The following is a 72089-nucleotide window of genomic DNA, read 5'->3' as shown; positions in this document are numbered from 1 at the left end:
TTTTCTGCAAAGAATATTTACTCTGTAGATTATGCTCACCCAAGGAGATATATTTATAGTATATTTATATGCAAATAAGGCTCTTTTCCCCTTGGCAGTCAGCAAAGAAGTATGTTAGAATAACCATAAGTGGTTTTCCTACACGATATAAAGCAAACTATCTATGCAACGCAATTTTATTTACCTAACTTGTATTCTCACATATAATTTTGTTAATAAATAAACAAGTGGTTAACAGTAACAAATGCATTGAAAAGAAAAATGTTCACTAGAACTTTATGTTCACTAGAACGTATAGTTGAGAATTGCTGTCTAACTGAACTATAACTTTCCAATAGAACTCCCAACATGTAACTAGTAAGCCCTCAGTGAGTTTAAACAACACCTCATATGTTCATTTTTCCTTTTCTCTTAAGAGGTGTTATTTTGTATTAATAGGTACATCAAGAGTAAGATAACATTTTACAAGAAAAGTTTATTTTTGGGGGAAATATGGAAAATGTATACTTCTAGCACTTAGCCCATTCTCATATATTGTACAGATCTAATGCCATTCTTGATAAAAAAAAAATATCACTTGTGTCACTGCTATCAAATTATTAATACTAGTCTCGAATTTCATTTTCACTGATTGGCCAGCAGAATACCAGTTGGGTGCTATTAATATGGTGCATTATGTGACCTCACTGGACTGCCAACTCCATGACTGTTTGAAGAATTTGGAACTGCCCAGGAGCCTCCAAGGCTACAACAAACCTGTCAATTATAACTTTATCTTGAACTGTACAGTATAATATGTTTTATATCATAAGTAGATTATTTTTATATCATAAGTGTTTTATATCATAAATAGATTATTTAGACAATCTTGGACATTTTATTTGTATAAGAAAGTAAGCATGAGACTCAGTGAAATTCAGACCGAATGTGAAGACATGAACACGTTATTCTGCAAATGATCTGTATGGACTGTCTGATAATTTACAGGCACTGTATGTAATCTTTTCTAGTACTAGTAAGAAAATTATACTTATATTTCTGTAGATAGATAGATAGATAGATAGATAGATAGATAGATAAAATGATGTTCAACTGCAAAAATTGACCTATGGTATACAAATCTATGACATAGCTATAAAACCGCCTTCCATAATACTTTTCTTTTGGTTACAGAAATAATTTTTAAACTATATCTTTTTTATTAAATGTCCTGAGTTAGTAGGACTGGGAGCCTTTAGCTTCACCTTATTTAATAACTTAAAGAGCTCTTTTAATGTCTTGAATCTCCAGACACTCACTGTAACTTCCATTCAAGATAATTCTGATAGTTCTAAGCCTCTGGATTCAGTGTTGGTAAATTTATTTTTCTAACAGCCAGTTATATTTAACACACACAGCTATCAATGAATAATGTTTTATCGAGCTGTTAATAATTCATAAGTGTACAGCTTGAACAAATGAACCTCATATTCAGTATCACTCATTGGGCTGCTGAGTCGGTTAATTCTGGCTAAAAGCCCACTGGGAGAAAGGTGCTATAGAAATACTAGGTGTTATGTCATCAATGGGGATGAACAACTTTTAAAACATATTTTAAACATATTTTAATAGATATTTGATGTCCATCCAACTTTTTGCTCTAATTACACTGTTAAGTGGTGCTTTCAGTGAGTTTACATTAGGTTGCTTATTTGGTACACAAATGTTATAAAATCCATTTTCCTAGCAAATATTTTTTTGTTTAAGATGCTGCAGTTGTCATAATCTTATCTTGAATCTGAGAACATTATAAAGCGTTTGACACAGCTAAGCCATTAATGTCAAAATGAGAAACGTTAGAAGAGAACTTCTGTAAGGAATATTAATGTTACAGTCAGATATAAGTGAAACAAATTATATTAGCATGTTAATGTATTATTGAAGCTGGTATTCTTATGCCAAGCAATGGGTTAAATTCAGGATACATTAATCAATTACATTGTGCATAAGGTCAAATAATGAAATGCTAATTTAAAAAATAAAAGTATGAAATTACCATAAGCTTTGTCTTGACGTGCCAAATTACACTAAATCAGATTCAGTAGAATTCTGAGGAATTTACCATTTGTAAATCATAGCACAATCTTAAAACTGCAGTGTAGTTATGAGTAAATTTTTATTTAAAGTTGGGTAAGCAATGCCAAAAAATATGCCAAACTAAATATAGAATTTAAACAGTATAACAATATGACACAACAGATACACCATTACAACTGGTTGTGACAGCTTTGACTGCAAGTTAATCAGCTGAAACAAGACAAAAAGAGAGCTATATAGAAGGCCTTCCCATTAGGAGAAGACTGAATCAGATAGACAGTTGATGTCATTGGTATGGGAAGCTTGGGACTAGTAAATCCCTAGGATTGTATACTTTCTTTCAAAAGATGAGTTTACAGGGAAGATTTGATAATGGCACCAGAAAGAACAGTGGTCGTGCTTTCAAGATGTGTAAAGCAGCCTTAGAACAGGCTTTCAGAGGTGAAAAAACAATGTGAGATACAAGCGCAAAGTTATCGAGGACTTTAACATTAAGATTCAGCTGTTTATATTTTGTTCTTGAAAGATGGTAAGTCTTTGGGGTGTTATAAAAAGTAGGACATAATGAAAAATGATAGGTATGGAAAATGAGCCTGGAAAAGGGCAAAATATATAAATAGAAAAGGGGACTGACAGCGCTTGCATTTTCAAAAATAGATTTCAAGCTTTTCACCCTTTGCCAAGCCAATTACTTCATACTCTTTGAGAGGCCACATCTAAGGATGGGGCTGGGGCATGGTAAGGGGTCTAACTAAGAGCATGGTTGTACTAGTGACAGATAAGATGTTTGGTTTAGTAGAACAAAAAGGTGAGAGAGAAAAAGGAGAGACAGAAGATTAAAAAGACATAAGAGAGAATTACAGTGAAAGAAAAGGAGAGAAAAAAGAAAGGCAGAAAGGTAGAGAAAAAGGTGTCAGTGAAGAGAGAAAAAAAGGATACCAGATAGAAAAAAGATTTAGGCGGGGGGAAAAGTGAAAAGAGGGAAAGGAAAGGAGAGAGTGGGTAGAGAGTAAAAAGATGACATTGTAATAACGGAGAAAGAGGTGCAGAGAGAAAAAAAAAACAACTATTGAAAGAGAAAGAAGAGAGGGAAGGCAAAAGAAAGAAAGAGGAGAAGAATAAAGGGGGGAAGAAGACCAAAAGTGGGGAGAGACAGGAAAACCCTTTAACTGGCAGAGAGTGATGACATTTAGACCCTTAGCTGCAAAACCAACTCACAGTTTTTGACAGACAGTGTAAATCACCCTAATTCTTCCACAGAACTTACACTGATAGGATCATGGGCAATCTCCGCAGTATACAAATCTGCAGCACATAAACACTTTGATACTGTAATTGAATCTTCCTTCCATGGGTCAGCGCAAGCATGCATGGAACACCAACTTTCTCCCCTACCCACAATGAATGTTGTCCCTCCCCCCACCTGATTTCACCTTGTTACAGGGCCATACTATACATGTAATCTGCCACTTTCACTATCTCGCTCTTTAGAATGCAGACCCACATGCCCACTGGCCTATCATTTCCTGTGATATAAAGATGCGGATCTGGGATTCATTTCAACTCTAGCTCTAGAAGAAGTTCTAGATCAGAAGTTTCCTATCATTCATGTGTCCCTTTAGTCAAATTTCCAGGTGTGTCTGAAAGCAACAACTGTACATCAAAGTCTCAAGACTATCACGAGTCTCAAGACTATCAGGACGATGTAAGTATATGCTGTCAATATTAGATTAGTGTGGTTTAGTCATTCTCAGGCTGCAGCATTTACATTTTGAGTGGTATGTGGAATAAAAAAAAAAAGAATTGTTTCTAAATGGCATGTTTCCATGGCAACAGCAAATTACTGTGGAAGAAGCCTGTTCGGAAAGGTTTATAGTACTGTAAATCGTTCACTTCTTTCCATTATACCAGGTATTACTTTAATCATCATCTTTGTATAAAGGAAGAATTATCAGTTTCCGCATTTCACAATTTCACACATTTCAAAATCCGTCCTGAAGCCAGTAGCTGATGAAAAATTGTAGTTGCCTGCATTAAAAAAAAATGACAGAATTGATTCAAAAGAACAAGGGTAGTGTGTCTTGGTACTAGGGTGAACTAAAAAGGGCATCTGCAAATAATTTGAATAGATATGATTTGCCTTTTTTAACCCACAATATTCATGTGTTTTATTTTGAAAAGGAAATGGATTAAGGAAACCACATAGAAAGAATAGGTTCGGTTTGCATTTGGGAGTTTGTGAAGCTTTTCAGGAAGTACAAGCTGTTTTGAAGGCAAAAACACCTGCTTTATAATTTTATACGTTGGGCTTTTAAGCCAGGGAACATGCTTATTTCTTGTGCTTGAACTGTCAAGCATATAACAATGAGCCATACGCACGATTTCAGCAGAAAGACAGCAAAATTGCTGTTCACTACCAATTTTATATTATTTCACTGGCGCTGATGAATTGATAGCTTTTTGATGCAAATGTTACATATCAATAGAATATGAAACATTACTGACCACTTTTATATGGCTTTCTATGCTGGATACTGTATTTCAATGGCTATAAGCATGGTTTCTGACAACCCAACATTACCGATTAGTGAATTAAAATCATTATATATACTAACACCTTGTTCATTCAATAAGTGATAAGGCAGGCAACAATCTGATGAATATGTAGAAAGAACATTGTGGTGTACATGTGGGAAAAATACAGCGTGAGGACATTTTTACATTCATTATCATTTTAAAAATAAATAAATATACTTCAATGAGTGTACATTCTCAGAGCCCTCAACTTCTCAATGGGAGCTTTATAACCTGGGTTATGCTGAGGCAAAACTAATCATGCTACCCCCCAGCAGTATATCATCTCATCACGGGTTGAGGGGATTATCTCCAGAAGACAGCCTGGATCTGCAACCAGGGAGTGACCGCCATTGTTTTAATTTAATATCAGACCCCTCCACCCCATGGTGCATTATTATGTTGTGTAAATCAGTCTCCCCAACCCCCCCCCTCATTGTATTGTTAATCCCGTTACTGCCCCTGTTGTCTCTGGGAGGCAGATTAAGGGGGCGGTTTGTGTCCCAATATCTTGTTTTATGTTAATGTGTGTTTTGCTGGATATATCCAGCCCTGTGTGTCTAAAATAAATCAGTCTTCGTTTGGTTTTACCCTACACTGAGTCTCGGCTAGTGACTGGGGAACCGGGGAAAGTGTGTTGTCCCAGGCTAAGGGAGCACAAGTCAGCGGAGGTAGTCGGTCGGACTAGCCAGCTCCATAAAACATACATTTCAGAAATAGGCCTACATGCTATATTTCCAAAGACCTCCATCTTTCATTTAAGATGTGCATTATGAAAAAAGCTATTCTTTGTTATACATTATTGGACATAATGGGAAGTTAAATTTAACATTTCAATAAAAAGATGATAGTGTACTCGCATGGAATGTTGTCTCAAAATTGCTTTGGTCAGATTAATTTTCTGTTTATGACTTATAAAGCCATCCAATTAGGCTTGTGATTGTTGCATGGTTGAGCAAAAAATGTAAACGCTGAGCTTCTGATAATCCTGCTGGGGTGTTTGTTCCTTTTATCTGTAGTGTGATAGATTGCTGATTTTAAAGGACATAATGAATGCTATAATTTACTGGAGGGCATGGATCCTTTCATGCAACCTATTTCTTTTGCCCCCGTATAAACATTTATGGCTTTACATTTTTTTTTAATATGTTTATGCAACCACCCTTTTATTACCATAACTGCAAGCCCATTTGCATTTTTCAAAATTTTGTGTTATATTTATGTAGTTTATTTATTTGTTTACACTTTTCCATGTGCCTGAGAACAATTTTGCATGTTTGTCTTTCTTGTACTTTTAATAGTATGTTAGAAATAAATCTTTTAGGTCAATACGAATAAACTAGTAACAAAAACGCGAATGCAACCATACCTGGGAACTTTAACAACTTGACCTGGAGTCTTCGGGTAAAACACCGTTTAGCTTGTTCCCTGAGTCACCTTTCTCTTTTTCTGGGTAGGGGAACAGCCTTACCTATTTTTGCCTACTTAACGCTGTCTGTGGCTATCCCCATCTTACACATGGCTAGCCCTGCCTCAACTAACTGCTAGCCCCAACCCCTTAATGAGTCACTATCCTTAACGAGGGAGAGTTCTGGCTAGCCTACCCTTCCAGACTCTAATTGGTCAATGAAGTGAGCAATAACATCACTGTTCCTCATCAATTGCCACAAGGATACTTTGCAATAGTTATATATTAGCTCATGTGAAAGAAATAAATCACTCTTTATAGTGCCAATTCAAGAACATATTGCATAATCAGAAAAATAGAAAAAATGCAAGCCAGTTCTTCACAAAGAGCACACAACTGGAGGAAATAATTAATTTAATCCCATGTTGCAAATGAATTCATTGTGACAATAATGATCTTTAAACATTGATTTAATTATCGTATAAAGAATCCAGACATACATTTCGTGAGTTAAGGATTGGCAGGGAACTAGTGTCCCTTTTGGAGGATTAAGGGAGCATTTTTAAATATTCCAATCTCCACTTCATTTTTTAAACCTTTTTTCTAATAGTTTGGGCATGGTTCTGTAGTCAAAAAAGGGTTCCTTCAACTAGCTCCAGCTGATAAAATATATATGATATCTCATCCCCTATTTCTTCATGTGGCTACAGTAATCAATGAATAAAAATACTGATACCTGAAGGTGCAGAGCTACCCTAGTGCAGAAGACCACCATGTTCTAGGTGGCACTACGCTGTCTACATTATATGAAGTATGCTCTCCACAGCCCTTCACTTCATGTGGACCTCTAGCAAGCATATATACCGTATTTGCTCGATTATAAGACGACCCTGATTATAAGACGACCCCCCAAAATCTGAATATTAATTTAGGAAAAAAAGAAAAAGCCTGAATATAAGACGACCCTATAGGAAAAAAGTTTTACCAGTAAATGTTAATTCATGTATTACATTTTTTAATAAAGGCTATGATTGAGAAAAAATTTTTTTTGTTTTTATTTCCTTGTATTTTCCAACCTGCCCCCCAGTTACGCACATCTGCCCCCAGGCTTGCCACTCCAATATGGCACTGTGGCCCATGATATGCCTTTTAACCCTCTATATGCCACTGTGCCCCATGATATGCCTTTTAACCCCCTATGTGCCACTCTGCCTCCAGAAATGCCTTATACCCCTATATCCCATTCTGGCATTTAGGGGGTTAAAAGGCATATTATGGGGCAGAGTGGCATATAGGGAGGTATAAGGCATTTCAGGAAGCAGAGTGGCGTTAAGGGGGTTAAAAGGCACAGAGCACTCTGCCTCCAGAAATGCCCTATGCCCCATTTAACACCCCCCCACCCCACACACACACTTACCGGTGCTTCCAATTTCCTGTTGTATTGCCGTGGCAGCGGGTTGACGTCTACGCGATTCACTGCAGCCGGAAGGAGGTGGAGTTGGCAGCGGGGGTTTGTCTGCGTCCATCGTGCAGACCTTCCCCGGCTGTGAGAGATCAGAGTTCCCCGCACCAGTGCGGCACCGGCACCGTTGCGGGGAACTCTGATCTCTGAAAGTCGGGGAAGGTCTGCACGATGGACGCAGACAACCCCCGCTGCTAGCCACACCTCCTTCCGGCTGCAGCGTAAGTTGTCTACGCGGATCGCGTAGACGTCAACCCGCTGCCCCGGCAATACAGCAGGAAATTGGAAGCACTGGTAAGTGTGTGTGTGGGGGGGGGGGGGGACAGAAGGATCCAGGTCCCCTGCAGCGGTGCGGGGGATCTGGATCTTAGTCTCATAGTCAGACCTCTATTTGAGGTCTGATTAGAAGACGACCCCGATTAGAAGACGAGGGGTATTTTTCAGAGCATTTTAATCGAGTCTTATAATCGAGCAATAAGGTAATTAAGAATATGATGGACGCAATTTGGTCTATTCAGGGGACTGACAACCCCTGCCCTCCCATGCTATAAGGCACAAAGCAACTCACATATTCACTAATATACCTACAAGGGTATTTACCACTTTCAAGTGAGGGCATACTTTTAAATACAAACTCATGCCCTCACCTGAAATTTGCAAAATTAACATTAAATGCCTTACTGCAATATATGCAATTTAAGTTAATTAAAAAATGGAAACCCTATTGACCGACAGGAGGAGGATGATTACCTCTGTGTGCTGGGGTATAGGGAGAAGGGGGTTTGATAGTCTCACACATTTCTCTTGGTTATAAGGGGTGCTGGAGAGCCCTATTTTATTTTTCATTAATTATTGTTTTAAATTGTTTTATTATTTATTTAATTCAACAGATCTGGCAAGAAATGACTTGCGTGGCCTCTAAGGAGACGAGGTGACAGTTGCGAGTAGTACAGCTCAGTTACTGCTTTATCACTACTTCACCTTCAATCACACTACCCTGTTCTCTTCTTACGCTGTCCTGGTGTCCTTTTCACAGGGCATGTTCTTTATTGCCAAACCCTTTCCCCATGCTTACATTAAGTTTCCTATCATGAAAATTATATTTACTTTTGAAAATAGAATGAAATTGTGTAACATGTTTATTCTGTATCAGTTATTAATGTCACTTTTGCACAATGTGCATTAACAGTAACTCCTCAACGGCTGTTTTATACCATTTTATTTCACCTTCCTATAAAAACTTGTCCAGATGCGTTTGCAGTACTTTATACAATAGAACATCTTGGTCTGATAAAGGACATGTATTAGCTAAAAAAAAGAATATTTATCTAGCCAAGTACAGTTAGTGTTACTACAACGAGTAAAGAATGTCTACAAATATAATATTCCTTCCATTACAACACATTCATGAACATTAATTATTTAGTTTTTACTTCATGAGAAACCTTTTTCATTTGGAACAATGTCATTATACATCAGACTGAAAAATGTAAACTTTAACTGGCTGGGCAAGTTTTTCAATACAAAAAAAAGAGAAACGTAATAATTTAATTTGTTTTCTAGCCTTACAGAATGAAGAACATGAAGTTGCATGGCAGTTAATTGTCTTAGTCTCAAACGTATATTGAAAAGAAGGTAGAAATCAATACAGTAAGAATGATAAATCACAACTAAATCAATGTGACTGGAAAATAACCAGAAAGACAATTAAACAAGAGAACACACGACAAACAAACATAAGAAAGATTTTCTTTTTAACCTGTTTTTTCGGAATTGCAGTTCAAGGTAGTAGTAGTAGTAGGGGTAGAACTGTAGATGGTCTTTGTGTTGTCCTTAGAAGCATATGATTTCTGCTTATTTTTCATGTATTCCAGAGCTTTCAGCTTCTTAGCATGTTTAGTGCCTTTGTAGTGGGCAGCAGTCTGACTCTAGAATGGAGAAAAAAGGGATTATATTTCTCACTCATAACCTGCATTCTTGCAAAAGAAGAATCAACAACCATTGATGACATTTTAAGTCATAATTCTTGACTACAAAGTTGTCAATAAAGAGTGTCCTTTAAATAGTAATGTGCTTCAATAAGAAATACAGCACATACAATCTAGGATATGCATTTTTTATATAAAGTGCAGTAACAAGTTGCATCCCTATGATTGCTGAACATTTTGCCACTAGAATTCCTCTTTGTACAAAAGAAAATGTGCTATGACAAAGTAAATAAGAATTTATTTAAGGTCATTCATGTAACATTTGTCAGCATTTGTGCATTATTGCATGTAACCTGATTATTTCTTTATAAAGAAGCTTTCCATTTGTTAATGGCATGGTGGCTAGCTGGTGGTCAGCTGTATAACTAGCTAAAAGCATACAATACATTATATAATTCAACCATTAATTAGTCCACAACAAATACACAATAAGTACAGGAAGTCCTAAAATTAACCGTAAGAGTTATGCAAAGTTCTGTTTCTCAAAGCAATCTATGTGTCAATAATGCCATAGAACTATAAAAATGTTTAAAGCTAAAGCAAATGTAACCAATTCTCACATTTTTTGCATATTCTTCATGCAAGATTTCTGTTAAAGACATGACCCAGTATGAGGTGCCAACCCCAAGTTAGAAGAACTCTACTTTATACTTGAGCAACAGAAACGTGATGTTGCTCTATAACAGCTTGATGATCATATATGATGTTATATACAAATGTTTCTTGTCATTTGCATTGCAATGTGTTGCATTAGTAACTAATCATCCAAGCTAGAATTCTAACATTTTCCTGGCAACAAAATGGGCATTGCTTTACTGATCACAGTGAAGGCGTTCTAAAATAGTTTGTGATAGCTTTTAGTAGGCTAATAGAGTAAGATGTAGATGCACATTAACACCACAGATGCCCCATTGCTTCTACCTTGAGCCCCGAGCTCTTGAACACTAATTTCCTATACATTCTATTTTAATGTGAATTATAGGCAAAATAGTGACTATATTTCTGTGAAATGTTCCAGGAAGACCTACTGAAACTATATGAAATTATGTTTCCCACCGGTGATAATTTGCTGCCCCTGAAAGTGGTGAATGTACTGGCAGTCTGTTAGTCTGCTGTCCTAATAGATATCAGGAGTTGCTCTCAGGCTAATGTCAGGAGGCATCTGCCAGGAGAGTGAACAAGTGTGTTTCAGTGCAAAGTACAAAGTACCATGAATACCCCTGTAAAGAGACTAAACGTTCATACAACTATTGCATTTAAATTTCTGCATGACATGTCTTAGTGCAGAGTAACCTCCTATTTCTGTAACATTCTTTAGTTTAATTAATACAGCTGTATTAGAGCAAACACTACACACATATTAGTTATACAGCAAAATTACTTATATTTATATAAATATAAATATATAATAATAGACTGTAGCAAACACAATAGAAATTATAAAGAGAAATGCTGTGTTGTAGGTTTTTATATCCTTAAAATGAACGCAGTTGTACATTGCTAGTCCAGACTCTATGAATGCAGAAGAATAGCGTGTGTCGGGAGAATGCCTAGGGTGATGCCAGATGTTTTTCACAGTGTTTTGCCTACTTCAAATGCTGTTAAACAGATTTCCCACAGCAGAGTTCACAAGTCTAATGTTCTACTTTATTGTGTCTTTCATATATTCATACTTGCCGAGAATTCACATAACTTAGCTGTTCAGTTAGCCATATGCTATATTGCTATTTTAATAATCTGCTTCAAAACAGTATCTGATTTTATCACACAGCCTCAGCACTAGATCAAAAATAAACATGCGCCAGCAGACCATTGCAAATGTAGTGTTCTAAATCAAAAGCTTTACGGGGATTATAGGGGTTATAGTACAGCATCTACACTGTAAATATATCTTTTCAGCTAAGGAATTAAGTAAACTGGGATTCTACAACATTCCAAAATTGTATTCTTTAGTGACTCTTTGTCACAGTTTTGTCATTTTTTTATTTTTTTATTTCATGGTTTCAAGACGAAGGTGATCACAGACGTACAACCCCAGACCTGAATACACCAATTATGATGTTATTAAAATATTATATTAGTTGATAAACCATTTCAAATTATATCAGATTTTTTTTATTTCAGACAAAAGGTGTATATTAATTTTTTTTAAATAAACAAAAGTATTTAAATTGTGTTTTAAATAGTTATTTCTTATAGTGTAATGTTTTGAGAATTAGCATTAGTTTTATGGATTACATTGTAACATTGTATAATAAAAGGCTAGTTGTATTTAAAAATAAAGTCTGTTTTTAGAATTACATTTTTTTACTAATATAATATTAAGCAATGAAAATCAAGAAAAACATTTCTACACCTATGTAAAAACGATGCATTTAAAATAAAATATATACTAAATAATGCTATTGAAAGGACACAGGGATACCAATTACTTGCCATTAGGGATAGATGCTGTTCCTTGTTAGAAATACGTTAAATGCACTAGTATGTTAAGTAAATAAACCTTTTGCAGATTTATCAACAGATCATTCTTTCCTCTCAACACAGATGATTTTAAAAAACATTTAAACAACTGTTTCTTGAGAGTTAGGCACTTAACGACACCAGGGATGATGCCTTTAATGTTGCATTCAGTTATAAAAAGTTGGATTTCTTACTAAGGCAAATTAAGAATAGTTTAGGTTGACAGTTATCAGTTAGCTCCATGTGAGAATAGAGGAGAAAGACCAAAGCAATTCATACCCGACATACACCCACAATAATGTAGGATCACATTAATACTTATGTTACATTGTAATAAAATCCATGAAAACATATAATACAATGTGTATCTGTTGGTTGATTCAAACAGTTTAATATAATTAATAACTAACAAGTAGGCCACTCACATATATTTCATACCAGGCCCGAACTGGCCATCTGGCACACCAAGAAAATGGGCTCCCAGCCAATAGTGCCCCATACTTATTGGAATCTTGTATGGGAATTGGGTGCTGCGGTGTCGCCGCTGGCCTTAAAGTGCCATGGTTGTTTAGTCATCCCCAGTCAGACCCTGTTTTACACAATATTTAAAAGCCATAAAGGCCTATGTTTATAGAAAGTCCAGTAAATGACAAATGTAATGTTCTATTTGATGGCGCCATACCCACTATGTTGCACCAGAATTGATATATATCTAAATTATACTAGATACCAACCTCCACCCCAGATCAACAGCACTGCTATAACAATACTATATTGTATAATTGGTTTTCATGACTTAAGCTAATGCAACATATACTGCATTAATATTTTAATTTAATATAACAGTAGAATCACACTGTTACACTGAAAACAAATGTACACTCTGTATAATGTCTGTAGTTCCCCTTCATGTTTTAGTATGTTCTATAAATGTTTTTTTTTTCTTCTTCTTCAGAAAATAGCGGGTGAATAGGAGCAAAATATAGATATGTGTGAATAGTACATGAACACATCATTAATCATGCGCACAATGAACCTTACATCAATTTAATCCATATTCATTATTTCCAAACTGTAATCAAAATGTAATCTATCAGTCTTGTGCGCAAATAAATGTAAATTGTTTTAAAGCAAGTATAAGCAGTAAGTTGATTACCCTTTTTGGCTGTGATGCAAAGTGATAGTTATATAATCATCTGTACTAATATTATGCTGTGTCATATTGTCTATGTGATTGGTGAATTAAAAGACATTGTGTCTCGCTAACAATTCATCATTTATTCAGGCATAATTCAAAAAGGAACTCTATGCTATTTGAAAAGAAAACTCACATCTTACATGACCTATCTTACACAATGGCATCATTTTAAGATAATAAATTGTTCACGATTTCTCCTTTTTAAGTGGTTTCTGATCAATTGGCAAAAAAAGATCTGTAGGAATTACTTATAATGCATTACAAATGTGGCTAAAACAAGAATTAATGGGACCCACAAAAAACCCAAATGGAATGGCCCATAAGAATTACTTGACGAAGTAGCCTACACAGATCTGACCTGTTTTTAAGCAATTTCTATGTGCATCTTTATGGATTTCTCTACTGTTATACTCACTACTTACTAACTACTTCCCCACTTCTACTAGAAGGCTACTGTAACCATTATAAGATGTTCCAAGGGCATACCAATGCTTAAAGATTTTGTAGGCACTACTAGTTTCCATTCTAAACATCTCAAGATTGGATATTCTGCATCTCACTAATAGAAGTGTGTGTACCCATTTAGTTGGAGAATATTAGTAGGCTCATGTCCATGTCCATAGGGCAGTTGTGGAGAAATGGTGTGAGTAGAGAAAAGTTGGCAGAGAACGTGTAGGTAAGTGGAGATATGAGGTTAAGCAGAGTTATTTTGGATTCTGCAAGAACGTTGTGCTTTGGTGCAGATGATATGGAGAGAAATTGGAGACACAGATGAAGAAGATGATAAATGGTGGGTAACATGCATTAGAGCTGCAGGATGTGACAGCGGTAAATAAATCAATATAAAATAATAAGTACATAATAATGAGGTATTTAAAATGTGTACAGGAAGGAGTATGCTTCCAGAAATTCACCCGTGCTTAGCATGCATCAGCTCTAAGAGTGCATAGGATATCATATTCGAAAAGTTGGTAGTGTTTGTTATAAAATGAGCCCTGGGTAATGGCCCTAAAGAGAATAGTATATACAGTATATTTACTTTAAATATTTGCATAGCGTTGTTTAAACAAAGTTTTCAATTTCATTGAAGATAATGTTTTCCATATAAACTTCATGAAAAAACGTCTAAATAATAAATAAATAAACTAATATTTTAATTTGCAATGCACCTTTGTATATGTCCCCATCCTATATGTGTTTGTCATATAATAGTACACATTCATTTTCAATACTGGTCAATAATAATAGAAATAGAAATAGAAATAAGAATAGAATAGAAATGCTAAAGCTACATTCTGCAATATATATTCTGCAATATTGTTGTCTCAGCCCTTCTAAAATACCCTTTGTGTTGTAACAGTGCTTGCCATCAGATGCATAAAGGGTTACACAGCATTTGTTAAAGGATTTTGTTTTAGAAGGGGGTGCACAATAATGAGCATTTGCCATTCTGGCCGCTGATTTGACTTAATTTATCATTGTCTGTTGGTTCAGTTGTTTAGCAGCTGTGGTATTTTTTCCGTATACGAAACATACAGGCAGACATTTTTTTTACTGTGAAACAAATAATCCCGTACTTTGTTACATCACTGTAAGCCGTACATTAACCCTTTCCATTCCAATAAATTGTGCAGTGGAGGTAAATGCGTTGACCACTTTAATACATTCATGTAGTAAAATTTTAGTACAATTTAAGTTTTATATTAAGCTGAATAAATGTTAAATTAATATTAGGTAAGCATTACCAAGCAACAGTATGAATATTTGCCATGAGAGCTTGGTTTAAAGCTCATACAACACATGGCACATTAAAATTATATGAGTTGTAGAGAAGTGTTTAAGTCTTTTCACTGTTTAAAGTTCCATCAGTACGGAGAATTAGAGGAGTGAGTCATTGAAATACTGACATTTTTGGGGGCTGGTGATGATCAACCATTAACAGGTGATTATTGTTACTTTCCATGACAAATTTTTGATTTGGAGACTTTCTTGTAAAAATAAAAAATATGTTCAGGTTCTACAATGTAATCTCAGGTTTCCAACTATAGCCACCTGATAAACTTTAAGGTTTTTTTAATGTGTTTAAAATTACAATTATTGTGATCTCACTTCACTTGCTACATGGTAAGAATTCCTGACTATGTCATTTAAGTTAGTCAACTGGCCAATAGTAAAAAATGGTGGTCTAGAACATGCTAGGTAAATATCAGGAAAGAGGAAGAGTAAATAAACTCACCTTTAAGAAAAGAAGTGGGGCAAAAGAAAAGTTGAGCTGGAAAACTTCATACAATTTCAACAACTTTTGTCAACGTACCAAGTTTTAGTGTGTAAACGTCTCGTGTTGCATGTTTGCATTGGCAACTCTTTACTGATAACATCTGATTCAGTAAACATATGTATTAGATTATTTTTATAGTTGTTATGCTTATTTCAGGATAAGTACATTTGTTTTCTTTATGAACCTTGTCTTTACCTTGGGTTTGGTATGTTTAATATGGAACGTAATAGTGCATTCTTGGAGGAAACCACATGAGAGATGGCCTCTGCATTAGTCTGATTTGGGTGGACTAACACTGAAGAAAAGTGGCGTACTCCATTGTTGCCTCACGTTTTAATCATGAAGAATAAAGCGGAAATCAGCAGCAGGCCACTTCTGCTGAGACGTTGCTGGAAATGTTATAATAAACATGTGAGTCATAGAACATATAACAGTAGGAACCTGCTATTTTACTGCAACAACACAAATATGTTGAAACGCAACTCCTGCATACCTGTCAGCAATCCCAATTTAGTTGAGCCAGTGCAGCCAATATGAAGCACATCCTAATCGCTAGGGCTGATGGTGAAGCATGCACATGAACAATGTGGTTGCAGATGAGGTGTTCTATATTCAGTAAATGGTGGCTTTAACAGGGGATAAGAACCATTCTGCCCATGTAGTGTGCCTATTTTTCCTGATCTAAAGACATAGACCTTAATGAGTACTTGGCTTTGTCTTCGATTAAGGATAGCATTTATCCCGTGCAGGTTTAAATTCCCTCACAGTATCCGCCTCTCTGACTGTAGAGGTAGTTCCATTTATCTACCACTCTGTAAAGTAAAACTTTGTTACACCTAAACCTCAAACCCTCCAGTTTTTGACATACAATGTGTAAGTAATGTGGATGTTATGTGGGGGGAAACACTTTGTGGCATTTCATGTAGTGGGTGTCCTGAATGATTTCAATGTGCTCCTGGCACTATAGTGGCCACTGGCCACAGCCAAAGCATTTCTTAATCTATCGGCCAGTTTAGAAACAACGTGGAAATGCCTATATAACTGATTTGGGGACTTGTATAGTGAGCGAGGAGTTTCATTGTGGTTTGAGGAATATATATGTACATATATATAGAATAAATTACATGGATGCTGTTGATTTAACGGGTACTGTGGATAATTAGGCGGGAAATTATACAGAGTGCAGGTGAGCATTCTGTAAATTTTTTTACATTTTAAGTAATGGAAAATTAAACCTGAGGTAAGAAATGACATTTCTAACGAGAACCTTGTTTTTTGTAACTGTTGTCAGGGAAACTAAGAAAAATAAATGAATTATGCAGGCATTCACATTTTTGTGGTTTTTTTTGTTTGTTTTCTGCAAACTTAACCAGCAAATAGTGTTGCTTGTAGAAGATGACTGTTCACATATATATATATATATATCCAAATAGGGTATTTAACTATATATGCAAATAAATTAAGCTATTTACTGGCTTAGTTTACAAATGAAAAAAACAGCGACAATTTATTCATTAAGTTTTAAGTATTCTGGCTCCCTCTTTAACACTTTGGAGCAGTCTAGAACATCTTGTGGGTGTTAGCCTCCCATTTGCCACGGAGGCTCACCTTGCTGGATTTGAGTTTCTTGGCATGATTTATGTATTGACCTTGGCAATGTGCGAGATGCTAAGCTTTTCTGCCACTTAAGCCATTTAAAACCTGACGCCTATGAATTCTGCAAGCTGTAGGTCTGTATAAAAACATACCCTTCACACATTGAACTTAGTGTATGAATTGGGAACGCTAATGCCAAAGTACCCTGCTGAGTTAAGATTCATTGTATGATGCACTGAAATTGGGTAGTTCTGCTGAAATAAACTGCCAAGGCTCATTTAACTATAGTAGAAACACAATGGGGATTATTCTTAAAACACACCCCAAATCTGAACACCTGTTTTGAGGAAGGAACAGCCCTGAAAGTAAGCATTGAGGAAGCCTGGCCACCCACAAACCTTTCACGAATAGCCACCTCACAATGCTAGTAACCGTCACTTGCTGCTCCTGCAGCGAGCCATGTGATTTTTACCTAAATTAGTAGAGGGGATCTTAACTACTTCTATAAGAAAAGACAGTTATTTAAAATTTTTACTGGCTGATGAAAAAGTGGTCCTGACGTGGTGCAAAGTTTGGAAAGTGGACTTATCACCATAGCAACCAATGTAATGAGCCTGCTGAATGGACCATTGAAGCAGAAAACGATTGCAATATTGCATTTTTTAGATATATACTTACAGTACACAGGATTATTTTTTAATAAGCCTACCTCGTCCTAAAACAAAATAAAGACGTTTTGTTTTTGTCTAAATTGTGAGGAGGGACATAATGGCCTCTGTACATAATATAAAAGATGTTAATTTGTGAACTGCATACCAGTTACCCATAATTAGCTTTTATTCCTATATAGGTTTAAAGCCAAGGGCCATGTTCAAAGAATATGACAGGTTGCCTGAAAAATAAAACAATGGCAATAATTGAACTGATCTGTTATCATTGCTTCGGTGTTTGTTGCTTGAGGAGTTATAGCTAGTGAGGACTGGGATCAGGAATAATTTAATGGTAATTTTTTCACGCATCATGTAGCACATTGCTTTTACTTCATATTCCTTGAGCAGAAAAAGTATTTCTACATTATATCGGTCATATTTCTAATTCACGTTGTATAGCCAAAATATAATTCAACAAAATATATATCTTGTTGGTAGCACATATAAAAAAATCTTAATTTTAATATGCCTCAGCCAACTTACTTCCTTTTTCTTACAACTGGATTCCATTTGTTCAGTCAATAACCGATAAAAGGATACCTTTCTTTAATATTTTATAACTACTACCATACACAGACAAGAAACTAAAGTAGTAAAAGTTAACTCTTGAGAGTGATGATTTTATGTTTACCCAAAGGAAGTGCATTAAGCAGATTTTGAAATCTAATTAGTATAATTTGTTTTTCTATGTGTTAAATGATGTACCACATATATACCAATATTCATTCTCTAATAATTTTATGCAAACTTGCTGTATTATCCCGTTTTTAACACTCGGTCTGAAATGCTACAAATCATTCAAGCCTAGACTAGATTATAGAGGAGCATCAAATACAAGATGCAATTCCATTTGTTTATTCACACGAGAGTTAAAACAATATAAAACCTAGCGAAGAACAAAGAAACCAGGCACCCATGAAGCCCTGGAGCTGAAACACGTTGACATAATAGCATAAAGTGTAGGAACGCAAAGAGGAGGAGCTAGCAACACCACGGAATTTAGTATGCAACAAGTGATAAAGAAGACGCCGAAAGCCCTGACTCTTGTTTTTAAACATTTTTTATTTGTTTATTTTTACCGTATTTGCTCGATAATAAAGACGACCCCCCCAAAAATTTGATTTAGTAAAAAAAGAAAAATCCTGAATATAAGACTATCCTATAAGAAAAAAGTAAAACTATTTTTTTCATATTTAATAAAAACTATGATTGAGAAAAATGCATTTCTTGTTTTTATTTCCTTTTATTTGCCAACCTGCCCTAGTTATGCACATCTGCCCCCTGGCTTGCCATTCTGCCTCCCTGATATGCCACCGGCTGCCAGAGAGGAAGATCCAGGTCCCCTGCAGCGCTGCGAGGGATCTAGATCTTAGTTGTATAGTTAGGCCTCTATTTGTCTATTTGAGGTTGGATTATAAAACGACCTCTCATATAAGAGGAGGGTTATTTTTCAGAAACCTTGTCTTATATTCGAGCAAATAGGGTAATCCATTTTGTATAATAATGTATGTGCACCCCCACTTTGCACTTTCATTCAATTCCCTTATAAAACTTAGAAAGAAAGAAAATATATTTTGAGGCAGCCCAGATGCATTACATCCCAAATAGCCCCTATTCTTAAAGGCGCAGTGTGACTCCACCGGCACACATCTGTAATCATGCTTTGATGTCATAAGCCAGTAAACTCCCTGTGTTTTGGCATTGGTGGGCTGCTTGACGAGCAGTAGAACTGTCTCACTCTTGTGTAAACTGTAGAAGATGGTATTTACTGTAATTGATCCTCTCACTGATGCTGAGGACAATGAAGGGCAGGTTATGTTTTCTGGTTCAGTTGCCTTTTTAAGCATTTTAATAAAAAAATAGCACTAGAAGGCATTACTTAAAGTTAGATGGTTAGGTAATTAAGGAAATTTGACTTTACAGAAAGGGTAGTAGGTACCTAGAATAGACTTCCAGTGGAAGTAGCACAAACAAACACAGTAAAATAATTGCTGTGGGGAACTTTCCAAATAGCTTTTGTGACCTACCAAGAAAATTTATTTTGCGCACCCAACCACCCTTTCACATATACCACATTTGGCCACACATACACTCTCACAACACTACACAAACAGCACGCTCAGCTACAAAAACATCACACTCAGCCACATGCACAAAACACATGAGTTTACTCATGAAGCACCATGCACCTCTTCTCACATGGTGGTGCTGTGCTAGTAGTGTCTGACCCAAGATGCTTCCTTATGCCGGCTTAGTGCCAGCTAAATGATGTGGCAGGCAGTTGCAACACACACCAGGTCTGAAGTAGACACCAGCCTCAGAGTCTCCATTATCTAGACAGATCTCCTTGGCTTCAAGACTGGCATAGAGGAAAGCAGCCTACCACAAATCCAAATAGGCCAATCTGGGTCTGCTAATGAATTTAAAAGCAAATAGTGTTTCAAAACTAAGAAAAAGACTAAATGGGTCAAACATTTCTTTTCTGCTGTCACTGTCTATGCACCCATCTACCGTATATATATATATATATATATATATATATATAAGAGATATATATGGAATATTTAAGTTACACAAAAAAACTTGGCTTTTTTTAACAGGTGTCAAAGTACACATAGTCTAGTGTCCTGGACTCAGCAACTCAGTTCATCTATATACTAATCAGAACCTTCAAATAAATCATCGGTTCTACTCAGGCCCGGACTGGGACAAAAAATAGGCCCGGGCATTTGAGACTGAGCAGCCCATTTTTATTTATTTATATGCCAGAGATGCCACTGTGCCCCCTGATATCCCTTATACCTCCTATATGAGACTCTGTCCCGTGATAGAAAAACTGACAGCGCTAAAATAGGTATGAAAATATATGCTTTAATAAATAGACAAAAAAAATAGATAATACATAATACAATTTTAATATATATATATAAATATATGGACAATACAAGCAATAAATCAAATATTACAGCAATCAAAAAAAAATTCAAGGAAAAGAAAAAATGTTGGTGCGCTAAGCTAGTCTCAGGCTCAAATAATACAAATGTATAATATGAGGCCTACCAAACAGTGTGAGCATGCTGCAAATACAGTGTGTTGGCTGTACAATGTATACAAAAAACAAAATACTGTCTGCGCTTCTCACCCTAATAAAGTTGGCAACAAATATATAAACATAATATAAATGAGAGGTTTTGGTTATATGAATTGGCCAAAGCATAATTAAGCTCACCCGCCACGTCAAGGCACACTCTCAATAGGGTGAGAACCTACTCTCACCTCCTACATAGTGGGCACACAAAGCAGTTTATACTGCTACCAAAACCAGATTAATGTGTTGGGGGAGGTGCAATTAAACCTCCTCCCATTTAACCCCTGGACAGCAAGCTGCAACCAGACTGATGAGGAGCCAACAACCTCAAATATGTGCAAACAGGGAAAAGAAAAAATGTCGGTGCGCTAAGCTAGTCTCAGGCTCAAATAATACAAATGTATAATATGAGGCCTACCAAACAGTGTGAGCATGCTGCAAATACAGTGTGTTGGCTGTACAATGTATACAAAAAACAAAATACTGTCTGCGCTTCTCACCCTAATAAAGTTGGCAACAAATATATAAACATAATATAAATGAGAGGTTTTGGTTATATGAATTGGCCAAAGCATAATTAAGCTCACCCGCCACGTCAAGGCACACTCTCAATAGGGTGAGAACCTACTCTCACCTCCTACATAGTGGGCACACAAAGCAGTTTATACTGCTACCAAAACCAGATTAATGTGTTGGGGGAGGTGCAATTAAACCTCCTCCCATTTAACCCCTGGACAGCAAGCTGCAACCAGACTGATGAGGAGCCAACAAAAAATTCAAGAATGCACATAATTAATAGATCCCGAAAAAATTATATCTGCCCACCAGGGGTTAATATATCAACAGAAGAAACATGGGGCAAATAAGCAAAAAAATAAAGATAATACTCCAGGCTAAGCTTACCCAGTGGTGCTTATTTGCCCTGTTTTTCTTCTGTTGATATATTAACCCCTGTTGGGGCAGATGGAAGTGAAGTAGTGGAAGTTGCGCACTAAAATCCAAATTCCCCACAGCACTGCAGGGGACCTGGATCCTCTCTCGCAGCCAGTCACAAACTAAGAAACTCAGACCACGCCAACTGAATTGCGGCGCTCAGCCAATCCTCTAGGCTGAGAAATGCGACTAAAAAAAGTCATCATACACGGGACCCCTGAAGCCACAATCTAGTGCCACAAATCCTTTTTAATAAGATACGCAGGTTGAAATAAGAGTAAATAACACAATACCTTTACTTTTGCTGGGCCTAGAATGTTTTGACCTCTGAAGTGACAAATTCAGGAGGGCGTTTTATCTCTGGATAAGTAAAAATTAAATAGTTCAATTTAATCCTACAGAAAGTAAAGAGCCAGAAAACAGAGGACTAAATACACATCAGGACAGGCTCTGCCACCCAGTCAGTCACACACACACACACACACACACAAGGACAGGCTCTGCCACACCAACACCTAAACACAAACACCAGGACAGGCTCTGCCACACTGACACCCGCATCCGGAGGGTTTCCACGGACGCTTTCCCTTTGATTTAGGTGATGGCCGCAGCTGGCTCTCTTGTGTATTGATGCTGCCAGCCCCCACGTGTATTTATGCACTCAAGAGAGCAGCCCCACTTTAGTATTGATTTATGTGATGCACTGATGCCCCAGCCAGCACTCGCTTGTGAATTAATGCCCCCACACCCTTGCGTATTGCCCCGTCAGCCAGCCCTACATTGTGTATTTATGCCAGCCACCCCCCTTAGTATCAAATCAGACCTGGCACCCAGACCTGCCTAGGACCCAGATTGGAAGAATAGGACTTGCCATCTTTGGCCCCAAAACAGCCCGCCTGTGGCATCTTTGGCCCCAAAACAGCCCGCCTGTGGCATCTTTGGCCCCATAAACAGCCCGCCTGTGGCATCTTTGGCCCCAAAACAACCCGCCTGTGGCATCTTTGGCCCCATAACAGCCCGCCTGTGGCATCTTTGGCCCCAAAACAGCCCGCCTGTGGCATCTTTGGCCCCAAAACAGCCCGCCTGTGGCATCTTTGGCCCCAAAACAGCCCGCCTGTGGCGTCTTTGGCCCCATAACAGCCCACCTGTGGCATCTTTGGCCCCAAAACAGCCCGCCTGTGGCATCTTTGGCCCCATAACAGCCCGCCTGTGGCATCTTTGGCCCCAAAACAGCCCGCCTGTGGCATCTTTGGCCCCAAAACAGCCCGCCTGTGGCGTCTTTGGCCCCAAAACAGCCCGCCTGTGGCATCTTTGGCCCCATAACAGCCCGCCTGTGGCATCTTTGGCCCCATAACAGCCCGCCTGTGGCATCTTTGGCCCCAAAACAGTCCGCCTGTGGCATCTTTGGCCCCAAAACAGCCCGCCTGTGGCGTCTTTGGCCCCATAAGAGCCCGCCTGTGGCATCTTTGGCCCCAAAACAGCCCGCCTGTGGCATCTTTGGCCCCAAAACAGCCCGCCTGTGGCATCTTTGGCCCCAAAACAGCCCGCCTGGGGCATCTTTGCCACCAAAACAGCCTGCCTGTGGCATCTTTGCCACCAAAACAGCCTGCCTGTGATATCTTTGCCCCCCCTTACACATCCATGCTATCACACACACACATATTAATTCACAAATATTTACTCACTAATTCACAGATAATCCATTCACTCATTCAGATATTCATACATTGATACTCATTAATTCCCTCATTCAGACACTCATTTACATATACTCATTCACAAACATTCATTCACTCACTCCTTCACAGATACTCATTAATTCACTCACTCAATCTCAAACACTCCTTCATGCAGCCTCCACTTACCTGAACAACTGAAGATTTAAAGAGTACGTGCCGCTCGGCGCTCGCAGACCAACCTGTTCTTCTGCACAGGAGGAAGCAGATGCGCAGCAGGGTCATGTGACGTACGTCACGTACGTCACGTGATTCTTTTGGATTCCTGCGTCCCCGGCATCCTCGGCTAGCCAGTAAGTAGCGGGCCCCCGCGGAATTAATCCCTAGAGTGGCGGGCCCGGTCGCAGCTGCTGCAGGGTTAAGGGGCAGGTGCCCCTTTTGCCCTGCGTTATAGACGGCCGTAGAGGCCCAGTCAGTCCGGTCCTGACTGGGCCTATTTTAAGGTAGGGGCTTGGAGCTGCAGCTCCATCAGCCCCTAAATCAATCAGGCCCTGCCGCGGCCCGGCCCACCGGGCAAATGCCCGGTGTGCCCGATGGCCAGTCCGGGCCTGGTTCTACTGCACTGCTTACCAAAGCTCACAGCGAGAAGAAAATTAGTGTTTTTCTTTCGCAGACCCAAGATAGCATGAGCCAGACCACCTGTGTACCCGACCAATTAATAAAAACTCTAGAGGATCTTGAGACTTTATTCTCAGTTATCAAAGTGTAACTCATGGTATGAGTGATAAAGATGTCATATATCAAGACACTGAATAGAATACAGGACCATGAAAGAACAACTTCTTAGCTAGAATCTATAACATATGAAATCAAAATAAAAATGCTTTAAGGATGTAAAAAAAGATCAATATATTTAATGAAAAGACTGTAGTATTATAAACCACATACTGATAATTATTTTACAGTATGATTTGTACATGCAAACAAATGTACATTCCAGCTGCTACCTAATCCAGTATATTAAGCAAGTGCTCTGTGTAGAACAACAATACATTTAACTTGGGGAAAATGGCAGTAAATAAAAATGTCTACGTTAAAATAATTGCATTTCCCTATGCACAAATCAGAGGGGAAAAATAAACTTTTAAAATTCCCGTTCACTGGGAAATTAGTATTTGGATAATCTAAAATTCACATTTAATTAAAGCAAGGCACAATTGGCAGACTATGGCCTGACATAATGAAAAGAAATGTAGCTTATTTACCTACATATTTTGGTTTCATGTGAACCCCAAAAACCTATTATTTATTATTGTAGTAAATTAAACAGCATAACAGAGTATACAGTTAATATGCAAAAAAAAATACCGTATTTGCTCGATTATAAGACAAGGTTTTTTTCAGAGCAAATGCTCTGAAAAATACCCCTCGTCTTGTAATCGGGGTCGTCTTCTAATCAGACCTCAAAGGAGGTCTGACTATTAGACTAAGATCCAGATCCCCCGCATCGCTGCAGGGGACCTGGATCCTCCTGTGCGGTAACCTCAGCTGCTGCCGGCGTCTATCACCGAGCTCCGGCAGCAGCCGAGGTTGCATACGCGCGTACCTTCCTGCTCCCGGGATAGCCCGCCCACTGCGGGGAAGCAGAGCCGGTTGGGGAGATTGCTGCAGGACCAGGACCCGGCGGCACTGTGCCGTCCCAAAGCAGATCCGGTAGACCTCTTCAATTTTCTGGAGGAGGCGGGGCCTAGCGGGGTCACACAGCGTCATGCTGAAATCCCGTGGGCGCTGCAGCAAGCGCCTGCTGAGGCATCGTGGTGAGTGAAGTGCCTTGAGTATATTAGTGTCTGGGTAGGTAGGGTAAGTGTCTGGGTGGGTAGGTAAGTGTCTGGGTGGGTATATTAGTGTCTGGGTATGTAAGTGTCCCCCTATATGCCACTCTGTCCCATGATATGCCTTTTAACCCCCTATATGCCAGAGTGGCATATAGGGGGTTAAAAGGCATAACATGGGACAGAGTGGCATATAGGAGGGTTTAAGGCATGCCTGGGGGCAGATGTGCATAACTGGGGGCAGGTTGGTAAATAAAAGGAAATTAAAAACAAAAAAAAACAGACATGAATTATTATTTACTAGTAAAACTTTTTTCTTTTTTTCCTAAATTAATATTCAGATTTTGGGGGGGTCGTCTTATAATCAGGGTCGTCTTATAATCGAGCAACTACGGTATTCGATTTTTATTTCCTTCTGCCAATATCAGTGAAAGGCTACACTACTACTATAAGATCTGTATTTTTACTATAATGTATGCAATATATAATATGCAAGTGGTGGGAGATACTCGCATTCTATGGATATAAAGTTAGCATCTGCTAAAATCAAAGTTTGGATGCTGTTGGACTCTCATATACTTTACTGCCTTAATGCGATCATAAGGGAATACAATTTGATTAAAAAGTATGCTTTTGCATATGTTCCTTAGCAAATAAACTACAAAGTTTGCCATTGTAAATGTAAGTAGGGAAATGAACAGACTTCTGGAGAAGCTCTATTAAATTTGGGAATCTATTACTACATTATGTGTCATTTGAGAAATATGTAATCTTGACATAATTTTCAATTACACAGATGCTTTCTCAGCTGAAAAACATCAAAATTAAACACCTATAAAAACGCACCATGCCAATTTTAAGGCTGCGTTCTCAATGGTCATTTAACCTAAATACTTCTAAATGTATATAATAGCTTATTAAATTGAATATTGTCACTAAGTTTTGATTATTCACTTAGCTGCCCCAAGTGGACTTGTCATTTGGATTTGACAAATTTGGTAACAACAAAGTATATTCCTCTTAGGAATTCATTCCTAAAATCCAAATGATCCATAAGTTTAGACGATGTAGGGATGTTTGCGCTGTTCGCTTCCATTCCCTAAAGATAAACTGAATGCAAATTTGCAGTTGTGGCAGGTTTGCAGCAGCAAACTTGAACAAGTTTGACTAAATGACTACATTTTATATTTTAACTATGCTTTTGTATTAATTACCGTCAACGCACATTTCCACTTTACATACACATAACTCAACAGCACAGTACCGAATTGAAAAGCTGCAGCATGTCTTGGGATTCACTAACCAACAAGCACATTTTACCTTGGCTTCTCAAGACGTTAAGCCGACTGCCAAACATATTAACCTATTAACCATATTGACTTCTTATTAACCAAGGGTGGTCAGCAGGTACTAATTGACTTCACTGTACATTATAAAAGGTCATGTCCATTGAGCATCTGCCACATGAAGAGCTTGTCTGGCAGTGTGTAGTTTAATCAGTTAGATTTCTTCAATGTCTTTCTACACATTGAATAATGCATTCTACAGGGCCAGCTGAGACCATTGTGCTGGAGAAACTTGCTAGTGTTGGCACTTCATAGTGAAATGAGAGAGTTGAAACCACAACTTTCCCTTTAGTGAATAGACTATTCTGTTTGCCAGGGACTTGCATGGGGTCATAGAGCATACCTCTGCCACCCTCACCCCATCACATTTCTATGAAATATTTTTAATTAATTAATATGTGAGTTGCATGGGAGTGCATACAACTGAAGTGACCTCAAAAGAGTTACCCTCTACCTGCCTGATTACTCTACTTTTTAGTGAACTGAACCACTTTGTTGGGTTTAATAGCTAGGTCAATGTGATTTTCCAATACAGATTAATGGCCAACAACTCAGTTACATTATGTTCTTCTTGAGTTTTATTGCCAAACACAAGTTTTTATTGTAGTACCTTTTCTCAGGAAATAGTAAAAGCGACAAACAGGTACATTATAAGGCTACTCTAAAACAAGCCCAGTATCTTGAGTGCTGTGAGGGGCAACATAAAATGTAATTTTTATAATAAGGGAGCGGAAACAAGGCCACAAGTTGGCTGGTAGTAGACTACAGCACACATGGCGCACATAAGTATACCTGGGAACTCTCCGGGTTTGAGCAGCGGGACCCCCCCGACGTCAGTGGGAACTCTCATTAACGTCAGCAGGACCGCCCATTGATGTCAGCGGGACCGCCCATTGATGTCAGCGGGACCGCTCATTGACTGCTATGGGACCACCCACCGATGGCAGTGGGACCGCCCACCAATGTCACGGGACCGCCCGCTGACGTCAGTGTGCAGTCCTGGAAAATGTACATCCCATTGTTTTCCATTAATTCCCATTCCACTGCAATTAGGATGGGCAGATATAACCCTGTGCAAACATGTACTGTATATCTCAACCAACCACACATGAATGTGGCAGAGCATGGGCTCTTTTTTATTGTTAGTGTGCGTAATAAGGTTCAAAATAATCATTTCCTTTTTGTGAGTTTCAAGTTGCATGAACTTGACCACAACCTTCACAACTTAAAGTCAAATGCAGTTGCAAAAACTCAAGAGCAGTTCAAATGTTATTCTAACTTAAATGTTTATGAATATTTGAAATACTTTTTGAGCAAGCATTGTCAACCTTTGTCAATTAGATGAAACCTTTAACAACTCTGTAAGGAACCAGAGGGTCTAGCAGGAGTCCATGGGCATCGCTTCCTCAAAGCGAAAGCCAGCTACAAGATGGGTAGCTGCTCTGGCTCTCAGAGTAAGGGTGACAGTACAACCATATACAACACCCCAGCCAGAATGCAAGAGAGAAAAAGGAAATATTCCAGGCTGCTCACCGCCACACTCCTCACTCTGTGCAAGAGAACACAGTTTATTGGGACTGGGCATAGATTATATGGACACTTTACAAGGGGAGGGGAAATTGACAAACACAATTAATTAACACATAACTCAACGGTATAGGATTATTTAGACAACATTGGTACCAGACTAATCTTATTACACATTCAACAATTGCAAATGCACAACAGAGGTAAAAAAAAATGTCACCAAATAACCTATAACAAATGTATGGTACATTATAGATATGTAGATTGTCCCACCATTGTATACCTCCTAACATTTGAATTAGGGATATGGTGTGAGTTGTGGCTTAGGGTGAGCCTTTACAATAACTATAAAAAGCTATTTATGTAATTGAATAATGTATTTAGAAGCCGAATAATATATTTTAATAATCAAATGAATTCTGTTTCTATTCACATTACATTCATTTTTTTTTTTTTAACAAGAAACTCATCATTATTGTTATTTTAAGCTACAGGTCCAAGCTATGCTTTATTAGAAATCTGTATGACACAGGTTCATGTTCAGCTATTCATATTATTGAATATCTGCCCATTCCCCCATACATGGATTCCCTGTTTCTTGTTCAATTGATGGAAATCTAATGTATGTCTTTGCAATTCATGAGTACATCATTGAGATTTTGCAGCTACATTTGCTATGGAGAACAGATGATTTTCCTGTGTCTAATTCTAGACGTTTCAATCTACCCCCCTAAGTGTAAATTAATGCATTTGTTTCTGTTATCTTTAACAGCATTTAGAACAGTGGAGTATAGATTCTTTCTTAGATGGTATAATACATTTGAGTGCCTAATTATTGCAACTAATTGCTGGTTGCTCAAGGGACAAGATTAACAAAGTCTATTACATGAGTTATCTAAACTGGTATTGGATGCCTAGATGGGAGCCAAATGCACAAGCAGAATTTTTCAGTCTTCTGAACAGTCATGCGTACAATATGAGGAATCAAAGGGTAAGAAACGCTATGATTGCAAGATTTTAAAAGTATATAAACAGGTGGTAATTTAAAAGTAGCATTTTAGCACTAGATGATTTCATTACTTTGTTTATAATGTTTGCTAACTACCAGCCTATTTGTGTAAGTCTCCAAGAGACAGAAGACAACTAATCTATACTGTACTGAAATTTGAGTTGACATCATGTATGTTATAGTTGACTTTGGTGACTTTTCTCATCAAAAGTATCATGTTTTGGAAATGTAAGCAAACATTTCATTGGGATATCAAAAATTAAAGCTTTAGTCAAATTGGATTAGCCAAACAGCCCTGAGTGTTCAATATTGTGGTTAAGATCCCAGAGACTCAGATTTTTAACAGTATGATGCTATTTTTGAACCACGGTGTTGATGTGGTGATTTGAACTGCAGTTACAAGATGGTCACAATACCTCAAAAAAATTCCGAAATGTAAATCACAGTGATTCACGGTACTTTGCATTCAGCAATACATTGATGTGTCACTTATAACAAATGGATAACTACTATTTAAGAGATTACCTCTTCCATTTATAGGAGGTCCTTGGAGGTCACTACTAGACATTGTTGTCCAATACAAGCAGCATATTTGAGAAAATGCACTACATGGATAACTACTGGCCACAGGCAGAATAAACATAAGAACAATAAGCCATTTAGAGTCATCTCTTTGAGACTATACATCCTTACTCTAGCCGGATCAAACAATTAAACGGTTATTTGTATCGTTATATTTAACTGTATTGTGTTTAAGTGAATCAAATAAAAAATCATTTTGCATTATCAACACAAAGTGATCCACATAGCGTAACATAAATTAAATAAATTATGCTTAAAATACCTTAATGGACCTAGATTTGTTTTATTATTTCTATTGCAGAAGAACATATATATATATATATATATATATATATATATATATATATATATGTTCTGGAAAATGTGTTCTTGTATATATTTATACATACTGCACATTGGTTATATGTATAGTATAGATTATGGTTGAGATCCAAAAGCTTGCTCATTTCTTATGTGAAGGTTAGACAGGTTAAAGCCAAAGGATTTAATTGAAAATAAGCTGCAATCGACCAATAGTGCTTTTAGACCATCGAAAATATTTAATGCAATACATTTTAACAATTACAGTCAGTTCTTACTTTGTGTCCTATGTAACCATTTGGATATACTTACTGATTCTTTTTTAATTGCTTCCTTCAAATATTTTGCCAGATCATCTGTTACAAATAATCAACAGAGTCAGGTTGCAGTGAATGTAACTGCACATTTCCATATTTCCCAAATATTTTATCACAATGATATAATCTAATTCCTTCTCCTGATCCCACTCTTAAAAAGGCTGCATGAACCAATCAATATTAATCAACAACTTAACGATAAGGGAAGAAAACAACTTAAATTATATAGATAATCATGCTGATCATATGAACGGGATATTATCCCCCTGGTATATGCATGAGGTGATTAAATTGTGAAATATATGATTTTGGAAAAATGACAGAGCCACTTAATGACATCATTTAATAAAAGACCTGTGTATGTGATACGCAGATCTGAGAATGCATCACAACTAAGATATGATCTTGTCGTAAGGAGGTATTATTTATAATGGGAACCAAGGAAAGTCTGAATAATTGTTCCACTTTAGCCCAGAAAAAAAATAGAACAGATCATGAAATTTAACAAGTGCCTGAAACATCCATTATGACAGTTTCTCTTTACAACTATAGAACAGCAAGTGCTAAAAATACACAATAGCCAGAAAAGTATTTCAAATATGTCAGAGTTAACGAAAGGAAACAAATAAAGCAGGGACAAATATAAAGAAGAAGGTATCTAATTTATCAACTGATCTTCCAGCACTGCCATTATTTCACTGGTATCCAAGTAATATATTCACGGCTTTTAAGAAGTGAGTGATTTGTGCTTGGGAAGAAACAGTTTATTATCTAGTGTGATAGACTGGAGACAATAACTCATCCCGGAAAGGACCATAGTGCATCGAAAGTCTACTTTCTAAATAGCAAAACTCAAAAGACAGATTATGTGTCTTACGAGAGAAACACACTACATAATTCTCAACCTGTGTGACCGTTTATTGATTTTTAGAAAATGCTATAAGGTGTTCTTGAAGACTACCATTATCCAAAGGAATGGTAACCCTGTCTAGGTATTAAACAAATAATGTGTTGGTTATTTTCTTAAAGGTAAGACCTCTGCAGTTATATAAACATAGAATATGACGGCAAGTAAGAGCTATTTGGCCTATCTAGTCTGCCCATTTTACCTGATGTATAAATCCAAACCCATATGCCCAACCTGTGCATGTTTAAATCCCCTCACCGTAACAGGCTCTATCACTCTTGAAGGATTGTTCCATCTATCTACCACTCTTTCAGTAAAGTCAAACGTCCTTATTTTACCTTATTACGACATAGCTCGTTCTATGAATAATCTATTAACCAGCAAACAGGTATCACAAAATATGAGACATGTAGCAAAAGCCACAAATATTGTCTTCCTCTGTTTCAGGTCATCAGTATGATTTCTTAAAAATCTAAAATACATAATATACTGATAAACAGATTATTTATATTAACTTTTCACAGTAAGGAAATATAGTTTAGAGCAATTTACGATATGAAAAGCAAATATTGCTCGTGCGGTAGTGTACGGTCATAAGAGATATAAAAGCTATCCTATAAATGCAAAATGTGAGAGACAGTTTTTCCTGCCTCAATGAGCATCAAGGGAAACACAGACAACATGATTATGCGTAAGTGCATTTGGTATATAATTTAAAGCAGGTAAACAAAGAAAAACTGAAAGCACCAAAATTAACTGCTATGTATGTGCCCTATCTTATTATAATGTAGAGATCAACATTAATTTGATCATGACAAATGAGACTATAACTGAGGCATTGACTTGTGTGGGAGTTGATGAAATGTAATTAAACAGAAGCTTCAATTTAAGGAACTGCTGATAGAAAAAAGGGAACGTCAAGCAAAGAAATCACAAAGAAATAAAATGGTCTAGAGAGAGAAGAATATAAATTATTGGTAATTTGATGCAACGAGTGTAGGTGCAACAAGTGGAGGATTTGGTGAGGAGAATTTCACAAAATCACTTCTAATTCTTTCTATAAAACTGTAGAGGTCTTTTTGGTCTATTCAAAGAGCCTTGGGTAGTGTTAAGTCAGCCAAAAATGGAGCAACTTGGCTATTGAAAAAGTCAGCTAAATTGCCAGCACATTTCAAGTCGACTCAGTTGAACTTCACAGTAAAGACTCAGCGAGGGGCAGCCACCAGACAGGGCCTCCCACCTAGCTTACATGAAGAGCCACCTTGCACCACTCTGTCACAGAGCATCGCAATGTGGGAGCTGCAGAGACCTCCACTGACAGGTCCCCAGGCATGTCATGGTAGATCAAGAGATCTACTCATCTGGCCCATGATACCCACTGCCTGCAAACATGGGACAAATATGGCAGCTACGCAGGACAGCACCTAAAAAGAGGAATGTCCTATTAAAAACCTGGGCCCTTGGAGGTATGGGCAATATTGACAGAACTTGTAATCCATTACATTGCATATAAACTAATTAATAACAAAAGGAAAAGTTGCCTTTTAGGTGAGTTAGCAGTTTATTAACTGATAAGTTAACGGTAAGTTAGGCTGATTAAGCTCCGCTAAAAATAATACACTTGGACTTGAGTAAATTGAGATAATTAAAATGTAGCGATTGGCGTTGAAATATAGTCATATGATGTAACCAAAGTTTGAAACCTTAAACAGGTGTTTTTATTCAGCAGTTATAAAGTTCTTAATCTGTGATGGGTATCATCTTAATTAAGACACACATGTATTAGGGGTGTACCTCCCATTTTCAATATAAAAATGCATTGATAGGTTTAATTGCTGAACAATATTTACATGCTACAGTGAAATACTAAGTTGTTATTATAAGTGCAGTATGATTGCTTAAGATTGTTCTTAAAAATGAAAGCCAGCAAAGTACAATAAATCTGTATGATTTAGACATTAGGAGAAGAAAACACTATATCTGCAACTTTTTTAATGCAAACTAATTTCAATTGTGTTTCCAAGATGAAAACGTAATCAGAGCTTTTGAAAGCTATGCTTATTGTTCCATTGAATCTATTAAAGCAAAAAAGTACATTCTGTATTGTTCATTGCCAACAAAATATATGCTGATGTGACCATACATAAGTCTTCCAGAAAATAAATAAAACTTAGTAAGTGCTACCCCATAGTGTGTATTTGACAAAGAAAATCCACAATAAAAAGACAAATAAGACAAAAATAACAGCGGGTTTAGCATTGTAAAGAATAAGTAGAATTTGTGTATATATATACATTTAAAAAACCCTCAGGTTGGCTACTAGGAGGGCTCTCTCTGTTGGGGCTTGGACTACCCACAGATTACCTTTTAGCGGATGAATAGTAGATGTTAAACGTTAAAAGTGACCAGGAGTAGGTATCTCCAAACAAGAAAGGAGAAAGAATAAACTGATTTAAAGTGTTAATGACCACATAAATCAGATAATGTCAAAAAATTATCTATCTGTAAGCACATCTGGGCAATCCCTGTAGGCCACAAATATGGCAACCAATTTCACGTAGGTAGTCTCCTGAGCGTTACTGGAGGGTAAAGGCCTTTTCCAACAAGGTTCTGGTTGTGCCTCATCCCTATCTCTTACACCTACCAACAGATGGCCTCACATACAACTTCAGCTATCTCTGCCTCTCATAACCAGGGTCTGCCCCTCCCGGTTCCTATGTGAACAAAGAGAAGAATGGATCCAATGGCGCATACCTAGCAAATTCCCATATTTTTTGAGTGAACTAGGAAGTATTCTTGTACAACTGTATTTTTCATAAAATTCATGTTTATAGGCCATAGCTATTTGTTTTTGCGTTTTACTTTTTCTCAGTGTTTCTCTGGCAACACCTTCAGTAATCCATATGTTCTGTTGAACTCTAGCTCCATCTTTCAAAATCCCAATATGCTGAACACTCTGATCCGTCATACAAATCAATTTAAATACTTATCTTTTAGATATATTTTTTTCACTTCAACTGTACCTAATCAGTCTTACTGACAGATCAATGACTATATACAAGGTGTGGAAGACCAAGAGGAAGGCCATATTTTCTCTGCAGTTTTTTAACATTAAAATATTTTGAATAAATAATCTTTTCATTTAGACATAAAACAGATAGCGAAATGCATCTGCATTTAATTTTTGTTCATCCTGTACAATGAGATTGGGTTTAAGTTACACATTAATTGTCGGTATTATTTCCTGATGTTTCAAAGAAAAAGTTCAAAAATAAATTACACTGACTTAAAAATATGTGCCAGTAAACTTTTTACTGCTGCCAAGAAAACTTTTAATTCTTAAATGTGTCTGTAGACAATATGGTATGTTTAAAAACGTCTGTAAAGTATCATGAAGCTTAAACATACATTTAAATTATATTTTCATTTCTGACGGAGCTACAAAAATTATATACAAGTCAATATAAACTATCGGAAACAAACTAACAAAGGCTACATCTGTATTTGCTTTGGTTTAATCCACAAACATCCTGATTGGGTTTAGTAGGTTTGATAGGTCTAATATACATTAAGATGTAAACAACAATTATACTTGTTAAATTATTTTTTATATCCGTGAAGTAGTCTAGGTTAATTTTTTTGTCAAAAGGCAAATATTTAAAAAAATCAAAAGGTACATGGGTATGTATGCACCCAAAACATGGGTACGGGAGCTTTCTCAGTGTCCCACCAACACTGCAAGTGCATTCTTACACAAGATGTGTTTTAAGCACCTTCCAACAGGTCCAGATATATATTTCAGAAGTCCTTAGGAATAAATTGGTGTATTTATGAAAATGGGGGTACATTTGTAGGTGTATATAAAAAATCAACTCATTGCTATGGCTATGTGAACTTGCAAGAGAAAAAGTTTAGTTGGACATGCAAAACCCATAGTATAATCAGTGAGAAGGCTTTCAAGACTCTCATTGACTTGACTTTAAGTTCTTAAGGGCTACAAAGCATACCAACAAAACATTCTGAGCTCCTAGAAAGGAAGAACATCAGGATAGGAGACAGACTGAGTTGAGTAACACAAAACAGAACCGTCCCTCCTAAAGGACATTCTTATAACTAGAATTAGGTTAATGCAGTGACTATAAGGCAAGCCCTAGGACCTGTTGGGTTTAAGGTTTTCACAGCAGGAAGAACAAGCATGCTAGAAGAGCTGGGTTCTTATCTGCTGCAAAGTTTTATGTTTCTGTGATGCTTGTTTTTGTTGACTATTGCATAATATTCTTTGTTTGAAATGCAGACTTCCTCAATGCTCTAGATCACACATATAATACTGGAAATCCCAGATGCTCATTGAGTTCCACATATGGCACTGCATTAATATAGAACATAACATTATTAATTATACACACTGAGTAATGTAGCTATACAGAATAAGGAAAGTCAAACTTTTCACATGAAAAACGAAGCTTTTCCCATATTTATTTTATCATTTATTTTATGTTGTCATTTACATGAAAAAATGTATAGTTTTACAAATTGTGTATTTCTGCAAGTGCAACAGAACAAACTGTTCTATGAAAAAGTTTGCAGCAAAACAGTTTCTTGTTATATTATAGCTCAGCGTGCCTGTATATATGTTCTGTCATTCTGCTGCAGTGTCTCTCAATCTCTGACTAGAATGGTAGACAGCAGCAGGCTTTGTGGTGGACATTTCAGACTACATTGGCCAAGTGGTTCTCATCTTCTATCAAATTCTATGTTTCTTCAAATATCGCATAGGTCCTATTGACTTTCACAAGCCTTTTCACTGACACAGGTGTCCAGGTATAACTGGACTGGTTCGCCTGGGGCGAAGTTTAAAATGCCGCCCCCCTATTATCTACCCTTCCTCTCCCTGCCGCCCCCCCATTATCTACCCTTCCTCCCCCCCCCCATACTTACCTTTCAGCAGTCCTGCGGTGAGTCTCCCTGCTCGGTCTCGGTGCCGGCTTGTAATTCTGAGCGCCGGAAATGACGTCTTCCGGCGCTCAACATTACAAGCCGGCACCGAGACCGAGCTAGAGGGCTCGCAGAGGAGAGAGAAAGGGGCGCCGAGCGGGTACTGACAACTGGAGCGGTTGCCCCACTCGGCTCCATTGTCGGGCCGGCCCTGACTAGAGTGCCCAACCCAATAAAGTGGACATTTAGGGAGGACTTGAAGATCAGTATGGAGAGTGTCTTTTTCTACTGCTTTCTTACACTGCAGATAGAAACACCTTAAAAGTATGATTTATCACTGAAGTATTTCTGAATAGCGTCCATATCTAATAAAAAGAGATAAGTCTTGTATAATTGAAAATTCTCTTAGGATGAAAATGATGGCATCATTCCTTTTAATGCAGCTGTTTACACGTGCAATATAAGGGCATGTCTTTGTGCATCTTCCCACCGCTATATTAATCTAGCGACACCAGCTTGTATTTCTTCCTACACTGTACTTGAAACACAGTGTTTAACTTATCTAGCCTCATGAAAGCAACATTTCATTCTTTCACATTCATAAACCAAAAAAAAAGAAAAAAATTCCCAAACAGGCTTAAGATATATTGTTGTTCTTAAGAACAGTGAAATAGGCTATACGTAAAATTAAAAACTAGTTTACCTTTCATTTCTAATTCCAAATATAAAAGTAGAAAAAACAGAAAAAAAAGGAAACCTCGATAGAGTAGCGGTCACTGGCGCCTTTTGTCCATATTGCTGCCCAGAAGGCGTTCAGTGGAGTTCAGTGGAGCTACACTCCATGGGTTCACATTCATGAAAGACACACATGAGAACTCTTAATTATATGTGGAGAGGTCCTAAAAATTGTATGTAATGGAACAGCCTTTCATCAGAAGTTGTAGCAAGATTTTTTTTTATTTTGATATGGTTCAAGAACTATCATTAATTAGATTTTTAACCATGCTTGGTATTTGTTAACTATCATTTTAGGGTGGACAACCAATGCTTTAATAAACTACCCAGTAAATACTTATTTTTCTGTAAGAAATACTTTATTGTAATTTTTTGGACAGTGGCAACTTTTTTAAGTGATTCAAGTTATAGGGATTACTTGAGTCCCCAAACCGCTGTTAGTTGTCCTTGTGAACCCCTTTGTAAGAACCTTGGTAACATCCCAAATCTCAGAATTAGCTACAAGTACATAAATCATGTTATTGTAAAAATCTTCCAAATTCTAAGGGAAACATGAAAAGAACCAAACCCCAGGAGGCTTAATTTCCCTGAAGAGACTGATTTGAAATATCTTTTTAGGGACTATAACAAAGGAAGCAGCTAAAATTTTGGACACAATGAAAAGCAATATACTCTATGTGGTAAATAAAAAAAGGGACACATCATGAAGGTCAGGATTACAATTTTAAGAAGTATTCTAATTCTTCATGGAAAGACACCGCATTATTTTAAAATAGCACAATGAAAGAGGAGTATTCTCCTGTGGGTTGCTACAGCAAAATGAAGTGCGTTTTTCAAAAGACATTAGGTAACTAAGCATAAGGAAGGTACTGTATCTGAAAAAGAACATTCTATTTTTAAAATTGAGGTTAATTACTTCATTACAATAACACTCTTGGGAAAGTGGCAACTGAGAGTGTGGCAGAGACAGAGCATCTCATTAAATCTATGAATTTTTATTTTACTCGTTACATATTAATAAGGTACAGAAGCAAATAGCTATAAACTGCACATCACTCTGAAGTGATCGGTGAATCGTTACAATTAAAAGTGACAGCACCATTATCACAATATCCAGACAATGTTTACACAAGTTAGACTTTTTTTTACTAGTCTGTATTCTAATTTCCCAGTGGGTATTTATTACTACGTAGCTTTATATATTTGCCTTATAACTATTTATTCTAAAGGATTTGGCCAAGGCCAAAAGGCACAAGCTGGGTTTTAGGCTTCCTGGGCAGTCTATTTGCTCTCTGTGTTTAGGGAACAGTGAAAAGATCTACCCCGTGGCGCAACTACAGAGGTGGCAGTGGTCACAACTGCGACAGTGTTTTTGCCTCTAAGGGGCCCAGGGCAGCTCCTGTGACCACTTGTTCCTGTCTCCTAATAAAGGTTCAAAATAGTTTAGGAAGGGCCCTTGCAGCCCGGTCCAGTCTGGTACAGGAACATATCGGATTCAAGTAACGTTACGTCAGGCAACCCCACAGTGAAACTTAAGGTTGCCCGCATAGCCACACTGCGAGTAGCTGGACAGAGAAATGCAGAAGAGGTGAGAGGCAAACGAGTGCAGGTAGGAGGAGTTATGTATGTTTGTATGTATGGGAGAATGGATGTCTATGTATAAGTGTATGTGAGCATGAATGTCTATGAGTAAGTGTACATGAGCATGAATGTCTATGATTAAGTTTATATAAACATAGATGTCTAAGTATTAGTGTATGTGAGCATGGATGCCTATGTATATGTAAGTGGTGTGAGATGGAGTGTGTGTGTTAGCATGAGTGGAGTGGGTGTTAGAATTAATGTGTACATGTGTGTTAGTGAGTATAAGTAAGTTGTGTTAGCATGTGCAATTTGTGTAAGTGTGTTTACATATTTGTGCCAAAGTGTATGTTGGAGGAGTGGGGCAATGATGGCACAGACAAGTGGTTGAGGGCAATGGAGGCACTGACAAGCTGGGGCAGGCTGTTTGGGGGTTACTCACAAGCTGTTTGGGACAAAGGTGGCACTCACAAGCTGTTTAGGGCAAAGGTGGCACTGTGGGACATGTTGCTTGGTGAAGATGGGGTCCCCCGGGCAATTTTCACACCAGGCTATGTTACGGACCTGGATCTACCTCCATCACACCTCTTTCTATCTACATGGCACCATTTTTAATCTGCCCGTCCCTTATGATTCCACTTATCAGAAGGTGGAGATCTCAGGAACATCATACATATGTTTCATGGTGTGTCATTTACAGCACATTTACGCTGAATTAATTAAATTGCTCTTCTCATAACCACATTAAAATATGCAACCATCTCTGAACAATCTCCAATGCCCTGTGGTCACAATTTTAAGATGATACTGGATCTACGTGTCCATGATGCAGAAGTTACTTTATTTAGCTGGGCAGTGTTGACTTCAGTTTAATGTATAGCTCGGCCTGGCTGGTCATGTGAGGAGCATGAGCAGAAGCCAAGCCGTGTCAAACACCTTCTCTTATTTATTATTTCAATTTTGTAGTGCGCTGCAGGTTGCATCAGTATGTAAGAATTAACATCTCACATGCCAATGCAGCCCGCAGGGCACTTTAAAATTGAAATAGTTATGCTTGTTATTTAACCCTATTTTGTTTTATTCATGGTTGTTAACAAGACTCAGATCTGTATATATATATTACCCTTGGTAACTGTCAGCTAAAGTAATAGGGATGCATATCTTAACATAGAGGAAATGCATCAGCCAATGTTTTATTCCAAAACTCAATTTTATTGTACATAACAACTCATAAATAAGGGCTATATCTAATATAAACAATAAATCAAAGTTTTCTTTTAGCTCTGAATCATCAAGCATATTTTGTTTACTTTGCTTGTAAGATTGTAATGCAATACTTTCTGGTCAGAAATTTAAAATAACAGTTATATTTTGTTTGTTTATTTATTTTAAATATTTAATGGAATTGTTAAACCAATCCACTCTCCCATTACATTGCACAGTGGGTCCATCAGGAACCTAAGACCATCCTGGCATCAGTGCTCTACATTGTCTGTAAAGTCACCATGCTTATGGCATGCATAGGACGGCACTAAATGAATCTAATATGGAAAAATTTGGCGTGACTGCACCATTATAACTAATCTACTGGATTTTATAAATCATGCAGAGTTAACACGAACAGTTTAATCTAACCAGTACTGGTTATGGATTCTATTAAACTCTTCTTTATCATTATCATTTTATCTTACATCAAGCATGTATGAATGTGGATGAGTGCTCTGTGATTGGGGTATGTAAATTTGGGGGGGCGGGAGTCCCTAGGGGATATAGGGTGGCCTTTGGGTGACCCCGGTCAGTGTCACTTTTGGTGCAATGGTTGGCAGCACTTGCCACCCTCCCTCCCTATTTTATATACTAACTTTCTTTTCTTTTGTCACAGCAGGCGGGTAGTGTGTCCTTGACCGTCTGGTTTTTGTAAGCTACAGAGTTTGGATACTGGTGTGAAGGAAGGCGAGTCTGGCTCAATCCTCCTCTGGCCTCTGATGTCTTTATGGACATGCACACCCAGCTTTAGACTGTTCGGTGGTGAGTGGTCGGCAAGGGTGGGGTTAAGTTCCGTTACTGTGTTGGAGATGTTTGATTTTGTATGTATATTTGTTTATCGATTATTTATGTGTTTGTGTACTATATCTATGTATTTATGTTAATCTTATGTAATAGTGTTTTTAGGCCAACACAGTTTGGATATGGTGTTTTTAATAAAGTGGCCTGTTTTAATCCAGTTCGGTTTCCTGGTCTTTATTTGGTGGGGTTATAGTGGTGGTTGGGTGTAAGAGCATGGCACACACTACCTTCATACAAGTGGTGTGCTTAAGTGGGTTACTACCCTAGGACAGCTCCCTTAGCTGCCCCCAAGGTCCTACTTCATGCAGAATGCATTGACTCCCAAGCACTGGTACATGATGTCATGTATTGGTGCTCTGCCTCATGAGGACACAAAGGAACCGAGCTATTAGCTGATATGTGCTGATATAGCTATAAGGGAGATCTTGGTTCTCTCCAACAAGCCTAGAGAGTGTTGGCATATCAGTGAGCCTGATCGCTCAACGAGATTATCTGCCCCTGATAATGCAGCAGAGGGGCTACCACCACAGGCAAACTTCCATGCCTACTGAGCCTGTGCCATAGTAACATAACTACTGGGATTGCAAGCAGGTCATCCACACATGAGTTCTAGTTCCAAGATGACCTATTTTTTTCTAAACTCTTCAAACCTATTTCTGTATTAATGGTATAATAAGGAGATATGTAATTATCTATGCCATTGGAAATGCAGAACAAGAAGATACAATTATAATCCCTGTACGTTTTGTTGCTAAATTTGCACAAGCACACTGTACAAACTCGCATTCCTAAAACTTAAAAAAGAAAAACAATTTTGTGTGAAACTTGGGCTAAATACTTCTAATCACACATACAGTATCATTAAATATTTACCAGTGAATACCATTCTCATTCAAATTGACTAAAGAAATAGGCTTCTATCTTGCAGAAATTTTTAAATCTCTAGTTGGAAAAAAATACTTTATTTCACTTTTTATTTAAGAAAATAATTGGCTTTCTTGATCATGTGTAAAACTCTAAGCTATTTATCAAAATTATTTCTAGCAAAGGATTACACATAAAAGAATCATTTTGTTGTCTAGGAATACATAATAGCATAGTTCAAAGAACTTAAATCAGGATAAACCAGTAAGATCTCTAGTAATCCATGTTGATTAAATATATCAATTTTGACAAGTACATTTAAAGATAAAAATGCCTTATTAAATGCCTTATTATGTGATGTTACAATAAAGTTGATTTATATTATTTATATACAATTCTGATATGGGTTCTTCATTATATACTTAACTTTGCCTAAATGTTTAAAAAAATAACCATATAATCTTCACAAATGTATGAATAATAACGTTAATGAATAATATGAATAATAAATAATAACTAAAGAAGAATGTATATTAAAGGAAAAAGGAAAACACTTTGAGTTATAAGCTTCAGCCCTGCTGCTGACTTTCTCCTCTGTGGCCCAACAAGTATTGCCACTGACTTCAGGCAGCCAATCAGCGGCAAGAACAGAAGTTCCTTGCTGCACATGCTTGTGGCAGGGGCGTAACTATAAACCACAGGCTTCCGGTGCAAAAATTTCCTCCCAACTTCACCAAGCAATATGTCCCACAGTACCACTTTTGCCCCCAAACATTTTGTGAGCGCCACCTTTGCTCCAAAGCAGCTTATCAGTGCCATCCTAACCCACAACCTTACATTTTGCCTCCGCCAACATACACTCTGGCACACATTTGTAAACATACTTACACAGATTTACACATCCTAACACACATACACATTCTTACAAATACACTTATTCATACTCACTAACACACGTACACTCATTTTAACACACTCTTTTACCCCGCTTATATAGACATTCATGCTCACACACAAAACAACACATACACATTCATGCTCACTCATAAACCCTTACACACTCATGCTAACACACATTCCATCTCACACATATACACAAACATGCTCACACACATATACCTCCACATAGACATTAATGCTCACATACAATTCCACATAAACATTCATACTCACATACGCCAGTACAGACATTCATGCATATCCCATTCATAGAGAATAAAATATTGTTTACATTGTATAGCAATCTATAACAAAAAGAAACAAAATTTGACAGCAGATAACTAGTCTGCCCATTTTTCTCTACTGTAAAATCTTCAAACATATTGTAGTTCAAGGTTTCTGCTCACATTCCAAAAAACCCTAAAGATTTCACTGAAAGTGTATCATGACATCCTGAAGCTTTCTAGCCAGGCTACTAAATTCCTCTCTACCTGTCTCTCCTTGTTGTTAGTTTTATGAACAAATATTACATGCTTTGCATAGTCTCTGAATACCAATTAAAAATATGATTCTGCTCTAAAGAAATGCTGAAGAGAACAAAAAAATCCACTATAAATCTGTGAAAATGCTGCCAATACCTTTGTAATTCTACTTCAAGGAATTTATATAATAATATAGATGGCTTAATTACTACGTTCACACAGCACAAGGAATAGGCAGTAAACTTAAGCCATCTTAGCGCAAAATCAGTCTGCAGTGCGTACATGATTCTATGAATTTTTGTTTATTTGCGTAAGATGGAAAAGTTCCAAGGAACAGAATTATTTTTACATTACTTAAAACAATACATAATAAAAATGCAATTTTCTCAAATGTGAGTGTTAATAATTTGTTCTTAAGGCACAGGCAATATAAAATCACATATGGATAAATAAAGCATAGTCAACCATATGAAAATCTTTGGTCATGCCAGGAAAACCACACATTTATAATCACTAATTGCCTCCACATCATTCGACCCAGCTTGAATCATTTGTAGCTCAAAATTTAGGGCCATGAAGTAACATTACAAAGAAAGATGAAAAGGAACGCAACAACTCAACTAAAATATGGATCATGAAAGTATTGTCTCAGAATGCTATTAATATTATGAAAAAGCAAAGCTTAAAAAACTGTAAAATTTCCAAGAACACAGTGAAAACAAGCTGGGTATTTGGGTTCGTCAGTATGAAAATATTTTTAAACGCTTAGAAATGATTCCAGGAAATATCTTTTACATCACGACTCATGCAATAATTTCGTTGCTGTACACAGATGTTTCGTGAGTTCTTTATTTGTTTATTTTTGAATTATCCAGGTTTAACATAGAATTATATTCACTTGAACTTATCTACCAGATGATACATATGAGAATGTTCCTGGCCTTTACGACCCAAAAGAAATAAAATACTATTCAACTAGTCCACCTACTCTGCTGAACACTTAAATAAGTGCAGCATTAGAAGTACACATTAATCAAGTAATTAGACTAATATTGGCTTGTAACACTTGTCATGTGACACATAAGCAGACACATATTGGTTCATAAAAAACAAGTTTCTTTGTTGTTTTTATGTGATTTTTAAAGGTAAGAATAAATAGTCTAAGCAATGTTCTAAGTGGAACAGCATTTTGAGTAAAATTTTTAAATAAAATATAATTTTTATGTATTGTTTTATATCAACTTAAAAGACATACAACTTCAATTGGTTTGAGTCAACTGGAATACACCTTTGACCACAGTTTAGTATACACAATATATGTAGGATCAGTGCTTATTGCACTTCATGAAATACATCATAAGTACATTCTTTAAATATTCTTTCTATTTACATAGAAAAAATCTAAACTATTACACCTGCAGAAATAAGCTGCTACATACTATAGGTTTATATAAATGTTATTGATCTCTAAACCACTTTAGTGGAGGTTTACAGTTAACACTCACACCAAACCTTACCCTCACCATACCTCACCAAATGGAGAAGGCCCTATTAAGCCAAGAAAGGAGGCTCACAACGAATCAAGTATTTAATAGACGGGACATGTATTCCCACTGCCTTACATATAACTCAAGATTCAACAATTCAGTCATGTTTTAATTTGCACAACGGTTCTCCGGGTCAATACCCAAATCCTCCGGGTCGCCTGGCCTTGACACCCCCCCAATTTGCAACACCCATCGTCAGCAGGAGCGCCCACCAATGTCAGCAGGACCGCCCACCAACGTCAGTGGGCAGTCCTGGCCGCGCCTCGCAAGGAAAGGCTCTGGGTAGCCGGAGTGGAGAAGTTCCCAGGTATGATGATGTGTCATTCATTTGCTGCACTAAGTTTCCTTGGTTGACCATTGCATCTCAACATTGCCCGTTTCCTGGTGCTTCTTCAAAAGAGCACGGACAGAACATCTGGAAACCCCCATCTGGCTGGAAATTTCTGACTAGGAGAGACTTTGCTGATGCAGTATAACTGCCCTGTGTTTTGTAGCTGTGCTCAGCCTTGGTGTCACATTTGACATTAACCTCATCTTGTTAGTGAGTGTGGCTGTTATTCCTCCTGTACAGCTGTTTCTGTTAACAATTGTGTTTCAACCTACATATTAAATTGATGATCATTCGCAAATTTTTGGCATAATTGTTTAATTGTACACCTATCTATATGCCTACAAAGTCCCTGTTTTGAAGGCAAAGGGTGGTCACACCAAATATTGACTTGATTAAGGTTTTTCTTCTGTTCACTCACTTTATATTTTGTTAAATGATAACAAATGAGAAATCTGACGAAATCTGTTTCAGCAGATTTTTTTTGTTTAAAAAAAAACTTTTTACCCGGGTATTCATACCTTTATATAATGTGTGTGAGAACTAATTGTATATACACCAAAAAAATACAACCTGACTGCAGAAAAAAAGTAGATCTGGTAAATCTGATTTCAGTCTCCTAGTTGTAATTCTATCATCCTAATGGCATTCACAGCTACACATCATATTTCATTTAAATTACTAATATTACTGGATGATTTCCTTTTTCTTGCTATCCTTTATCAGATAATCAACTTTCTTCCATTAAGATCACACCTGCTTAATGATTAGGGATGAAGGTCTTCTTCTATTAACTTAAATACTTATCTACAAAGAGGCATCATTTCATTACAGTGTTGATCTTCCAATAAAGAATGATACTCCAAACATCTAGACAATTTTAATGAATATTATTTGTATAGAATACATACAGCTATTGATATTAATCGAGAGGCTATATATACTACAGTTTATATTATCACATTTACTTTAGCTTCTTTTCTATGCAGGAATATTTTAATATTGGTTTTCCAGAAAAGAGGCACTTTTTTATTAAGTATTATCAGAATTCTTAAAAAATATAAATAATATTATACCCCATACATGGTTTTACATTTTGTTACCACACTCGTGTCTCTTTATGAAGTTATGTCAATTGAACTTGCATATGTACCAACATGGAGGGTCACCCCCAAGGTCACCAAGCAACTCCCACCCGAGCTGCTCTGATTTGAAGATTCTACGTGAGTGTGTAAGTCTGTGCAACTGTAAGACTGCGTATGTAAGTCACTAGGAAAGATGGGAAAATTATGCCAAATATAATAATGAATAAGAGTAGAGATAGGAAGAAAGGAAAGAGATAATGGAAGGGAGGAGAAATGGGGACAAAAGAGAGAGATAAATAAAAAGAAGAGAGACTTAGATGAGAAGTGGGGAATATAGGGAGAAAAGGGAGTTAGTGAAATCAGAGGCGTGATAAAGAGAAATGGAAGAGATGAGATAAATACAAAAAGAGAAGATAATGAGAAAGGGGGATCAAAGGAAAGGGGGAGAGATAAAAGAGAAAGGGAGAGGTAGGGAGAAGAGGGTGAGAAAAATAAGCATGGGATAGGAGAAAAGATTAGGTAAAGAGAAAGAGAAGTGAGTAAAGTGTGATAAAGAGAAATGTGGGGCAATAAAGAGAACAAAGAGACATAAAAAGAAAGGGAAATAGATAGAAAGGAGTGATAAAGATAAAAAAAGAAGAGATAATGAGGCAGGGGGTCAAAGAGAAAGGGGAGATATAAAGTAAAAGGGGGAGTGAGAGAAATGGAAAAGGAGAGCTAAAGAGCAAAGGGAGAGCTGAGATAAAGATAAATGGAAAAGATAATTATAAAGGGTAGGAAAAAGAGAAGACCTGAGACTCTGGGAGGAGAGTGGGTGTAACATCAGTGCGGAGTAAGTCCTGTGGATGCAATCTCGGCAATTCCTGTGGGTGCAATCTAGATGCTGGGGCAAATCTTGTGGGTACAATCTGGGTGCTGAGGCAAGTCCTTATTTAAATATTATAGAGTTAAAACTGGATGTCTAAAGCAAGATTCCAGTGGACTCCACTGCTATCCAGCCTGCTGTGGGCTCTAACCCAGAGACCTAACAATGCCCCTGGGATACACCCAAAGTTATACAAAGAGCTTAGTGGTGTACTAGCAAATCCATTAAAAGATTTATTTAACCAATCACTGTTAACGGGGGTAGTCACAGAAGATTGGAAATTAGCAAATATCGTGCCCATTCACAAGAAGTAGTAGCGAGGAATCTGGTAACTATAGGCTATTAAGTCTTAAATCAGTACTGGAGAAATTAATGGAAACTATATGAAAGGATAGAGTTGAACATCTAAAATCACATGGATTTAAAGATCAGAAACAATATGGGTTTACTTCAGGGAGATCATGCCAAGCCAATCTTATTGATATTTTTGATTGGATGACTAAAATTGATTTAACATGGAGCAGAAGACATTGCTTAAATAGAGTTCAGTAAGGCTTTTGACACTGTCGCACATAGAAGACATAAATAAACTGCAATCGTGTTTGGATTCCAACATTGTTAGATGGACTAGGCAGCGGCTAAGAGACAGACAACAGGATCTGTACTTGGGCCCATTCTCTTTATTAGTGATATTGCAGATGGTCTTGATGGAAAGGTATGTAATTTTGCTGATGATATAAAGATTTGGAACAGGGTTGATGTTCCTGTGTGGATAAGTCAATTGACAACTTATTTAGGTAAATTAGAAAAATGGTCAGAGCTGTGGTAACTGGCAATTAATGTGGATAAATGAAAGATAATGCGCCTAAGGTGTATTTTATACTGTACAAACCTCAACATCTGGATTTAGGGGTAATTATTTCTGATGATTTAAAGGTAGGTAGACAATGCAGTAGAGCAGCAGGTAATGCTAGCAGAATGCTTGGTTCTATAGCGAAAGGTATTAGCAGTAGAAGGAGGGAAGCATTTATGAAATTGTACAGAGCACTGGTGAGACCTCACTTGGAGTATTGTGTACAGTACTGGAGACCGGATCTCCAGAAGGATATAGATATTTTGGAGAGAGTTCAGAGAAGGGCTACTAAAATGGTTTGTGGACTGCAGGATAAAAGGTTAAATGATCTTAACATACGTATATATGGTTTGTAAGAAAGATGTGACGGGAGATATGATAGAAACATTTAAAGGGAATCAACATGATAAAGGATGACAGTATTTTTAAAAAGAACAAATACCACAACAAGAGCACGCAGTCTAAACTGGAGTGGGAAAGGTTTAAAAGTAATATCAGGAAATATTACTTTCCTGAGAGGATAGTGGATTCATAGAATAGCATTCAAGCAGAATTGGTAGATGTTAATACATTGAAGAAGTTTAAGCATTCATTGGATAGGCATAAGACTAACCTAGATATAAGATAAGGGCTGGGGCTAAGGAAAGTATACAGAAATTGGGCAGACTAGATGGGTTAAATGGTTCTTATATGCTAACATATATGTTTCTAATATAAGGAAATTTGGTAGATAAATGGAACAGTCTCCCATCAGAGGCTTATAGAGTGAGGGAAATTAAACATACATGTGATCTGCATAATGCTATCCTGAATCTAAGACAAAACCAAGTACTGATTAAGGTCTGAATCTACAATTTACATCAGGAAAAGAGGGCAGACTATATGGGTCAAATGGTTCTTCAAACTCCACATATAGCCACTGGGGTTTCTAGTGTAACATGTTATTTTGGCTTCTTCCTGGCAAGCACATACCGGTCAGACCAAGATAGTCCAGTGTATCTCAAATGTGTCCATGGGTAACTTGGTGGTTTCATTGGGAATGTGTTGATCTCCTTTAACTGCTTTCTTTGAAAGGTTGATTCTAAAATAAAACAGGTTGTCAACCTTATGTGACTGTGTTGAAATTCAGCACTGCTGCTACACTATACACCATTCCACAGGTATACAAATGTTACATAAACTCTTATTTTTGTTTATCCCCTTCAGCTGACAGTCCTCTAACATAATGAAATGCAAATTAAATTCAAAATCAACATTTAAAATTAAGCCTTTAAGCACGAGAGAAAGAAAAAAAAGGTTTGAAACAGGGTATACTTGTAGCTTATCAGAATATGATTTGCATTTAATTGTATCTAACATCCGCTATCTAAATCCCGTGGTTCTAACATTATGTTAACCTAAATTATCATCACTATTTCCTGGGCTAAAAATATGTCGCATTAAATAGAAACACAGTGAATCTGTTTTTGCTTCTGATTTACCCCATGTACCACCATATTAGTTTCTAATGCATAAAATATGGACAATTTATAATACAGTAGCTCATTGCATCAATCAATATAATGGTCTTAAAAATACTTTTTTTTATGATAATAAAATATTGAAATTACAACATTTATCTCAGCTGCTCTCGGTTCATTAACAAGCTATGTTGGACCCCTTACAGGATTTTACATGAACATCATTCTGTATGAGGGTCTTAATCCACAGTGTAAATTTTTGTTGTTGGAAGTAATGTGCTTAATGTGTATATTTTTTGGCTTCTCCTCTATGCTTGATCTCTGTACCAAAGCCTATACTTCCCAAGTGCTCCCATTTTGTTACATAAATCATAGAATTTCTTTCCTCCCAAGTTTCATTGGGTAGAGGGTACAGTGAATCTATAGGACACAAACCTCTCTTTTGTCATACCTGATATCTCTCACTATGGTGAATTGGGCACTGCTCAGACAAAAATGGAGTGATGCGTCTTGAAACCACCCATACAATGTTTAACTGATCTAAGAAAAGTTTAGGGGTGTATATATATATATATATATATATATATATATATATATATATCCATTTACTCACAGAGTCCATTGCACACCATTCCAAATATTCCAAGCCCGGTGCTAGTAACCAGCAGTTTCCATATAAAACACTTTCAAAAAGATGGTCAGCACTCTAGGTCTTTAAATTGACAATTTCATTTTATTCAAAGTCAAGTCGACGTTTCAGTCATTACTGACTTTTCATCAGGACATATCGTCCATAACGTCGACTTGACTTTGAATAAAATGAAATTGTCAATTTAAAGACCTAGAGTGCTGACCATCTTTTTGAAAGTGTTATATATATATATATATATATATATATATATAATACTATATAACATAATACTCATTTAATTGTATGCTACATTGCATTGGTATTAGTAGCATTATTGTTATTGGTATTATTATCCACTTTTATCTATTTCCGAAACTGTGATATTGCATCAAAATATCTGTTATTCTGCGTGACCTGTACATCATACCGTACTTAGAATAACCTTTTCATGCAGAATTTTTAAATGACTGATTTAAAAAAAAAATAAAAGGCATAAAGCCTTTAAAACCATTAAGCTCTTAGAAGGCACAAACGTTACAAAGCACTCACTTTAATACATTACAAGATGCATTCACATGGTGCTAACAACATTCAGTTACTATGCAAATATAATGTAATTGCACTTATCAAAAAGAAAGCACCAGGAAGAAATTTTGGCCATATTTCATATTTTAGCCAAATAAGCAATTACTTGTCTGCTAATGTAGGAATAAGGAAAAAGCAACATTTATTTTCTTTTCAGCTCAACCACTCGACCACACTTTCAAGAAAAACTACAGAGCATTTAGGAATTACTGCAAACCCTGCTTTTCTCTAATTTGGCTTTTACTGGCTCAGATTAATCAGGCAAGTTAATGATGCAAAAAATTACATTTATAATCCACGCTGAATGCAGCGTTACTAGAAACTCAGCTCTACACTCTAGAGGTAAATTGGATTAATGGACTGTCCCTGGCAATCTATATATCTATTGGTTACTGATTAACATATTTCTGTAAAGAAGAGGTAAAGAAAAAGCTGTTTAAATGCATGTGCTAGAATCTGCAGAAACTTTGCACTAGATGTCATTACGGGCTTGTCAAGCAGACCACGATCTTTACAGCTGTAACCGCCGTAAATATGGCAGCTGGTAACATGAACTCTCTCTTTGTCCAATCACTAAAATCTTTAATGCCAATCATTTGTTTCACGCAGCATCAAATTAATAGTAACACGCGTGCCATTTAAATTAAATACCCACTTTAACTAATATACGGAGATGAGATGAACAAGCAGTTAAATTACATTGACCTTACTGGGTGCTATGAACTATGAACCATAAACTTGGAGTACCGGTGATATAAACAGTAATGTTGTGTACAGCAATTTTATTGTTAAAGGGGAATCGTCACATCTAAACCATAATTGAATGCAGCACCTAAAATGATCTATTATCTGTTGTTTTATTTAATGTTTTGGCCTTAATTTATTAATTTATAAATTCCAACTTTTACATTCACCAGTGGTACGGCTAGGGATTAACTTTAGACCCTGATGACAGAGTTAAATAGATTGTAAAACACTGTTCTAATCCATCTATGTCAGGGAATCTACTTTAATAATACAAGTCTCTCCAGAAAGCAAACCTCCCAACAGTCCCAGTTTGTATACTGTCCTGCTGTACAGGGTAGCTCCCCCTTTGTCCTGTTTTGCAAGCAATAAGGAAAGTTGCCCGGTTAAGGAGATCCTCTGATCTCCACTGACCGGCCCAGGGGGGGGAGAAAAATCAAAGGAAGACTTTGCTGTTGCAGCCCCAACTTGGCCTCCTAACAATTCTAGCATTGTAAGGTTGCTTTTGCTGCTGACCTTATACACCCGGCTGAGCCCACCCAAAGGTGTCCCGAGACAAAATGTATAACAAAGATCCTTTATGCTGGTAACGGTAGTACCCCACCTGTCATTCCTGGTGTAGCACTATCTTGTTATGCCCTTCAGCTAAGGAAATGGCTATGGGAAGCACCCATCAAATTCCATGATTAGTCAGTGATGATTGCACTTGAATCCTACAGAGGTCCAAGAGGTAACCTCAAACAAACTTCCCAAGTATTCTGTGCCTTGTTTGTAAAAGTGTTTATGAGCCTCTAGCACTAGAGGCTCGTTACAGCTGTCAGTTTCTCTGTAGAGTAATTATCACAAATATCTTAGTGCAAACATCAGATGTAAACATGTGATGTGACAGCAAGACTGCAGATCCCTTTTATACCCTTTTATATTATTACTTAGATAACACAAAAGACAGCATATTTATACAATAAATATACTGTTTATTGCAAAAACTGAGATCAGGGGAAGTCGGAAATGTTAGCCTTGTGAGACACAAAAAAAAAAGGTAACAATATTCAGTGTACTAGTATTTGTTGGAATATTTAATAGTATGCACATGTATGGAAAACCTAGTTTAAGAAGTTGTATTTTGTTACACAATATAATAAGTACAGTTACAGATAAAGGTAAAAAATTATGTATCTCTTTTTTCCAGTATCAAAAAGCATTAACGGAGCAGCCATAGAGCCCATCGGGTAATGCTGTCGGTGTTGGTGACCTTTGTGCCTTTTACGTACTATAAGCACCCCTCTATAATACACAGAAATAGTCTACCCAGGCGAAGTAATGTAATTTCTCGCCCCCAGGCCTTCAAGTGTCAGGGCAGATTTCTATGCTTAGTCCAGTCCTCGTTTATGCCAAAATAGGATCATAAATTCCAACAAAACATTCTTTTAGATCTGAGATCACTGATCAAAAACATATACAAAACATAGAGGACACCAATGTATGCATCTGCTTCCACTAAATTTGATTCAGAACAAAGAAAGCAAGTTAATTCATTAAAATAGATCTGAACCAAAATAATATTGATATAAAAAGTATCATTAAATGGGAGAAGAGAGAGTAGGAAGATTAATATAAAATAAGCAAGTAAACAACTAAAGCAGGAAAACATTTTAAGTTGCCCTATAGCAGTTTTATAAATGACAGAAGATGATTTAAACTGAGACCTTTCAAATACACCTCGCTCATATGGGAGAGAAAAAACACACATCTGAAATACAAAAGCAGCAATAGTGACTCACTATTGCAAACCACAATAAATACAGTATTGGCTCGAATATAGGCCGCACTTTTTTCCCCCACTTTAAGTCTTTAAAGTGGGGGTGCGGCCTATATTCGGGGTCTAGCGCCCGACGCCCGGGACATGCAGTTCCGGGCGCTGGGCAGGCAGCAGGGTTAGGATACAGATCTCCCGCAGCAGTGCAGGGGACCTGCATCCTACTCTCTGATACGCTCAGACAGCCTCCCCTGCCAGCACTTCCCACGGGGGGAGTGCCGGCACGGGAGGTTGTCTAAGCGCATCGTGCAGACGTACACCGGCAGCAGCGATGCGCGTAAACAGCCTCCGCTGCCGGCACGTCTGCACGATGTGCTTTAACAATTGTTAAAGCACATCGTGCAGACCTGCCGGCAGCGGAGGCTGTTTTATGCGCATCGCCACAGCCGGTGAACGTCCGCACGATGCGTTTTACCTCTGCCCCCAAGACTTACCAGAGCAGACTCCCGGGTGTCTTGCGGGGCCGGCGGGGGACATCTACACAATACACGTATACAACCGGAAGTTGTATACGCGTATTGCGTAGATGTCCCCCGCCGGCCCCGCAAGACACCCGGGAATCTGCTCTGGTAAGTCCGGGGGGGGCAGAGTGGCAGGATATCTCGGGGGGGAGGAGGAGGATAGTGGCAGCATATCTCGGGGGGGGACAGTTGCAGCATATCTCGGGGGGGAGGACAGTGGCAGAATATCTCGGGGGGGACAGTGGCAGCATATCTCGGGGGGGACAGAGTGGCAGCATATCTCAGGGGGGACAGCATGTCTATTAAAAAAACTTTTTCTTTAAAAAAGCACCCAACTTTTAGGGTGTGGCCTATATACGGGGGCGGCCTATATCCGAGCCAATACGGTATGTTGGACTGCAGTATGAATGTGACTTGTGTCTACATACAAGGGAACTTACCAGTATGGGCCACCCAGAGTTCTCCTTGTTCTTGGGGAGTGGTTTCATGAGAGGGCAGGGTTTGCTACATGTGGAGGTAGGACTAGCCATCCATGGGGCAGGGCTAGTTATGCATATGTACAGGGCTACCTTAAGTGGGCAGGAAGTAGGAGTTGAAAGTTGGCAGGGAGTGGGCATGGCCAAATTGTCACTCCACTGCCCAGAGAAAGAGAAATATGACCTTAGGTCAGGGCTTCACCTGGAAACTCTGGGTTGTTTGAAATTTCATACAACCTGCCATGTTAGAGACTTACTGTAAGCTTTTATAGTTAATAAAAACATTTTACTTTTTAGACAAGATAAAGAAAAACAATCATATTAAAAAAATCTAGACCCCGACTGCTAGTTAAACCCAGGAGGTCCTTCAACAGTATTGATTTATTTTAAACATTAAATAGTGCTATACATGTCTAGTCACTGAAAAGATTAACTTGACTGACCTCACTTGACTGAGTTTGCAGGCCGCTACATGCTAACATTTGCAAAATAAAACACATATTCACTAATATCAAAGTTTTTTCTGACTTTAAATTGTGTGTGTTGCGGATGAGGGCATGTAGGTTCAATGAGAACTACAACTCAATGAAATATAGAGGTTAATAATTTTGCGAGTAACCTGCTTTTTTCAGCTCACATACATTTGCATTTGTTGTGTTTTTTGTGTAAATATAAATTTATTTTAGTGATTTTGCTGCAGAAAACTAAATTTGTTTACCAACTCACAATCACTTACACTTTGGTAAATAGAAGCCCAAAACATTTATACTGCCCAAGCTGTTCATTAGTGTTTACAGATAATGATAAAAAAACCCAAATATGTTGGAAATTTAAGCGCAAAAATAAAAAGCAAATAGCACTCATTAAAAAAAAAAGAAAAAAGACAGTACATGAAACACAGTGCCTATTACCGTAGAAGGAAAGGAAACTTCTTCGAAAGGAACAAGAAAAGGGGGCTAAATAAACCAGAAAAATAAAAAACATACTTTATTTCTTGTGTATTCTGACATCTGATATTTAATTTCTAAATGATACACATTTGTTCAATTTACAAATCTATAAAAAATATCTGGGATGTATTCACCACAAAAAATGGTATTTGTTTAGATCTCAAAGGTAAATTAAACCCATCTGCTTGCATCTATGTCCAAATGAATTGTTATCTTATTGGAGCTGTGTCATTTCCCCTTCCCTGCTGCCTCTTTTGAAACCATGAAGTGTAAAGGAGTGAAAATACTTTAATACATATTCTGCACATAATCTGGAGCACTCCCATTGAAGTCAAGGGGAGCTGAGCTAACATTGAAATCAGAGGGAACAGTATCTGCAAGTCACATTTATGCTAATATAGAATAGTCATATAGAATACATGTTGGCTGCTGGTACTCCACTCAGGAAGAGTGCTAAATAAATAGCTAAAATATTTTGGTGGTAGATGTAATTTTCTTTTTATAGGTGTTATTTGATTAGCCTTAGAGAATTTCATAAGGGCTAAATCTCAATTCCTGTCATTATACTGTGTACTCTATACAAGCTTCTTGAATCTTAAATGAAAAAAATTATACTAACTTTTACTCAAAAAATTATAAATATAAATATTGTATGTTTACACAAGTCAGACTTTCCTTCTAACAATTTTGAAAGCAAAATCTAAACAGTTTATTCTATGTTTGTACAGTAAAAAGCACGCACCTATCTGTTGCTTTCTTATTAAGCCTTCAGAAGAATGACACGGCTGCTGAGGTTTTTTTGCCTAATATAATAAAAAGTGGATGTTTTTCTAAGTGGAACAGCACCTGTAACACAACTAGATACGATACGATACACTAGTATTTTCTTTATATTATTGACCATTTTTCTTAAGATAAACTCGTAATGTGTATTGCCTAAGTAGCATTAAAGATAGCAATTTAATGTATTATTCAGTATACCAGTGAATTTCAATCCCAGAGATTGTCCACAGGTGGTAAAATTATTGGCAAGAATCTAAAAGGAACTTGAAAAGCTGGAATGAAATCTAGTACATCTGGAGCATACAGGGTTATTACCCTACCGAGGCTTGCTTAATGGCCAGAGAAAAATAGATATGTCCTTTACAACAGGTGTCTGTTTCTTGCAAAACACTTCCTTTATGACAGTTTCACTTCACATAGTTACATGATACACAATCATAGAAGCTAAGTAACTATGCATACATTTTCTCATGGGCAGGAAGATGCTGTGGACACATTCAAAAACCATTTTTTATATATCAAGACCTTTATTGTACTTTTGATATATAAAAAACCTTTTGGAGATAATCCTTAATGTGTCATTTTTAAAGATATTTTTAAGTGCCCAATTGGTTATCTAATAACTGTGTCAAGCTGGTTAAGACATAGTTGTTTTGGAATCGGTGTGTGTATATTGCCATATAACGCATAAGATATATATATCCTGCCTTAATAACAAGAGAGACAGTAGCATCTCAATGCTTACTGATGAGAAACTCACATATTAACACTCACCAATATCAATCTCATAGTTTTTACAAAGAACTAAATAACCCAGTGTCAGGAATCTCAGGATTGGTGCCAGCAGCCTGAGCATGGGAGATCATTCTTATGGCTACCCTGTTTATTTCTCAGACCTCTGCCATCTGCCAGTTGTTGTTGCAGTCTTGTGTCAATAGCACTCAAAAAGGGGACTCAGGCTGCAGCAAACATGTTGGGTCCTGACCAATTGTCTGTATCTTTGCACCTGCAGTTGTGACACCCAGCCAGATGAGAAATGTTGCCATAAATTTCGACAAGCGCCGCACTGATACTGAATCTGGTGGGGTCAAGTAACACAATGTTGCATGACCCCTTGGAGAAAGCTCTGCTTGCATACGATGTACAAACAACAAGACAAAAGTTACCAAGAAGATAATGGGGTGAGTTGAAGGACAGAGAAAGGCTAGGATGAGGGAAAGACAGAGTAAGGGAGGGAGGCATTGAAAGAGAGAGACTGTAAGGAATGGAGGAAGACATCCAAAGAATGAGAAAGTGTAAAGGAGTAAGAACAGGAAAGGGGGAAGGCAAGTAGGAAGAGAGTTTGAGATGTTAAGGGAGTTAGGTTGACATGTTAGAGTGTGTGCAAGCAGGGCCGGCCTTAGGGGTGTGCGACCTGTGCGGGACTTAAATTAAAACATCATTTTTTTTGTTTTGTTTTTAACTTTATTTAAATCCTCCATGTTAAATAAAGTGTTTTTAAACTTTATTTAACATGGAGGATGTTACATAAAGTTAAAATAAAACAAAAAAAACGATGCTTTAATTTAAGTACCGGGCAGGGGCGCTGAGCGGTTGCTCGTGAAGTTTTCAGCAACCGCTCGGCGCCCCTCACTCTCCGTGACTCCGTCGCGGTGCCGGCGTTTCATGCTGAGCACCGAAATATGATGTCATATTCCGGCGCTCAGCTGTAAACGCCGGCAATAGTGGGAATAGAAAAGGGCCTTCCCCAAACTGTTTCACCAAAGTTGTATGCACATAATTGTCTAAAATGTCCTTGTATGCTGTAGTGTTAATATTACCCTTGACTGGAACTAAGGGGCCTAGTCCAACCCCTGAAAAACAGCCCCAGACCATTAACCTTCCTCCATCTAGTAGGCATTTGCAGTAGGCATTATGCATTCCATTCGGCAGCGTTCTTCTGGCACCCGCCAAACCCAGATTCAGACTCCCGTGGTCCACAGCTTTGTGGCTGAGCAGTTGCTACTACTAGACATTTCCACTTAACAATATTAGCACTTACAGTGTACTGGGGCAGATCTATCAGGGCAGAAATTTCAAAAATTGACTTGTGGCAAAAGTGGCATCCTATGACACAGCTATGTTGAAAATCACTGAGCTATTCAGTACAACCCATTCTACTGCCAATGTTTGTTTATGGAGATGACATGCCTATGTGCTTGATTGTATACACCTGTTAGCAATGGGTGTGGCTGAAACACCTGAACTCAATAAGTAGAAGGGGTGTCCCAATACTTTTTTCCAAATTGTGCATTAGCACGAGTGTATATGTATACATGTGTATTGGCATTAGTATGTGTTAGAAGGTGCGTGTTAGCATGTGTTTGTAAGTGTGTGAGTGAATGTGTGTTAGTATGTGTGTTAACACAAGTGTGTGTTAGCATGTGTGCATTACTGTGTGTTAGAGTGTGTGTTTGTGTAAGCATGTGTAGCATGAGTGTTTATGTCTAAATATGTGTGCCAAAAAGGGTCAATACATCCACTCGTCTTTACCTGACCCCAAGGCCAGTAGGTGCCAAAGTATTATAGATTGCCTTTCCTGGAAGGGACTTTAATAATATAGAAATTGGGCCTCTCTTGTGAGCTTACAATCTAGTGAGTTGAAGTGGAAGTGAAACATAGGAACATAGAAAGTGACAGCAGATAAGAACCATTTGGCCCATCTAGTCTGTCCACTTTTTGTGATGCAAAGACTCAGACCTTAATCAGTCCTTAGTCACGTCAGATTCAGGATTGCTTTATGCCTACCCCATGCATGTTTAAATTATATATTCTATGGCCTCTACAACTTCTGATGGGAGGCTGTTCTATTTATCTTCCGCCCTTTGGGTAACATACGACTTCCTCAGAGGTTTTTTAAACCTCCCTTTTTACATTATGAGCTCTTGTTCTAATAGTTCTCCTCCCTTGAAATAAACTTCCCTCCTCATCGCTTATAGTATTTAAGTGTTTTTTTTCTCCGGGCAGGGTAATAATTTTTTTTACCTGTTCAGTAAATTATCCCTTGTATCCTCTTCTATAATGCTATAGTTAAAATAGTAGGTTTATGAAAAAGACTGTTGTTGCTGTATATGATCATGATTCTGGTGGAAGTGGCCAAACCCGTAACAGCCTTTGATCATTGCATCCCACTACATGAAATTCTACTAGCCGACTTCCCTTGGCAGTAAACCCCATACTCAATACAACAACAAATGGTTATTGTAGACAAAATCCACTTTACTTTTTAAGATCAAAATGCATTGCCTGCCTTGGTATAACCCCAAACTAAGCAAAAGACCAGATGTGTAATAAATCAAACCTGAAAAGTAGGTTAACATGTTTATCAGCACCTCTTTACATATAATGGAATTAACATCAAAATATTATCATAGCTTTATACAACTTTAGATTTCAAACAAAAATGTACCTACTTGCAAAGTACATATACGTAACAAAAATATGAACTTTTCCTTTTTCCATAAGGTATAAATTATTCTAACATGTCCTTAGAATTTTAAAGTACATTTAAAAAAAAAACAGCTAAAATGCTCCTTACTGCTTTAGCTTGGTCCTGAAAAGTTAAGACATGAATAATAAATAACTGTGGAACTATATTCTAGAATTTGATAATATATACATTACATATGTATATATATATAACCTTCCTGCTTTCCATTGTGCCAATCAACAGAAAATGTACAATTTAAATAATAATAAACAATCTCCATTTTCATAAGAGAAAAATGCCTTTTATATATGAGCATCTACTAGCAAATTGCACAACTTGTATGGAATTATATACGCTATGCCTTCTGCATTTTAATAATAATAAGAGATACAATTTTCCAAAAAAACGGCTTTAAAATTGTGAATTTGCTATACAAAAAGTACTTATAGTGTCTTCTCTTATCTAAATGGTGATATATTTTTGAATAGAAAAAGTTCATTTCATATTCGATTTCCAAAGTTAGCTTTAAGTACTCTTTTGAAAGTAACCAGAATGAATAGTTTAAAAAAAAACTATTGAAAGATATGAACACATATGCAAAATAGGCTTCAACTTGACTATGGTTCATGCAGTGCTTTGGAACAAAACTCATTTCGAAATGAAAAGTTTGTTTTGCAAAAGTACCATACTATATGCAATTAAAATTCATTATGACAGAGTTTGCTTGAACACACAGTGGGAGATATTTGTAAAGAACAATTCTGATTAAAGTTTTTAGTGAAATAATAATTGCTCTACATTAACACTCTTGCATAATACATAACTAAAAACACATTTTGTGTGCATTTCTTTTTCATGGGATTGAAGGAAAAGAGTCCTGCCAAATGGACATACTGTATTTGCTCGATTATAAGACGAGGTTTTTTTTCAGAGCAAATGCTCTGAAAAATACCCCTCGTCTTATAATCGAGGTCGTCTTCTAATCAGACCTCAAAAAAATGTCCACTGGGGCCATGAAGCTTACCGGCGCTTTGGTCGCAAGCAGCTAGCGTCTACTAGCAGCAGGAGAACAGGAAGCTAGAAGAGTGTCACATAATTCTGCCTCCCCCTCCTTCCTCTGGGGGCGGGGCCAGAAAAGTTGCTTGCACAGCCGGGCCCCTGCAGAAGTCTTCGAGTGAGAGATCTGCAGTTCAGGTAAGGGGGTGGGGGAGGGTTTTTGTGATTAATGTGTGAAGTATGTGTGATTAATGGAATGAATGAGTATTTAAATGTTTGTGAATGAGTGTGTATGTGATAACATGGATGTGTGAGGGGGGGTGGTGGTAGCATGGCATAGGGAGGCTGTACTCACACTCCTATCATCCCCAGGTTCCAGCATGTACTGGCTGCCTTGGCTTGATAGGAGTGTGATTGCTGTTAGCAGTTATGTATATATACCTCCAGAAATGCCTTATATCTGGCTTATAGGGGGTTAAAAGGCATATCATGGGGCAGAGTGGCATATAGGGGGTTAAAAGGCATTTCTGAAGGCAGAGTGGCATATAGAGGGTTAAAAGGCACATCATGGGGCAGACTGGCAAATAGGGGGTATAAGGCATTTCTGGGGGCAGAGTGGCAACCCTGGGGGCAGATGTGCATAACTGTGGGGGCAGGTTGGCAAATAAAAGGAAATAAAAAAATATATATTTTTCTCAATCATAGATTTTATTAAATATGAAAAAATTGTTTACATGAATTAATATTTACTAGTAAAACTTTTTTTTCTATAGGGTAGTCTTATATTCAGGCTTTTTGTTTTTTTCCTAAATTAATATTTAGATTTTGGGGGATCGTCTTATAATCAGGGTCGTCTTATAATCGAGCAAATACGATAATTACATTTGAAGACAGTTCCAGATAATTCTGTACATGTATTTAAGTAGCAACATAGTCCACCCACAAACTACAAGGGGAAATTGCATTCTGATGTATATGTATTACATGTAGCAACTCTATATGGCAATGTCAGTAACCGGAATGGTTTTAGGCTTTTTAGCACCCTTCAGAAACTATGTCTGTACTCCCTCATCTTTCTTATCTCTCTGTCACATTTCCCTTACAATGTGCGTAGGCACTGGGCGCTGAGCTCGGAGTTATGACGTAATATCCCAGTACTCAGTGTCAAACTTAAGTATCATTGTGGACTGATGGATCAAGAAGTCTGTATCAGAATTTGATTAGAACTTTGCTCTCATTCTTACCCAGCCCTGCTACATGCAGGGATCCCAAGGGGTGGACTGCTGAACATGAAGTGGCAGGAACGATTTTAAGTCCCAGTCCAGTCCTGGTTGTAAATAATTTCAAACTTTTGCCTGACTTTCTAAAGCATTTCATGTGTTTAAATGATCTTTGAACCCACATAAAAACACAGTCACACACTAAAGATAACAACTTGACATTTTGCTCAGCGATACACAAGGTTAATTGTACAATTGCTTGTAGACTAGAAAGATCGTGACCCTAAATAGCTACCGATTTCACCCCCAATTTAAAGTTATCGGTACAAGGTTCTAGATGTTAATTGTTTCAGTCTGTGTAGAAAGGTGAATATGTCCGAAGTATCCAAGCCTGGTATAATCAATCCAAGGAAATCAATATTTGAACATTTAATGTATTTTAAAAATAAAATTCAATTATTTGACATTATATATGTATATATATAAAGAGAGAGAGAGAAAGAGGGAGGGAGACAGAGAGATATTAATTTCCATTTTTAAACAAGTTACAAATTCTAGGAACCAATATGAATTCCGGGAATGTACAGATGTATTATTGGCATCAATCACAGCCTTTCAATAAGTGCGCCCTTAATAATTACATTGTAACTATTGCTGCCATTATTACAGCAAAACATAAAACACTTAGCTTATTTTTACATTTAATGGGTTTGGATTCTGCTGACTCTGTTAAGTTTAACAAAGACTGATGTCAGCTCTTTGGAGCCTCCAGATCTATAATTTAATCTTCTATACTTGTATAGTTTTCGAGATGTTCTTCAGGGCCTATTGCCAGACCTGGCTTTTTATGCTATTAAATCAAATTCTGTCCATATGTAATTTGCTTCATTGTTGGTTAATGTTTAGCTACTTTGTGATGTTGCCAGTGGTCCTCAAGGACAATTTTAAAAAGCTTGCCTTAACCTACTTCATTAAAACGTTCAGTGCTATTTCTCTTCATCTCATGGTTTATATTTAATTTCTGTCCAGGTTAGATATGTAGTGTATTAATCAGCCAAAATCAGTGTGGTATCTTGGCCTAGGATGACTAGGCCTAGGTAGCACTTTTACAGGGGGCAGCATAAAAATCAAGTGTCTTGTCTGACTAAAGACTGCAGGGGCAGATCATCAGGATCTCTCACCATTTCTATCTAACCCCCCTCTGCCCCTTCTCACTGCACCCCCCTCCCTCACCCTACTTACTTTGTTGCCGGAGCAAGCAGCAACTGCGGCCGGGCCCGCGGCAGGACCGGACTGACTGGCCCTATGCGGCCTCTACGGCCGCATTAACGCAGGGCATAAGGGGCACCTGCCCCTTAAGCCCGCCGCAACTGCGACCGGGTCCGCCACTCTAAGGGGCCGGGAACCCCCCACCAGGGCCGGCCTTAGGGGTCTGCGGCCGCACAGGGCTTACATTAAAACATCGGGGGATTTTTTTTAACTTTATTTAACATCCTCCATGTTAAATAAAGTAAACAAAAACTTTATTTAACATGGAGGATGTTAAATAAAGTAAAAAAAGAAAAACAACCCCAATGTTTTAATTTAAACCCTGTGCGGCCGCACACCCGTAAGGCCGGCCCTGGTGGGGGCTTCCCGGCCCCTTAGAGTGGCGGACCTAGACGCAGTTGCGGCGGGCTTAAGGGGCAGGTGCCCCTTATGCCCTGCATTAATGCGGCCGTAGAGGCCGCATAGGCCCGGTCAGTTCGGTCCTGACTGGGCCTATTTTAAGGTAGGGGCCTGGAGCTGCAGCTCCATCAGCCCCTAAGTCAATCCGGCCCTGCCGCGGCCCGGCCGATGGCCAGTCCGGGCCTGATATCAACCCTATTTTGATGAAGCTGATTCTGTCAGCATTAGAAAGCTGAGGTTTGGTTCTGGTTTTTCCTTCACTGAATTCAGACTCCATGACCCCAAAAACCTAGACTATAAGAAATGTTTATAAGTTTATTAATAATGCTGACAGCTGTGGAGGATATACATCCTCCTTAAAGCAGATCAGTAACTTTCTCCCAAAAATATTATAATCATATGGATACCTGGGAACTTCCTGGATTTTACCCAGAGTCCCCGGGTAAAGTGTTGCTTCCCTGGGTCTCCAGGTTGCTTTGCTTTTTCTCCACGCTAGGGAGAGATGTTTGACCACACTAACTTAGCCTACTTCAGGCTGTCTGGGGCTGCTCACAGGGGCCACACAGATTAGCCCTGCCATCTTGTGAAGCTGATCCCCCCAGAAGAAGAAGAAGAAGAGCTCCAGATCTAATTTCCCATGGATGATTAGGTCTACCAGTCCAGTATACTAAAACAGTAACATGTAGTAGCGTAATAAAAATTATTATGTATTTCCCTGTGAGGTAAAAACCTAATTAAATAAGTGACTCATTTTATACCATATAATATTGAATAGGTGGCCTTAAACATTTCAGAATTAACATGGTGGGCCAAACGGCTCTTTTCTGCTGTCAAGTTCTGTTTCCATGTTTAACACATTCTCGTTCATCTTGAATTTACATTTACGAAAAACAAGTTTATATTAAATTAGGTTGTTATTGTTTATTTTATTCTTGTTTTATTTCAATATAACCGTTCACTTTCAGCGCAAAATCAAGTGAAAAGTCACTGTATTTAAACTTTAAACTGCTAGATAAAACATGCTTTTCTGTCCTCACATCACTGCAATTCAATGCAAGTTTTTTCTTGTAATGAACAAAGCCCTTTGGGGATGAACTATTAACAGAAAATGTTGTCACCAAGAAACAAAGATAGCTTGAAGCTTATACAGTTTTCTATTTTCTCAAGAGGAAAATTGATGGTGGTAACAAGGTGAAAAAAAAAAAACCCCAGTATTTATTTTATATCCACTTAACCCAAAACTGCTTCAAATGAACTGAATGTAGATGAATAATGCATTGCATAATGTAATCAAGTAATCCAATCTTTCATGGATTTTTTTTTTGTTGTTGTTTTCCCCAGACCTAAAGCACAGTAACTCTAAGTTTAGATTCCTAGGATAAAGATGAGAAAACCAGAGCGTATATGGAGCACATACCAACAAATCACAAGATCACTAAAATCACAAGTCTGACGCACAAGTTAGTGAGCCAGGCCCTGCGCTTGTGAAGCTAACGCTATATGGAGTGGTAGGAGTTGTTTTTTTTTTTGCAAAGCTGTTTTTGGGGGGGTTTGAATTGAAAAAAATATGGAGTGTGAAATATATTCTTTTACAATGAAAATAATATGTTTATGGCATGGCACTCAAACTATACAACATGAAAATTCCATGAAAGACTTCTGAGACTTTAAGTAAAGTCTAAAATTATTGCAAGGTCTCTCCCCTGAAGACAACCAGATCCTGGAAAACAATTCAGATATTGAGAAGGCGATTCTCAAATAAGAGCAATATGAATTTCTGTGTCTAGGGGCGCTACAGGGGAAAGGGTTTATAGTTTAGTTTGGTTGTGGCTGGGCTACATCTTGTTGGCATACAAAAATTGATTATTCTGTCCCCTCAGTTAGGCTGTAATTGGTTACATTTGTCTGGAAAATGTAGTCATCTTTATAACCTTTATCTAAAGGATTCATTTTAATGTTCTCACCCATCATAGTGTAATGTTCACCTATAGCCTGTTCTCATGTATTGTTAAAATGTTCCTAACATATACAGACCTTGTTCCATTTGTAACAAAAAAAAACGAGAAGCAAAAAACTAAAAAGCAAGTTTAGTTTATTATTTACTTACACACTGCCGTAGAGGATTTGTAGGAAAAAACTAACGAGATTACAACTTTAGTTACCCATTTGAACCCTAAATCTGTGTTTTACCAATAGGAATATGGCTAAATTAGCACATAGTTTATAGTGTAACAGATTTCGGAGGAATCTAACAGAATCTAAGAATCACGCCATCTAAGAACTGTCAGAAAACCCAGACATAGTTATAAAAAATGCGGATAAGGGAGGAGTTGTGTTAATGAATAGATCGGATTATATTAAGGAAGCTTTGCAACAGCTCTCGGATGCTAACACCTATAGGAAACTTTAATCTAATCCTACTAAGGTGTTTCCACAGCAACTCTCGTCTTTCCTAGATTTAGGTGTATATTAGAGTATTTTAAATATTGGGATGGAATATATTTATACATAATTTCCTATAATACCATTTTAAAAAAAAAATTGGCAAAGGTCCACAAGTCTGACAGACCCTCCTGGAAGGCCTATTGCGTCTGGTGGCAGTAGCCTCTCGGAGTTCGTGGACCTTTACTTAAGCCCATTGTGGTAGATGGCAGGCTTTAGAATTTCTTTTGACGCACATTTTTTTATGTTTGACGATAAGTATTACAGATTCGATGGACAGCGATGGTGACACGTTTTGCTCCATCATCCGCTAATCTATATATGGCATTTTGCCTGGAGCATTACATTTATCAAAAGTAATTTAAGGAATATATTGTTTATTTTAGTTGCTGATGATTTATTATTAATTTGATCTGGGAATAGTGAACAGATTGATATGTTTACGATGTATGTCAATATTAATGAGCTTAATTTACATTATACTTTTGAATATAAACATAAGTCCATTACTTCTTTAATAAATGCCTTGATCTCAGGTGATTAACCGTTACTCAGGCTATTACATGTTATGTTCTTGTATATACGGCCAATATCTCATCTGTCAAATAAGGATTATGTTTATATGTAACACTGGGGGGGGTTCTTCTTTTCTATTCTCCCCTGCCAAGATCCATTTTTAGTTCAAGAGACAGGCATCAAAAGGCAGACCACTGTTCCACAAGTGGGTTGAGTATGTCAGTTTTACTGAAACTCAGGCAGGCAGCTGTCAGCCCATCTAGGCTGTTGTGAGAGCTCAAATGCCCTGGTCTAGTCAGGTCACGGTTGTTTGGGTTGGTTCTATTGATTATAACAGTGCTTACCTTTTTCATCGTAATATGTTTTTTATGGTCAGGCTCAACTTTTACTTGCTAAAGTTGCCTAGTAGACAGGGGAAATAAGAAGCCCAGCCAAGCTTGAGATCAACATGGGATCAAAGGTGGAACGGCTGAAATAAAAATTATCCCCGTCTTAAACACTCCACATAGGCAATGTTTCGTCTTAATAGAAGCCCAGTGGGCAAACTGTGCTCCACATTTCTCTAAATTAAAAGCGCCTGAGCTATTTAATAGATTTCAAGTTTCTAGTTAAAGTTAATTTTCTCACCTTAGATGTTAAATAGACACTATTTTACATACCTTACATTTTACTTACCTTACATTTCAGTTACCTGGTACCAGCTACTGGCAAGAGTGGAAAGATTTACAGAAGGGCATTTAATATGCTGGGGCCTTAATTCAACTTTGGACCCTCAGTTGAAAACCATATGAAAAAAGTCGAAGGCTAAGCAATTGGCTACATGAGTACCAACTGTTTGACATTTGGAGAGTCATCCATCCTGGAGAGTGAGATTACATATGTTTCTCTTCACCTCACAAAACATACTCCAGAACAGATTTTTTTCATTGATAAACTGCTGCTCCCCAGAGCCTTACAAAGTTAACTTGTTAACATAAAGTGGTCGGACCATGTTCGCATTGAAGCTTGCTGAGCAATATTCTTTCCTGGGAAAAGGAACATGGCAGTAAAATTACCGTGTCTTACCTGAGTCACACAGAGAATATGTGGGAGATCATATAACAAATATTTTTCTCTCAATTCTGACCCCTCATTTCCCCAGATAGCACACAAAGCTACAACTAGAGGGCACAACAACTAGAGAGACATACCTGAATTGAATATCTAATTTGCAAACTTTTGAGTTATTAAGTAAATCTCAACCTTCAGAAATGATTCTAGATTAACTGCAGAAAAGCAAATCTGCTTTAGGGAAGATATAATTACAATAAACAGAATACAGGCTCTGTTGTCATAAACAAACATACTATGAGAAGGTCAATAAAGCTGACTCAAAAGAGGAAAACATTATTGAGCCCAGACAGATAGCTGATCAATTTATAAATTATTATGCAAATCTATATAATCTTAGAGATGATAATGTGACTCGTCAATTCACAAATTAACTTATTGATACATACTTGCTCAGCTTGTACACTTTCCTAGGCTCCCGGCAGATCAAGTGGAGATGTTGCAGGCACCTTTAGAGGAAAGTGAGCTCTAACATGGCCCAGATGGATTCTCCAATAATTATATTACATAACATTGTCACACGGATTATCTGCTAAATGATTCACTTTCTTTTAAAACATATTAAAGATAATGGTAAAACCCCTGAGGAAAATCTAAATGCGCATATTGTTACCCTACCCAAATTTAGGCTTTTCTAAATGGATGTCAAAATATGGGTGCCAATATTACCACAATTTTAAAGCCATGACCAAGTGGGATTTGTTATACACTGATAACACCTATAAATTTGTAAATGTGGTAGCAGCTTTAAGAAAAGTTCAGATTCCCTTCGCATTTTTATCAAAGATGGTGCTTTATAGTAACCCCACACTAGTGGTTTTCTAGTCTGGGTACCTCTCAAGACACTTCAAAATTTCTAATGGGACTTGCCAGGGCTGCCTTCAAATATAACGTTTTTATGTGTTAAGACAAATGTACTGATTTGTCCACTCTGAGGCCAAATAAGTTATTTTTGAACTAATTTTTGAAGCTGTATTTCCATTTTACTAAAAAAATCCTTTTCAAGTAAAAAAAAGAAATAACATTTTGCAAAGTAATTTAGTTCCAGCTGTGATCTTGTGTGCTCAGCCTACTTTTGATGTGATTTAAGCTAACTCACAGAAGTCTTCAGCATTACTTCTGATTTTCCATGTCACCCAGAACGAAATGTTCAAGAATCTTTCTTTTAGTCTAAAAAGTGTATGTGGTTTTCACCTTGTAAGTTAAAAAAACCATTATTTGAGGTGTAAGAAGTTTGGGGATTTTGCAAGTCAAGAACATTTAATATTGCTAATTACCAAAAAGGCAATTATTTTAAAGAAAAATCAAGTGTGTAAACAGTTCTGTGGCAGCCAACTGTTTTGTTGGCTTCATAGATTACGTACAAGTGTTGTGTACAGCTGTCCAGTTGTCGACTGGAATTGAGTAACGCATATTACAGCATCATTGGGTTAACCATGATAATCATTCCAAGTACTTTTCAAATTTAAGTAGATGTATAAAATATTGAAGAGGGCACGTTTATTGTTGAAAAATCATGTCAGGCTGTGGAACAAATTCTACCACGAACCTTACGCTTCAGAGTGATGGTCAATCAGGCAGTCTTTTAAGCATTTCTACATAGTTATTCCAAAACCAGATAGAATTGTCTTTTTTTTGCTAGAAGACTTTGTCATCAGAAGTCAGGTTGTATTGTTCCTGGGAGAGAACTTGTGACTGGTTAAATCTAAGATTGCTACATTATAACATAAACCTTGTTAAAGGCTGTTCCCCTTGAATATATATATTGTATGAAGCGCCGCACAAATTGTTGGTGGTATATAAATAACAGATGATAATAGCAGCTTGTTGGTTATTCAGAAGTGGAGAACGTATTTTGCCATGTTGAAGTCATTAGTGCATAAGAAAATATTCCTGTCAATATCAATATTTAAAATGGGGGATCAAGATTAATATTATATAATATTAATGATATTGATAGTGTAGATATTACATATTTCCAAGTTATTATTTAATGTTAGCGACAGATTTCCTGTATTTAAGCATTTTACATTCTATACTCCATAGTCAGTTGCCTTTAACGTTTGTATTTAATTTTAACCAAATATCTCGTTTTCAATTTATTTTGCATTTTGTCTGATATGCCTAATGCCTAAGAATCACACTTGCAGCAAAATCATATAAAATCAATAAATAACATTTATTTAAAGCTATTGTGGATGTCATACCACCACTTTGGATATAGTTGTTCATTTTTATGGGTTTTTTGTCTTATAAATTTTACAAATTTCACTAATTTGTACATTTGATAAAATGGAATTTTATGCAATCTTCTACATTTTTGGAACTGTGGCACCTTTATATATATAACCTCCAGTATGTCACCATCCTCCTTCCATGAATAAGGAGATGCATTTGTCTCTTAATATTTGGATTGATCTGGTTTAATAAATTATATCTTATTGATATAAATCTCAAAGGAATGTTTTTGTGCTGTTTTGTGTAAATTAGCCTCTCATTTTCCCCACACAGTGAAATATTCTATTGCAATACTTATCTCTATACTGTATATAAAAGATTGCATTACAGTTTATAATGCCAATTGGGGATAAAGCTCATGAAACATTTATCATGGATAATGTTGTATTGTCCATAGAAAAATAACACAAAGAATAGTTATTATTCCATCCTTTGTTAACTTTTTTAGTGCAAAGTAGTCATTATGTTGGAAGTCACATCTTTGTATAAAATTAACTTATAAGTAGGACTGTTAACAGTCTTTTCAATTATAATAACTTTAGTATATCAGTATGCAAGTGCTGAACATTCTATACTAGTGTTCTAAATTAGAACACTGTGTTCAGCCAATAGGAGACAAACAACAATTGGCTGCACTCACTTCTACCATTCAGCTTAACCTCTATCACAGCAGATGGGTTATATTCATTAGTGCTTTGTAAGCAGAAAATCAGATTGGACTATTTTCCTCTTCATTGACAGCAGCAAAAATGTCAAGATTTGCTAAGAATCGAATCACAGGAAATTCTTCAGCTATCAGCATTTCTTGTAAATTGTTTTGCAATCATTTCAAACTATGCTCTATGATAACTAAGTTTCAGTGGGACACTGATAATAATTTGAAGTTTATGCCTAAAGCAAAATAAAAAAGAAACACAAAAAGCAACTAAGTGGATTGTCTAAATGTACTTAGTAGTGCACTGAAGGAAAATGTGAAAAAATAATCCACCATTACCATTCTATACCCGCTTATTTCTTGTTGAAGGAGAACATGCCAGGTTTCTCAGGTCATCAGACCCAGGGAAGTCTCACTGAAGCTCCTCTACGGAAAGGCTGCAATGCCATGAAAAGTTACTTACTTTTAGGAGACGCTATAACTCAAGAGTGCAATGCCTCCTCCATGGCATCATGTTTTAAGCCACTGATTGGCTGCTTGAAGCTGCCAATCTGTGGCAGGAAAGTGATCCCATTGAAATCATTGGAAATGCTTTCTATGCATGCACATGAGTGGATCATGATTAGACTCCTTCACAACCCTTGCTGAGCCAATCCTGGAGCTAACTGGTAATAAGTATATCACCTGGCAGGTTATGCGTATGTATGAATGTAATACAATATCCACAACACATGAATATACTGAAATTTTTTACTAACAAGGCTAAAACATTTTTTATAATATTAATGACATAGCCATGGTGAGATCATCAACAAAGAGATCTACATGAAACAGGATTTATGATCCTTGACTGATCATTATTATGTTATGCACAACGTGTCACTAAGAGCCTACATTCCACTTTCTCAGAGAAACTCTGGAGTGTTCAGGAAGGCTGCAGGGACTGAAGTTTAATCATAGAAGGAAGTGTCATGTCAAAAACGCTTGACAAGTCAGTTCCTTTAACTATGCATTGAACATGAATGTAAGCATAGAAACACAGAATTTGATTGCAGATAAGGGCCATTTTGTCCATTTAGTCTGATAATTTTTTCCCTGCAAAAACGTCAAATCCTATTTGGTAGTTGGTCCAATATTCTGTATAGTCTTATGTCTATCCTATGAATGTTTAAATTCCCTCACTGTGTTGGTTTCGACTACTTTTGTGATTGTTCTTATCTGCCCTCTCTAAACTTATTTACATTACACCTAAACCTCTGTTCCTCTAGTTTAAGAGTATGGCCTATTGTCCTAACATTTTTCCTCCTTTGAGGTATACAGTACATGCCTCTTTATTATTATCTTTTATTTATATAGCGCCGACAATTTACGCAGCGCTTATCCTACTTTGTTGAATGCCTTTATGTGTTTAAATATTTCTAACAACATTACTTTATGCAGTGGAAGCAAAATGACAATTTTTTATGAATTTGTATCCAAGATACAAAGATGTAAGTTGACTGGTTCAATGAACAAATATTATTAGCACAGTGTTCCAACCGTAGACATTCCACAAATAACCACTGTGTCATCAACAGTTAAAATTGTGTAATTTGATCTGAAGTTAGTTGTCCTTAAGGTAATATTCTTGCAAGATCTGTTTGTAGACTTTATGTATTATTGAGCTATAAACTAAAATACAAAATCAACGTAATGAGGAGCATATTCTTCCATAAGGAATATGCTTGGTGTGGTTATTGGGAAGGATAAGTTAGCCAAAATATCACAGGTGGCAATGACAGTCTCCAGGTCTAGACATAATGATATCTTATTGGACAAACAGAATAAAAGTCCAAGCTTTTGTCCAATACTAAACTGCATTACCCTACACAGCACTGTATTTAATGCTGAAAGAAAAACACATATTTTTCCACATGACCTTTAAAAGGGCAATCAGGAATACATTTCCGAGGGAACTATGAACCAAACTATTTTTCCCCCCAATGCTTTTCAGTGACAAATTCTCCTTGGTGACTTGGCCACAAGTTTAATGGCATTCATATGGCCCCAGTCCACTGCCATGAAAATTTTATAAACCCAGAATTTACAGTAGATCCAAATGTAATAATGTATGAAGAAGAGTCTTTTAATAACAATGGTAAGCAATAATAATAATTATATATATATATATATATATATATAATGTTCCAATTTTAAACCATTTCTATACTGATAATACTGAATGCAAAAACCTAGGGTAGGATATGTTTTTATTTAGCTGTGATTCCCTTTACATTTTTACTGTCCCCATACAAATGATACCCCAAAATACCTTAATT

This window comes from Sceloporus occidentalis, unplaced genomic scaffold (genome assembly GCF_023333645.1).
Source record: "Sceloporus occidentalis isolate IW3139 unplaced genomic scaffold, rSceOcc1.0.p SCAF_23, whole genome shotgun sequence".
In the NCBI taxonomy this organism is placed as follows: Eukaryota; Metazoa; Chordata; class Lepidosauria; order Squamata; family Phrynosomatidae; genus Sceloporus; species Sceloporus occidentalis.
Note: the sequence above shows the minus strand (reverse complement) of the source record.